The sequence below is a fragment of the Cottoperca gobio genome, chromosome 21, assembly GCF_900634415.1.
Source record: "Cottoperca gobio chromosome 21, fCotGob3.1, whole genome shotgun sequence".
NCBI classification, from domain to species: Eukaryota; Metazoa; Chordata; class Actinopteri; order Perciformes; family Bovichtidae; genus Cottoperca; species Cottoperca gobio.
In genome coordinates, this window is record NC_041375.1 from 13,764,865 (window position 1) to 13,826,040 (window position 61,176).

Sequence of the window (61,176 nt, forward strand, 5' to 3'; positions counted from 1 at the left end):
CACTGTGGAGCTACTGAAGCTGATAAAAGGGAAAGACATTAATTGAATGACCTTGGCATCAATGGTTTTAATAAGCGGACGTACTTCAATATAAAAAGCCTACAACTGGAGAAAATGGTGTCTTAGTGTTTATTTTAACAACTAGGCCTTTGACCTCGGCCTGAAAGCTGTTTATTATTAGCCCAAATCATGTTTACTTGTTAACTAGAGAGTTAGAATACATTATGCTAGTGGAGAGTATTAGGTCATATATACAATACGGGAGTGTCTTAAGCTTTAGACGGACGTTTTGTGACATTTGAAACAGAATGTTAACAAAAAATACAAATTTCATCTGGTTATTATGTTTAAAAGGAAGTGATCAGATGTACTGCACTGTCCTTCAGACACATCGGGAAAAGGGAGACAAATGAGAAAAAATACACGGAGTCTAACCTGGGATTATTGGTGGTGGATACCTGAACCCCAGCTGAGGGCAGACACTGGCTGCTATGACAGATCCATCAAAGCAGCACAGGCTGTCTCTCCTGATGTGAAGTTCGGCATGGGCTCTGCCTGCTGCGGCGAGCCGAGGCCTGCTCTGCATTGTCCACTGGCACCCAGCCAAACTGGCCCTGCTACAATTGTCCTTCACCCTCCAAGCTCTGAAGCCTGCTATTCAATTAAGATACATGAATTGTGTGATGCATGCTTCAAGAGATGTTTTAAACACAGTGTGAGTATCGGGAGCCGGCGTTTAAATGAATGAGCGCTGTCACTGCGGAGTCTCTTTAAAGTTAACCATGACGAGGAAACAGCAGAGAGCCTTTATAAAACAGTTTTTGTCACGCCTTTGCCCGGACCATATGACACCATGCTGTACAGTATGCCTTGGAACAGACTTTCGAACAGTCCCTGAATCATCTGGTGTATCTGTCACATTCACAATTACATTATTGCTGTTTCACTCACACGTGCCACTGTGTCAGAGCTCTCAAAACCAAACAGATGGAGCTAGTTGGCAACAGAAGGCATGCAAATCATGGATCATTTGATTGGAGATCTTATTTAATTATTCAACCAAGTGGCCATCTTGCATAAGACCCAATAACAAGCTGCCTACTGTAGAATATGTGTAAGCAACTGTTACAATATTCAACTAATTATGAGTTACAACAGCAAGATGAAAACTGAGACATTGTTTCTTTGGAGTATAGATGACATATCTCCACATTTTAGTCTCTCTGTTGCCTTTGTATCAATTTATGATATGCTAATTAATGTTTGCCTTCAGTTTAACTTTGTAAAACATAATGCAGTGATAAGGAAGAGGAACCTTCAGTCTTAACAAAGTGTGCATTGATTTCTTGTTGGCTGCATTGCATTAAATATAGCATACTTATGAAACCTTACATTGGACGGGAAAGTAGTGGTAACTGGAGAGGCAGCTGTGAAAATGAAACACAATTATAATCATGCGGAATGAGAGCAAGGATTTCAAGTAAATGAAATTAAAATTTAGTGATGGCTGAAATAGTTTGCACGAAAAACAAATGAGCTGTATTTAACATTCAGGCACAATGCTGAAAAGTGACAATTGCTTATCTCCATGGAGATCAATAATGGCTGCAGGATCATTGTGTAAAGTGTCTGCAGGTTTAATGCAGATAGGATGTCATTATTATTTTCTTTCTCCTAATGACCATCATTATGCACGGACACTGATTGAATTCCATTTGTTACCTACGTTTGAGCCTGAGTGGAATAATTACCATTTAAGTATCTCCATTAAAATTCATGCACGGATGTTCATACTCAGACCTTCTTTTAAAAATAACTAAAATGTTCTTTGAATACAAAATTCATCGGATACAAGCCGGCGCTGCTTTAATACTTCAAGTGTAATTATGTGTGAGTGTTATTAAAGCATGTGTTCTTTTTTAGTTTGTGCATTTTGTTTTTTAATGATGGCAAAAGAAAAGCAAGAAGCGGTTGCTGCTCAGTTGCTATCAATGCAGCACACTCTCTTAATATTTAATTAAAATGGATCTGCTGGTAAGTGTGATCAATATCCAGCACCCTGTCTAAATTGCTTTTTCAACCTCTTGTGTCACATTCAAAATAAATATGTTTTAATAGTTACATACATTTCAGTTTTTTTCTTCTTCACAGGATAAAGGGTTATTGTGTTGCATTAAGATCTTAAAATTGGGTATTTTTCTGCTGTCTAGACTTCACATTGGTGTGATTGCAGACTGCTCCACACATGGATGACAGTTTAAGATGTGATTTCTTCTTCCCAAAACAAACCCGTCATTGGTCTATGAGCCTGATCCATTAGTGCATGTGTTCAGCACCAACGACAACAGTTCACCTCTTGTTTCTTGTTTGTGGTCATCCTGTGTGTATAGTCTTCCAAGTAGAAGTAGCGATGTTTATGTTGCAGGTAAATAAGGCAGCCTCTTCCCTAATACAGCCATCTTTCTGTGAATACACAGCTGTGGCTGAACAGTGAGCTAGTGGAGGAGAACGGAAAGGGGATTTGGCCACACCTAATCAATCACTGACAGATTACTGCTAAAGCCACTTCCATACACATTAAAGAGGGACAAATGCAGAATTGCAACTGAACAAGTTGTAGTTTTAAGCCAACAGTGGGACTTCCTGGTGATTTATCAAAGTCACTGCTGCTGAGCAGCATGCCTGTGTGATTGTAGTTCAGAGCAGACAGAACTGAGGCGCAGCATTGAAAGGAGTGTTTATGCCCTCAGCTGTGGCACTGTCAGCCTTGTGGAATTTACTGTAAATCACATTGCTTTTATTGCAAGATTTAGTAGCTTATCCTCTGTGGGCTCTATTCACTTCAAGCTTGTCCCTATTAGGATTTCAGCCCTACTCTATACAGGGACTTGGATACACATCTAGAAATAATGTGGGAAATCAACCCTGTGATTTTGCACTTCTTGGTCATATTTCTCTCTATAATAGCTTGTGATCTTTTGTAGCAAGAATGTTGCATTGCTGTGACTACACTACAGTGTCTTAAGCCTCAGTGTGTATTATTTCTATTCTCAGATCTCTAGTCCTGATGAGAATCACTGCCTCTGATAGCCCAGAGATACAGTGCAGCACCTCTGAAAATGATGTTGTTTACAGTATTATACCATGAATAGTCTCAAATCCAATTTAGTTCAGTTGTGTAATGATAGAAAATATGAAGACAGTTTGGAGAAAGGAAAGCATTACACTTCAGTGCCAGTGGAAGTACTCAATATATATTTGTATCTCTGTTAAATATTGATGCTACATGCTGTTATTAGTAACAACAATCAGCGTGAAGATCAGTCAATAATTCTACAAACCACTGATCGGGTGAATAAAATCTCCTTTCTTACATCAAGATGCATGATCCTGTGAGGAAAGGCTTGATGCAGCTGGTTTCTCCAAAGTCAGTGTTTCATGGCAGAAACAATAAACGCCCAGCAACATCGCTGAAGTGATCACACATGACATAAGAGTCTGTAGGCAGAAGGTTAAAAAACAGGCGGTCACGTGCCATGTAAACCCCTAACCTCATTCCTGGGGAAATGAACATTTCAACAATATGTGTGTGTGTGTGTGTGTGTGTGTGTGTGTGTGTGTGTGTGTGTGTGTGTGTGTGTGTGTGTGTGTGTGTGTGTGTGTGTGTGTGTGTGCAGGACAGGAATGAGGATGTCAGCAAGTGTTTTAAATGTATTCAGTTTTTATTCTTTTAAATGGTGATCACAGGTGTGAATAAAATTAAATATAACCTAATGTTTGTTTGCAAATGACTCTGATATGCAAGAAATATAATGGTAATATTCATAAACAACTCAATTAAATAATACAGTTTGTAATCTTTTCAGAGCCTAATTTGAAAAAAAAATCAATTATCTGAAATCTTGATCTGAAATTGCCTGACACCGAAATCATGGCAAATGGCAAAGTTTATATTTCCTCCAGGTTTGATCTGTGTCAAGGAGGATGCCTGTGTGTGATGGACATGAACTGTGATCCCTGTAGCTGTATGTGTGGGTGTCTGCATGATGTGTGTATTGACGTGCTGTAGCAAGAGATCAGGCAAGCAGCTGAGCAAAATAATTTAGAATGTCCTGCCTGCTGACACAAGGACAAAGGCACAGACTGAACATGCCCATATGAGGAAGGAGACAATGGACGTGGCTACACCTGGAAATGCACTGCTGTTGTTTTCACCGCGACCTCCACAGCACACAGAGATTTTCACAGGCTGTTCCTACAAGCGTGGACACTCACTTTCGGTTGAGTCAGCTGCGTATTAACAGGACATTATTCCAAGATGAGCACAAGGATACTCACATAATTAGCAGCCGAGCAAGTGAAATGTTATTAGGATAATTTTCTCTTTTTTGTGTTTAAGTCTATGACAATTTCGACACAATCGGCGATTGCTTTTGTCTCAATGTTTAATTTTTTATTTTTAAGAAACACTGCTTACAAGGACAGTAGCAGTAAATGATAATGGAATGTATGAGCTTTAACTGTCATTGTCCAGAGCAGCTCAGTGGCTACTCCGTGTCCTGCCTTTTGGGTAGGATTTCTCCAAAGAGCTCATGCAGTTGGAATTAGCATGGTGCAGTCAAGGGAGTACTGAAGGCTGAATCGATGCATCAATCCTAGGGCCTTGGGTATGGATATGAAAGGGCATAATGGGACTTTTGGTGCCGATCCTCATATCATGTGTCTAACCAGGGTCTTTGTGCAACTGCTTCCCCAAAGGAGAAGATCCCCCCTCCCCCCCTCCCCTCTTTCAAGGCTGTGTAGGCCTACAGATAACACAGAGGTGCTGGAGAATAACCTGCAGAAGTGTATTTCAATCAGTAAATGTAATTTATTTTATTTTTATAAAATTTGTATTTTTGGACAAATTACCTTTAAAGTGGTAATTTGACCTTTTGGGATTATTTGCTTTGTTGCTGAGAGAAAATGAGAAAATAGATACCGCTTTCGCATGTGTCGGTATTCAGGTACAGCTAGCTAGTTAGCGTAGTCCTTTCTGAAGGTAACACAATCCGCCTACCAGCACCTCTGCAGCTCACTAACAACAAGTTGTATGTCGTTTATTTAATCCAAACAAAACACAACAAACTGTTGTTTTCCTCTGGGATTAGGTGAAGGACCGTTTCTTAGCCAGTCATTTTTTTGAATCTCACTGTGAGGTTGCTAGGCAACCGGCATCACTGTTCCTAGTTTGTACGCTAACTGGCAAATAGCTGTGGTTTAATAGTTAGCAGGCATATATGTGCTATCGATCTTTAAATCTCAGCAAGAAAGCAAATAAAAGTATTTTCATATATTAAACTATTGCATTACTATATGTTGTTACCACAGAGGAATATGCAACTCTAATATCCCCTATGGTGAAAACTGTCACTGCACAAGCAGAGACAAATACAGTACAGGCTACAAGCAGTAGTTTAAGAAGAAGATAATAAATAAAGGGCAATTCTTGAAATATCCAGAAACAGAAGCAGTGTTCAATAAAGCTGTCCAACCTCTTGAAATAAAACATGTTTATAGAGAGAAATGAACAGTCATAAATGTATAGGCTCTCATACAAAGAACTATGCACATGATACACCTCAGTTAGTTCCAAGCACTGCAGATATGCTTAGTACAGACCGTTTCCAATAGTGCGTGCAGACACTAGGCTACAATTAAACTGTTACTACATCAAATAGCTTATAGCAAAATGTGTCCATGATAGGCTACTTGTGAAGTGCTGCTTATTAAGCTTGATTTTCTTTGAATTTGGCTCCCGCTGCACAGATCATGCGCAGTGTGCAGCGTACTGCCTTCAGTCAGCGAAGCAGCTGTCCAGGGTTTGGAATTCCAACATGGCAGAGGCTGTGGTCAGTCTTCCCCTCACTAACTTGGAATGGTTTCAAATCGCGAGCAGCCGCGCTTAACCTCAGCGAGCCATTCATCTGCGCACTCCCCGGATCGATGGTACTATAAACCCTGACGCTGCCCTGGCACCTACACAGGTAAGTCTTATCCTGTCTATCAGCGATGTTGACAATTAAAAAGAGAAACGGAGCAGCCCTGTACGCGCAAACGCTGGCTGAGAGAGACTGTGTCGCGCATCACAGATCTGCAGCGCAGTCTGTGGCCAGTCATTCTGCAGAAGCTAAGTGACTTGTCATCGCTTTAGAAAAGAAAATACGATAAACGCCTTGAAGTTTCGGGATTAGACCGAGTTTGTATTTAATGGTTTCCTCTCCGTAGTTTGAGGAGATGGTTCCATATGCGCCTGGAACCAGTCTCTTTAATAACTTTCCTGCAACGAGAAGTTTTTTGCATGTCTGCCTGAATAAAAACTTGCCGCGATAACCGCAGGCGGGAGGTTAATAGATGGGTTGTCATTGCGCTCTTACTGGGACAACTGCTGGCAAGTAATCTATTTTAAAAGTAAAGGGAGGGGGGCATCACGCTGGTTTAGCCTCTTCCTCTAATAGGCGGCATGAAGAATGTGTGTTTTATGTCATGACCACAGTCTCTCACATGCTTCATATTCTCTCGTTTCAACTCGCGCAAGAAGTGACAGGCTCCAGCCGTGCCTGTGTGGCTTTCTGAGTCTCCATCCAGGGCTATTTTTTTATTTTTTTGTTTTACTCGCATGTTCCGTTCCCCTTTGGTTTGTGTTAATTTCACGACCTAAATGAATACCCGAGGAAAGAACAAGGGACAGTGCGTTTTTTTTAAAACTTGTGAAATCCGATAGCTGAGGAAAAAGTGGCTGTAATGAGAAGCAACCTTTGGAATTCCTGCTCGTGAAAATTCCGTTTCTGCTATTTTTCCCTCTCCTCTTGTTTTTAGGCTTGAAGACATGATCACTAGCACCAGTATTTATGGTACGTTCATTTTGTAATTATCATTAATATTATTGTTATTGTTTCATGTGTCATATTTGAAAAGAGGATGTTATTATAGTGTTGTATTGTTTTCTTTGTGCATGTTTTGTCTTCAAAAGTTTACTTAATTTAGGGTATAATAATAAACGAGCATAGTCCAGAGATAAGGGCACTTTATGTGATTAATTTCATACAAGTGGCATTATCAATTATGGGCTCAAAGTGTCTTGTGAAGGTTAAATAATTTGCCCATATTTTCATTTGGTTTCTATTACTGACATTCTTCTTGTGCAGTTCAACTTTTTCATTCTCATTGCACCGCTTTTATATTTTTGCATACAAAACTCTGCCAATATGAATATTTTTGCCTAATAGACAATGGATGTATCAAGAGGTGTTGCACATTTCCATTAATAGAATACATTTCAAACCCACTTTGTTTTGTTCTTTTGTTTTGTGTGGAGACATAGTCTGCTATTACAACATTATTACAACATTATTAAGCCATACATTAAATATTTTCCCTTAAAATAATTTATAGAAGATATTTCCATGACAGCTTTAAACATGTGATATATTTTTAAATGTATGGCATGGCTGTTATTATTATTACACCTAGTGAAATGACTGTTGTTTATATAAAAACTGTATAGAACAATACATTTAGTGTCACAGTTATTATCTGGTACCAGTTGCATCACAAATATACCACATCTTGTGCTCAATATATTAAATATGAGTGGTGATGGAAAAGTAAGCAGTACAATACAAATCCTTGTAATACAACAATGCTATAATATGTTGACAATGTTATTATTGTATAGGTATTTTGTTAAACCTATGACTTTCAGGAAAACTCACCTTGTTTTGAGTTTAATTTAGGAAGCTGTCATGTACTTTTTTATTTACTTGTCATACAATATAACAATTCACTCAATCAAAATTTCTCGCAAATTAATTCAAAGGCAGCGTCAGAAATATCTGTTATTATGTTCCAGTGGAAATGATGTGTGACAAGCCAGTAAATTAATATAAGCAGGGATACAAAGTCAGGATGAGTAACAAGTTGTGTGCTGTCTCTCTTTTGCAAACACTGTGTCCTAAGCAAACCTTTTCCACCTCTATAGAACAATTTACTTAATTGTGTTCACACATTTCATTTGCATGTTTTCCTTTGAGAGGAAATTAACATCATCAGCAGTGAGCTGAAGTATGTTTTCATTCCTCTTCAAAAAATAACAGCATTGCAGCATCCGTCACTCAGTGGGGGGAGAAAAAAAAATGTACATTACTGCCATGTTCATTATGTTTGAGTGTTTGGTTGTAATGTGTTTTTGTAAAGTGGGTATTAATTTGTTGGTCAGGATTTTCATATTCAACCATGTATGTGTGGTTAGTATTTGTATTACAAATGAACTATGAACTGAGTTCTGAACTGAGCTACTCAGATATGGATACTTAGCTGGCTGGCAAATAGTTTGGAGCAATTAATAATATTTAAATCTGTATCCACATATTGCATTTACTAACATTCTGAAATACCCTGCGCGCTCTGTTTAAATGTACTATTTTAAATATGACATCTCAAAATTGATTGAGAACTTCCACAAATAACAATAATGCATATGTTTTTAATGCTGCAGTGCGTTCACACCTCATTTTTTTTGTGGAGCGTAAGAGTGGGTTTCACCTTGAAAAATTAAAATGCATCGTATTTATTAAACCACTTTCAGATCTTTCATCTTAAATATCCTAATTATCAAGTACAACCTGAGGATCTTTATCAGAGTTCAAACCCTGCAAGGTTTCCATGTCTGAGCTCCTGCAGCGTGTTAGGTGATTCTCACAGGTCCTTACTTAACCCCAGACACCTCCGGTGTGCATGGAAAGAAGCTGACAGCTCTGTTTATTTTTGATAGGATAGCACTTATGATAGCAATCTGAGCTGTTGCTTGACGTGAATCTCTGAGACGAAATTGACGACAGATGCTGACCCTCCTGTTTTCATCACCCTCTTTACTGAGAGTCACACATGTTTACACTTTTAAAAAGTGACTAGTAAATAATGACAAGAAGTTGTGTGGCGTAAACTAACTAATAAATAATTACATCCACCAATTACCCAGTGACACAATGATATGGAAATAAACTTGTTATATTTAGTCAGTCAGTTTAGGCAGTCAGTGCATCCACCTTAATGTAGTCGGACACATTATTTTTTAAAGTAATCATCAAATGTATACACCTTTTTAAATAAGTGCCACCTTACAAGCCCCTATTCATTTTGTGTGTACTAACATCACCGCACAAATCAAATTAGGTTCCCAGAAATTCAGTGTTTGTGTTGTCTGCTGTTATGAGTATTATAACATACAGTGTATGCTTTATTCATTGTTTGGTTACTTAATCACAGTTGTGACCAAGAAAGCAAACAAAAACAAATCTTCAGTATGCATCTTACATGAATCTTCTACTTGATGGTATCATGTGTCTGTGTGAAGCATTTAGCTGCTCTAAATGTCCACAAGGGTGTAGCACTATTAGTGATCGCTAAAAGTGACAGCATGACTTTAACCGTTATTACAGGGAAGCGGTATGAGTCAGGAAAGACACTTAATGTAGGGTATGTGCTCTAATATTAAGTATTAAAGCCAGCTCCTGAATACCTTGAGCTGACTATGTGGGAACACCCATGGGATGTCTGCAATGCTGTCTGTAAATTGATATAATATTATAAACAATATAAATAATAATCTTTTCAGATGGATCTATTTGTCAGTAACGACAAGACTATGTTTTATGAGATCAGTGCATGATTGTCATCTTCAAGCAAATATGTTAAGTGGTGTCTTGCCCGTTTTTCATATAAAAACAGAGGGAGTCCCCAATGGATCAAGACTCTAGCAGAAGGGATAAAAAAAACTCCAGTCTTTCTTCTAGTATTCAAGTATTCTACGTATTCCTCCCTCCCTCCCTCCCTCCCTCCCTCTCCTCTCTTTCTCTCTCCGTCTCCCTCTCTTGTATCCACATCTCTGTCTTTTCTTTCGTGGCAGCTTGCATGTTATCTTTGTGTGTTTCTCTCTACGCTGACAATTCTTGCAGTGATCTAAGTTGGACTGCATTAGAAAGTGGAGGCAGCTGTCTGTTGCTATACTGAGGGACGTGCTTGCTCTACTGCAAAGATGAAGGACCATGAATCCTTGACATCTTCCCTTTCTCTCCCCTCCTCTTCCTCCTCCTCCTCCTCCTCCTCCTCCTCCTACCATCTCATTTAGACACAGCGACTGTCTGTTCAGACTTGTTTTTTTTTCCCGCTGAGTGACAGCATATGGCATGGACATTTTCTAAAATGCATGCACCTACCATTGGCTGCTTGTACTTACCCTTCATATCTCTCCTAGCTACAGGCCTGTCATGTTTTTGTTCCTCTAATTCAGACAAAATGTGTACAGTTTCATTTAGCTTATCAGATTCTAGTGGTCTAGTGAACACAAGTTGCATTTAATGTAAACCAATTGTGAATATTTAGTCCTACTGTTTCACTGCACTCCGCAATCCATAGATTTCTCTGGTTGTATTGTAGCATATACTTATCGTTTAAATGTTTTTAAGGATTATGTGCATGTACGTCTGTGTATGTGATTCTGTGTGTGCATGGACTCTATGTCTGTTCGCCTGTCGGTCTCTCTTTGTGCGTTTCTTTTCCAAAACCAGTTTGAGGGTGGGAACAAAGCCTTTTTTTTTTTCTTCTTTTTTTTTTAAGAATCTAATCTTTCGCACATACATACTATGAGGTTTTTATGATCTTTACCATAATGCACAATGTGCCTATAGAGCTGTATATAACAGAAACACGTTTATAAGTCATGTTTTGAGGCTTGTTTATTCAGGCCATATATGTCAGGCACATTATTTACATCAAGTATGGCATTTGTTGCTTTTAACTCCTTGTTATCCTCATTTCCAACACATTGAAACAGAAGCTTTGTTTCATCTCCTTCACATGAGGTGTCTGTGCACTCATAAGGAGACGAGGCAGCTCCGCGCCTGTTGGGGATTGGCTAGAATAGACAATCCCCAGGTGTACTAAACTAGGTTTAGCACTAAGGCTTTTAATCTGGACTTGTAGGAGATTCATGTGCATTCATAGATTTGCCTCTGTAATTATCATACCCCCAGTGACAGCCACAGAGACGTTTGCCTAAATCACTGATGTCCTCATTACACTGTTTACATATTAATTAGACATGCTAAATTCTTGATTTTCTATTAGTGGCCAAAAGGATTGGAGGTTGTCTTATCGTAAATTCAGCAAAGATGGACTATGCCTAGAGTGCTGTCTGGCTGTGAATCTTACAGTAGTGTGTCCATCTTGCAACAACAACAGAAAAGAGAGAATTTCCCACAGTTCTTGTCTTGTTAATGTAGCCTACTTTACTTTCCCTTAAAATGATTTATAATGCATATAAATAATAATTATGTTTTGGCTGAGAGTCTCATTCGCGGGTTTATGAGCAAAGTTTGAATGGAGTGGCAGTCGACAGCTCTAGGACGATAGTCTGAACATTTTATTTATCCATAAGAAATCATACAACATTATGACTGAATCTGCTTCCATATCTTTAAATTATGTTTTTGGCCAGATTATTTATTGTTACTCTCAGGCAGTGAATATCCAATTCCCAAGGACTATGATTAATACAACATTTTTACAATTCCATGACTTTTGAAAATAGCTGGCACTTTGAGCTGCCATTGTGTGCCTGAGTACTGTTGCTTATCATTGAATAACCTTGGTGAAGAGGTGTTTTTTCCTGTCCTTCTTCCAAGGTGTTTTTTATTGCATGCTGTTGAGGAGTTTCGTATTGTGAGAGAGCAGCGAGCCTTTCACAAGAGGATAAGAGAAAACTCAATATTTTGCTGTATTGAAATTCCTCTTGTGTTCTCACAAAACAGTGTCTGACTAATCTGGCAATCGAGGCCGCCATTCTAGCTGGAGTGAAAACCACGCAACAAGAGAAGCTATAAGTACTCTTACAGCACCACATTGTTCAGCTTCATTAACGGAAGGTTTGAAATCTACTTTATTTTTTTTTATTCAAACTCTAAAAAAATTCTTGATGCTGACCTGTCTTAATCAATATAACCCTTTAATTATGATAACACAAAGAGCCGCTGATCCCGCTGCTTTGATTCTACGAAAATGTAGCCCGCTCTAAATTTAATAAGAGCTAAAATATGTAGCTGTCAGAACAAAATTAGAATTTGAATACATTTGTCTAACAGAATAACGCTGTATATCAAGCATTTTATTTTGTCATTGTGTGACAATATAATAGTGTTATAATTCATGTATTGAAATACATGCTTGAATTAACTTTAATATTTATATTCAAGATCATGCAAGGATTTGCTTTGAATATAATTGTTAATCTTTTGACAGTTTTTCATTGTCCCATTCATCACATCCCATGCTAATTGTCTCAAATTGATATTTGAGACAATTAGCTAAAGCGATGATCAGACGAGATGTGAGCTATCAGTGGTTTTCGCAAAGTTCTCAGCTATTCATTCATCCTCCGTGGAGTCGGGGGGGGTGTGGGGGTTGCTGACAGGTTGGCATTTTGCCAGCTGCTGGCAGAGGGGGGCTTTGAGTGCCAGGGACGAGAGAGGATGGGTTGAGGTCTGCCTGATGGCGTGGAGAGGAGGGGGATGAGCCGAGTGAAGGGAAGAGGGGATAGAGGGTTGAGTATACTGCCATAAAGGTTTAAGGTGTCAGGCTGCGGCAAGGCAGCGGGTGTCTGCAATGACACTGTGACGTGACCAGAGCAGCATGCGCAGAAGTAAGGCAGGGCAACTGGACATTTTAGCCAGTAATGTTATGTATTGTTGTTAAAGTGCCCAGGTTATATGGTATACAGTGCTGTGGTAGTTAACTGCATACACCACATATTTCTTTCTTAATGGGTTAGGGTTAGGAAGTGAAACCTGTGACTTATTAGCTGCTCACAGTTGTAGGAATTTAAATTTAGTAAAAAAAAATGTTTGTCTTTTGATTACTGGTAGATTAATGCATGTAGATAATTTAAATTCATGAAGCTTTCTTTTCTCCCAACAACTTGAGTTTCACTTGCATGGTGTAAGTGAATAACCACTAGAAGTCTTGTTCCCTGGCGTGTGGCCTATTTGACAGTCCTTCTTAGAGTCCACACGGAATTGGATTAATTTAAATCAGAAAAATAAGAGTGCAAAAAAAAAAAAGAGTGCTCAAGAGTTAAGCATCATCACCGAGCTTTTTTTGTGTTTGTGTTCATTATCAGGAAATCACCTCAGGGAGTCGTGTTGACTTTGCATGGTCTAAAATAGCTGTTACAGTGGACTGCCCCACGCTCGCTCCCTCGCTTCCACTCAAAGTATCTGGGGAGGCAAGGTGGAAATACCAAACGAAGGATTTTGCTGAGAAAAGCTAAACATAGGATAAACTCCCACTTTAGCAAAGGAAATCAAGCCATTCGTCCAGTTGCGCTTACTAGGGTGTTGTGTGCACTAAACAAAGGCTCATGTTCGGTTTAAAAAGGTATCAAGCGTGCAATTTAGTATTACTGCAGAAATAAGAAGCGGACAGAACGGCTTCAAGTTTTTAGCTGGTTGTTGCCGCCAGCTCACTTTGGCCACAGGTCCTTTCTTTCCTACTGTAGGGTTGAATAAAAACTAAAAGTACATTTTTATTGTTATGTTTTTACCCAGGAAAATGTATTAACAATGTCATTGTTGGCATTAAAAGGGTTTATATCAGCATTGATATACTGTACAGAACAATAGTAGATTCATTCACTTGGAGCGTGATGTTTCTGCAGTCCAAACCCTGACTGCATCGCCTCTCCCACATCTTTAAATGGATCCCATGAGTCTTCGGCTCTGTTGTTTCCATTATTCATTTCAAAACTTCCATGTAACACGGAGAGGCTAGAGGGGTGAAAAATAATTTTGTGTCTGAAAAAATTGATGTAGAGCAAAGTCACTGCTTTATGCAAAGTGTGCCATGCCTAGGGAGCATGTGTTCTGGCATACTGTTGGAGGAGTGAATGCTTGGGCGAGGGATGGACTGTGTGTGTGTGTGTGTGTGTGTGTGTGTGTGTGTGTGTGTGTGTGTGTGTGTGTGTGTGTGTGTGTGTGTGTGTGTGTGTGCCTGCCTGTGTATGTCTGCAAGTTCCTGTCAGTCTGTCAGTTAGGCCTAATGTGGCTCCCTAGAGGTACCTGGGGGAGACCCATCGAGCACCCAGTCAGCCTCTGCTGGCGGCCAAGTGGTGACAACGGGTTCCCACAGAGAGAGGAAGTGTCATCGTATGTATGTAAACTAGTGACAGATGACTGGAGACATGTGGCCTGTAGACACTGGGCCTGAAAGTAAAGTATTTTTGCCTTTTCTACTTCCTTTCTCTCTTCCCACTTGAGACCTCAGAGAGTGAGCATCAGGCGCCACAACAGCATGGAATACATTGACAACGAGTCAAAGATGTGAATAAAAAGGATGCAAATCATTTGGCATGAAAAGACACATGCTATGTGCAAAGGTTTTGTTTGCCTTTGAAGGGCTGTTGCAAGTTTTTAGTGTGCAGAGCTTCAGGCAGCTTTTCTAGGTCACAGGTCATGTGGGTCAGTGTTACACTCCCTGCAGCCTCACTTCAACCCTCGGTCTGGAAATAGAACATGCAACGTCACCCAGCCAGGAGGGAGGTAGATTCCAGACCTCAGTGGCCACAGGCTGCACATGTGGAATCTGCTTGTGTAGTTGACCCCAAATGTTTGAAACTAAGAATGCTCCCAAAAGGACATTGTTATTTCATGCATACTCAAATGAGCAAGGCTCTAAGAATTGCCTTGTACAAAGTGGACCAGTATACTCTTCACTGTCGACTGTTCACAATTCATCAAGGGAACGTGCACTAGCCAGAGGCAGATTTTATTTAACAGTATGCACATAACCTGTAAGAGAGGCAAAACATAACAAATAAACTGTGCAGTAGATGTTTTTTTACTGCATATTTCAGCCAGCAGGCCGTTTGCCTACTTTTCTTTTTTAAGCATTCATTGTAATAGATGGAAAGCTGGCACATAGAAGATAGTCATTCAACCAGTGGGAAGATTCAAGCAAGCTCTTTTTAAAGATTGCATCCAAGCTTTGCAATCACAGGCCATGGAGCACTTCTACTATTAGGCTTATTTCTATTTGTGTCACGAAAAGCAGTTAAACATCTTTTTTAGATCAGTTTGCTTGCTATTCAGTATTTGTTATAAGAGTTTTGGATATTGTAAATATCTAAAAATGGATGTTTATACTATAGTTGGTCTGGTAGCTGGTAGTGGTTTAAATTCACACTGTAATGGCCATACATCACATGTAGTTGCTGGTATATGATTTTTTTAATATATTAATAAATAAAAATACAGTACATTTATGTCTATGTATGTATTTGCAATGTTTAAGTCTTTAGGCTTATTAATTAAACACTGGTATCGGTATTGGGACTGAAAAAGTCGGATCGGTGCATCCTTGCTAGCATTAAACATTTGATCAGTGTTGGATTATTAGAGTGGGAGTACGATTGCAGTGTTATGTATAAAATAACATATAAGTATTTGTGAATTATGATCGTGAACACCTGGCACTTTTCCTAACAGTGATCATTTGAGAGGAAGCTGTATGTCCAAGCGACACCTTCTGGTACCGCTTTCTATCCAGGGAAGTAAAATCTATCAGCGCTGATGAGTTCGTGCTCCATCAAATATATCCAAACTGTTTATTGTGAGCTCCAATAGTGCTATTGTGCTATTCTCTAGTCCATTTGGTGCAAAGAGCCAATTCACATTTGAGCAATGGGTGACCCTAGGTTGTGTATATTGATGAGTGGGATTTGTTTCCTAATAGAATTGTGTCTAATTAATTAGTGTTTAATTGCTTGAACTCTGTACATGCAAATGCAGCACAATGTAGAACAATCATTGCTTTAAACTGCGTATTGAGGTTGTCTTAATGAAACGTGGGAAATGCGGATGTTGTGTCTGTTTATTCTAATTTCTGTTTTTGTGTGTAAAATTCACTTCTTCCCAATTTACCTGTGGAAGGGATTTACAGCACCAGACAGGTGTTAGTTAAACATAGATTTATATTAATTATCTCATTTGTTTTTCACAATTGCTATGTGCTACGGATAATCTTTTTCTTGTTTCCTTCATTTCTTAATCTATTGAGGAATACTCCCTCAGCTCAGCCCTTCTTGCTTTATTGCCTCATTTCTATCAAGACACTGAAGTCTTTGATGGCTGCCACTCTCTCATCCAGCTGCCTCAAAGTGCTTTACAGTTCTTTTCAATGAAAGCTGTCATTTAGAACCTCTGAAACAACTACTGAAACATGTTTAATCTTGTGTCTTTGAAGAAAAATATACACTGCACTGCAGTTTTATCAAAGCATCTATAGCTTATATGGACATTTTCAAGATTATTTTCCAAAAAAGATGAAGCTAGAACAATTATACAATAATAATATAATGATATGGACGTATGGAATATTATGGATTTTATTTTAATTGTTTTAACCTTTAAAGTCCCCCCAAAAAATTAATGCTTGTATTATTCTGCTACCGTATGCAAAATACATGCAAATATACAGTTTCATATATTTGTAATAACAAAGCCACACCCTTAATGTCATGTAAATTGGATATAAATGGCATTATTAAATGTGAACATAGAGCCTCCCTATCCCATAGTACAACACATGGAAGTCTGGCAAAATTAAGTTTAGATATTATGTTTGAAATTAATGTTTTGTCTTTTTAAATAAATTCCCTACCATGGGCTCCAACTTGTAACAATCCCTCACAATCATCACAATGATGAAAATATCGAAACACTACAGGTTCACTCAGTATCTCTGCTTATCAGTCAACATGTGCTCTCTGCACATAATTATAATACATCATTATTGGAGTTAATTCTAGTTGTGTCTGTTTGCATTAATTAAATTATTGCTGAATGCCGGCTGGAGTGTAATTCATAATTTCTCCTGATTATTGCTTCACTCAGCATACAAGTTCCTATTCATGTGCTTTGCTATATTTTCAGTCTGAATGATTTTGGTGAAGCTATACTTGTGTTATATGGAAATATTTAGTCCATAATCAAAGTATCCCCAGTATAAATTGGTAAATGATACGAAGAAATGTGTATAAAATGTCGCACAAAACATCAAAACTGAAACATTACAAAACATGAGCATGACATAGCTGAACACGTAGCTGAACGAACGTGTACAGAATATATGAATGTGTTTTACACTTCAAGGACAATTCAAGAATATATCAGGTTTCAAAGACTTATCAGATTTCTTACACACTTTTGAAGTGCAATATTTTTTGTCACATGCATGAAGCTAATATTAAATTCCTTATAAAACCAAACTTACTTTTAAAAGTGTGCTGTGTTGACCATGCCACCTTGGCTCTCAGAAGCCATTGTTTGCCAGTGGGCGAACCAATCTCCTAGATAGCTCTCTCCTTGTAAAAGTTCCCCTTTATGGCTTCACTACTGCACTTCAGTAACTTTATTACAGTATAGCTGAGAGATTTCTATTTCATATTGACCTAAGATTGCTTCAGTTGTCTCATTTCACCTTTTGTCTGGCCTGTGTTGGAGAAGTGACCTTCTTTGAGACTTGCAGTCGATACCGCAGAACGCTTCTGAATGCTTCGACGAAAAGCTGGCAGTGGTTACAGGCAAACATCCTTTTTTTGTTCACTTGGGCGTTTTCAATTATAGTTCCATTTGAACTTTTAATCACTTTAATGTGTAGGAAACAATACATAGAACAACAGATGGCCCCGGCTTTCCGTGTGAACGCAAAACAGATTTCCCTTTTGAACTCCAAAAATAGCATTAGCATTAATTTCTATGTAACTGTGTGGAATGATTTTACGCTCATTAAACCAAATTAGGCGTTTCCGTTTTCTTCAGTTGGATATCATATAGATCCTGTTGTGTTGTGTTCCGTGTGATGTTTCTGTAAAAAGTATTTTTTTTCCCATTGTATATATTGATGTTTGCCATCCGATCAAAGCATATTCAGTGTGTGGTGTTTTCATTGTATATAAATACCTAAACATTGGCGCATAGCATCTGTCAGTTCCTCGTCACCTATAGACTCAGAGCAGCAGTTTGTCTGTAAAAACGTTGCAGTAATGCCACTGGCTGTGTTGCTAAAAAAAACTATTTCTGATTTGTATGTCAAGATCACACTGTGAAGAATGAGGGTTTTTTTTACAATGCGATTTCCGTCCTGTCTTAAACAGGTTAACATGGCTGTAAAGCGTCTAATGGTTGGAAGTGTAATCACAGTTGTGAATCGGACCAGCGAACAAGATCATTTCCAATGGCGCTCGGCCTGTTGGTTTGTAAATCAGGTGACTGGCTCCTGGTTCCATCAAATGCTTCCTCACAGATCAGTCAAGATGTGCTAAATGTAATAAAAATATAAAGAATTTTTTGCCCCCAACCAGCCTGTGCCTCTTTGATTGGAGTCTTGCCCGGGGTAGCAGGACTTTGGGAAATGAAGATGTTAGTGAGTAGCTTTTGGTCAATGAGTCTTCATGTAGCAAGGTCACAATCTGCCTCTATTCTCTTTTGAAGTGTGTAAGTGAGTCCCTTGAGAGGCAGAGTAGCCAAGTTCATGGAGTCTCTCAAAAAAACCACTGCCTCTACTGTACATGCGCTCTTAAACAAGTTTCACCAAGCGCTTGAATTCAACAACTGTGTTCTTTTAACTAACAAGCCTTTTGAGTATTCATCAGTATTATGCACTACAGAACACTATGAAGCCTGTCTCCTATAATTGTCTTACTTTTATTCAGTGTACAAGTTGTACTTGTGAGTGGAGAGCTGTTAGTTTAGAATGTGTGTGGATTTAGCTACACTTAGGGTAGTAATGGAAGATGTAGCCTCGGGGGCTTCTTAGCCTGAAGAGTCATGGTTTAATTAGCATCGCTGAGACAGAGAAATTACATCTTAGAGAATCGCTCAACTTCACAATTTACTGTATTACATGTTCCCCTCAAGCCAATAGAGTTTATCATTAGCTCAGTCCCAAAACTCCTGGGATTTGAGAATATCCAGGGTGACAAAGTATGCATTATGATATCGAAATCAAAAAATAATTCAACATCTGTGGACATTCACTGAGAATCACTGTCACAAACTGTTAGAGTTGGCTGAGTCACTAACAACAACAACAACAACAACAACAACCAAAAATCTTTTATTGAATTTGTTTAACAAATTAATAAATAGTTATTGGTTATGAGTTATTGGAAGCTGGTCAACTGGTTTCACTGTGTGAAACAAAAGGTTGTGGAACATGGGAAAAAATAGAAAAGATAACAACGAAACACAACTTATCTTTTGTGTTTTCTTCTTTGTGTATTATTGTTAACAAATTCCATGAATAGACCAAGGCATAAACGCCATCACTCAATACCCTGTTTATGTCCCTCATCCCCGAGGCCATTCTGCTACTGGTGAAGATGTATATCTTTAGCAAAAACAGTGTGTAATATATATATATACAGTATATATACTGTATATATATATATATATATATATATATATATATATATATTTTTTTTTTTTAAAGGCTAGTCATTTTCTGGAATAGCGGGCAACTGCAGTTTATATTTTCTTAATTTACGTTTCTCAAACAGGAATAAATTGTAATTTTGCTGGGAACTATTTTCAGTTACGGATTACTACACATTTGGTGCTTTAATAAGTATTTGCAGCAGCAGGATGGTGTATGTAGGTCTGAGTCAAAATAAACTACAATGCCCATGTTTATTTACGTCAACATTGATATCAGTGTAATACCTACTCTCGTCCTAACTCCATCATTTTTAAACCTCACTTTGAATACCAAAACATGTACACAGTACACACTCATTATGTGTTATTCTACTTCTTTGAAAGACAGACTACTTAAAAAGTCATCTGAAATCCAAAGTGGGCATTTGTACAGTGAAATTATGAAATTATTTCCGAGTGGGAAAATGTACATCTTCTTATTACATTTCAGATGAATTATTCAAATTACCAACAGCCCTGTGCCAGCAAACACTTTTATTCTGTTACGAGCTCTTACAGCTGCTTTTAAAATAAAGGCGTGTGGAGTAGATTCAATCTTTAGGAATATTTAGACTGACTGTAACAGGAGCTGTTTAAAAAATAAATAATCATAAACACAAGACAGCTTAAGCTGTAAGAGTACATTTACTATAGCTGCAGATAAAACAGGTATTATATATTGAGGATTTATACTTTTATTCAGAGGTGAACCATGTGACGTTGGATCAGCACGGCATACAGTTTGGTTGCAGTTATATAGAGAGGGATGGCGAGCTGACGAAGTAATGATGTTGACCATTTGCGTCAATCTGATTTATTTTGTCAACAGTTTAACAGACAAACTGATTTCAGTTAGTCAGTTGCAGAAATGCCAAACAGCTGCAGAAACCATCATTCTCAAGTCCATGTGATGATTTACAGTAGTGATGAGTATTTTTTATCCATTTTGGAAATATGTTTTAGGTAACACAGTAGCAGTAGTAGTGTTCGTGGATGGGAAGCCAGTTAGGGATCATGTTGCTAGTACCGGTTGGTCAGGACAAAGACCGCAGTGAACATAGTAGAGGTCTTTGTGGACTGTTTTTTTTACATAAAGAGTCATGATTATTTTAAGATTATTTATACACTAAGTATTAAAAAAACACACTGATTACTTATGTAACTTGCAGGTGTAGATTCAATGAATGTTAGTCAAAATTATGTTTATTTTAAGTAAGTTATGTTATTTTAGTTAGTATTTATCAAGTAAAATATGGTCCAGATATAGTTGCAGCTTCACCAATTAGCTGCTTGTTTTTGCAGGTTGTGTTGAACATTTATGAGTAATTTATGACATTATATTGACTACATGATTAATTACATTAATTAATGGATTCATTGGAAAACAAAAAGATTAGTATAGGATCTACTGAGATCGTGTGGAGACATGTGGTCAGACTGTGAAATATATGTGCAGTAGCCCTGGAAAAGACAGTAACTGAGGAAGGCATATCTTTTCCAAATGAGGGGTTAAATGGCACCCTGCCGTCTAAAGATTGGAATTACTGCCACATGGAGCTCTAAATTGAGTTTAAATAGTCTTAACTTGATATGTGAGATGAATGAGACTCTGTAGCTGTACCGATTACCATTTCACATTGTATTAGAATGTTCTGCCCCACCCCTACTTAGAATATCTCCAGTGTATTTGAATATGAATATAAGCTTGTTTTTATTTATAAACGTAATTACTGTCTGTCTGCAATATTTGCTCGCTTGTCAAGTAGAGTGGTCTGTGTGTGCAGAACAAAAGCAAAAGCTCCCATAATTATGTTTACGTCCTGCGATGAAAATCCCAGGGTTGTAATGATCAGTAATTATAAATACTTTTCAGCATGTCTACTGCCTCAGCTGGGACTATTGTGCGGTGTGAAGTGCAGAGTTTGTGCAGCTTAATTATGACATTGTACATGACTAAATGTACCAGTCCGATTCAGCTCTGCAAAACACTTCCAGTGCATAATCACGCTCAAGTCTGACTTTAAAGAGCTCATTACAGTTAGTTTTCTAAAGAGCGGCTTATTAAACACAGTTACCTAATAAGCATCTTTGGTGGTGCAAATTGGTAAAAATGGTAATGAGTCTGATTAGGCCACGTTTCAATTACGACAGCTTTCACTTCCCTCCCCCTCTCCCTATACCCTCCCACCTTCCACTCCCCAAATCCAAAAAAGACGAAGGAAAGTCCAGCTCTTTATGCTTAGGAATCCTCCTGGAAGGCATTTTGCTCTCTCTCTCTCTCTCTCTCTCTCTCTCTCTCTCTCTCTCTCTCTCTCTCTCTCTCTCTCTCTCTCCCTCTCTGTCTCACATACACTCACGCACCCTCAGAAAGAGGAAAAGAAAACCGCTCTGCCACCTCTGTGCTTCCTTTCAGCAGAACAGTAATGAATAGAGAATTGTGCAAGCGGCGGTCCAATTTGCGCACTGGGAAATTGGATGGACAGAGTAGAGGCCCACTCTTGTTTGCTTAAAAACAGCCTAGGCTACCAGATTAATAGTTCCCAAAAAGGTCAGCATCTTTGTTTCATCAGGGATGATCACTGAACCAGAAATTAAACACATAGCGTAGCATAACTCCATGGCATCACATGTCAAATGCATTTCGGCTCCACCTGGTCTTCTTCTCTGCAATGAGTGTGAGATCATCTATAAAGTATATAACATGAGTTGTCACATTTAATCACAGCGATGTTGCTATAGAATTTTGTGCTGTAAGCACATATATGTGTTTTCTGAGTGGACATATAAAAAATAGACTTTTCTTATATCGCCATCATCTTAAATGTTGCCCACCCCAGAGGATTATTCACATCTATCAATTGACAAACACAATAGTACAACAAAGGCTGTATTTGTTGGTGGCTGATCAGTGGAATTTGAGCTGGAGCCCCGAGGCTATCTGAAAACATTCCACTAATGGAGCGCTCTGTAATTATACCATTTCAAAGAAAGACAAAGGAACCTGTGGATGTTGTATTTGAATTTCCAGGCAGGTGGAATAAAGGACAACCGTTTTACCGTAATGCCAAAGTACAAGATCATTATGCTAATGCCCTGCTTGTGAGTGCACATGAGTGCATTTGTGTCTATTTATGTGTTAGTGTTTATGTGCATATTTGTAAATGCAAATTACATTTACTATCTACTCCATAACCTTTGTCTAAACCAAACTATTTAAAGTCTGATTCTCGTTCAAAGGGCGTGCTTCGTAAATATCTTAGCAACAGAAAGCCGGTTGGTGCATTCAATCATTTTACACACAACAACACAAATTATGATGACACTCTTATGTTATTGCTGTTGTATGCAATATTACAACTCTTTTGTTTATTCGGTCTGTTTGTTGCAGCTTGCTGTATTTATATAATCATCTTGGATGGTTTCCATTTTATAAAATACCTGATGCTTAAAGCTCTCAAGTACACTTTGCAAATAGCACTCCTTTGATTGTTAAAAGTGGCACATTAACAGTAATAGAAGAATCCCTCTCAACAAGCTGTGTGCAATTTTGTTATTGACTAAATGTGACTTGAGTGTTAATGAACTCTACTGAATGATTTTCAAAAACCATTATCCTGATACTCGCACTGCAGTATCAGTAAATGCTGTGAATGGATGAGATTTGTTTGGCAGACAATGCAGCGCTAGTTCCTCTTGCCCAATTACTGTTGTGTTTGTTGTGAAGGGAACATTTTCTCAACAATAATGTGGAAAATGCAAATTTAATAAGTTGATTAAACGCTATTTTAATGCAATAATAACAAGAGGGACAGGCTGTGCTGAATAAAAGCTTTACAATTATTACTTTTGCTTTAAACCCACATACAACCCTGAAATAACAACTGACCTTAAACATATTGGCTGACTAATACTTTCATGAATGCACATGGGTCCAAGGCAGTGAGACTCCTATTCTCAAGGGTGTCATTCATACACTTTCTTCAGTTCATACACATTTCTAGTACATACTGTTTTGTTTAAATGAAAGACATTTAGTTATTTCTATAATTGCAGTTATCTTTGTCACTGTCGCCTGTGATGATAACAGGTTTTTATATTCTATTTTCTGTAGGTTGATGAACATTTCTGTTCCAGCTCAATATACCATATTTGTCTGCCTCGGCTTTTTGCCTCAGGCTTTTTTCCCTCTAATCATTAGCTTGGATGGTTGACAACCATGTGAGACATAGCATGCATCTCTTTGACTAAAACCTTGTAAATTAACACAATTAGTGCAGCATCATCCTGCTAATTAGCTCCTGGTGTCTAGTATGGCGGGTGGGCAAATAGCTGGGAGGGAGTCAGAAGGGAATCCACAGACAAACACTGTGTTTGTAATCTGCTTCTGGACAGTTTGTTGCCTAAATCCTGTGATATGGACTCAACCTACTGAAGTATAAAGTGTAGCACTGCAGCGCCTGATCAGCAAAGGCATGGACCATTATAACAGGCATAGAAAGTTTAGTTAAATACGTCTCCTCTGATATCTTCTTGTAGCTATTGGTCAGATTAGTGTTGATGTAAAATGTGTGAGGCTCTGCACACTATCTCTGATTGTTTTGAGCTATAACCTCTCTAATAGTCTACATTCTCTGGGGCTATCCTCTGATAATCCTAAACAGAGTAAATGATGATAGCATGTGTACAAACTTTTATTTGCAGATTGACTTTAGGATTTAACATGATTATTTATGTCATTCAAACCCTCAAGGCCATATAGAGTGGCTGAGAGATGCTGCAGAGAAAAAGACAAGTAAAGCATGTTTTTTTTTCTCCCCTCCCTCACTCTGTGGACTAGGAAGCAGTAGGCAGACTGGATGTGGATGTAATTCATGCTGGGCTGAGGGGTTTGTGTGATGAAAGCAACAGAGCGCTGCCAAGAAAGATTGCTTTGCTGCTCCCCTCCAAGCAGATTTGAAACTGTCTCAGAATGCCTCAGATGAGAGTTGGATTATAGACTGACCCGCAATGTCTGTGTCATTCTGCTCTGCGTTGGGTGGATTATACCACGCTAACTATGTGTTAGATCCCATACCCCCATACTCACCAGTATGTGGACAATCGCTGCTAGTTGTACTTCAAACATTTTCTGAAAAATTACTACCTTCTTTTGCCCGTATTATGTCAGAATAGCCTCATGATTTTTGCTTTGAAATTTCCCACCTTTTACCACCCAAACAATTGAAAGCAATGTGTGCATTATGGACTTTTGCCACAGTAAATGATTTATACTATTTGATTATTGTAGAACATTATAAAATATTACAATATTTTTCTTTAATGATTATTAACCATGATTTAATGCTTACTTGCGGAATATCTAGGTCTAAAGATGCAGTGGACCCCGGAGCACACACAATGGGCAGAACAACACTTTGACATCTCATCCACTACCCGCTCGCCAGCACACAAAGTAGAGGCCTACCGGGGGCACTTACAGCGAACGTACCAGTATGCGTGGGCAAACGATGACATCTCTGCACTGACTGCCTCCAATCTGCTTAAGAAATATGCAGAGAAGTACTCTGGGATCCTAGAGGGCCCAAATGAGAGAGCCCTGCTGTGTTCCTACTCTGATAGCACCACTGGACTCATGAATGGACGAAAGTCAGAGAATGAGTCTTGGCAGGAGGGGATTTACCCAATGAACTGTGCTCCAGATGTTATATCTGTGAGCAAAGCTGGAATGACAGCTGCCCTACCCCCTACAGATGTGTCGGCTAGCATAGGCAGCTCCCCAGGGGTGGCCAGCAGCTTGTCTGAGCCTAGCTATTCCAGCAGTAACTGTGGGAGCCACACAGCCACTACTCTCCACTCGGGCCTCCCCTCTCAGGAATATACTGCCAGCTACAACGGCTCCTACCTGCATTCAAGCTACAGCGGCCAGAGTACCCCAGCCCTCCCCTCTCCTTTGCACAGTGCTGGGCTCTTACAACCACCGCCCCCACCTCCTCCCCCTACCTTAGTGCCGAGCTACAACACCGGGTCTCCAAACCTTCCCAACTACAATTATCCTCCAACAGGGTATACTTCTCAGCCTGCTGTTGGCCCTGGTTATAGCCCTGGGGGAGCACCCCCACCTTCTGCTTATCTGCCGTCCGGTATTGCAGCTCCTACACCAATCCCTCCTTCCACACTGCCCGGCTACACCTACCAGTCCCATAATCATACACCAATTGCACCTACACCTTTGAATGGCAGCACCTCCAACTCATTAAAACGAAAAGCTTTCTACATGAGTGGACATGGAGACATGGACTCGAGCTATGGTAATTTCAACTACAACCAACAGCGCTCTTCACAGAGCCCAATGTACAGAATAACAGACAGTGTCTCAGACTCAAACAGGGGCAATGGTTTCGATAGAAATGTTGAGGCATCGTCTTTAGCGTTTAAGCCAACCAAACAGCCAATGTCTTCTGATCAACAAAGAAAATTCATAATACATTCTGGCAGAGCACTTACTCCTCCCTCCTATGGATCAACCAAAAGCTCTGTGGGTGATCTGAGAGCTGGTGAGCCCTACAGCAAGTTTGGATCCTCGATCATGAGCGAGCAAACTGAAGAGCACAGACAGCACATCTCTCACTCCCTAACAGGGCCTGATATTGGTACGACTACCTCGTCCATCCATGCTGCAGAGGAACAACTAAAGAACAGTGACTCCAACCTGGTGGAGATGGTGACCACAGAAATCCTTCAGCAGGGCCCTCCAGTGGACTGGAGCGACATCGCGGGTCTGGATATGGCCAAAGCAGCCATCAAAGAGGAGATACTATGGCCCATTTTAAGGCCAGATATGTTTAGCGGAATTGCCACATTACCTCGGAGCCTCCTTTTATTTGGACCTCAGGGAACTGGTAGAACGCTGCTGGCTCACTCCATGGCCAGCCAACTGGGGGCTGCCTTCTTGCAACTCAGCAGCTCAGCTTTGGTGACCAAGTGGCTAGGGGAAGGGGACAAGATCATCCAAGCTTCTTTCCTGGTGGCCCGGTGTCGCCAGCCAGCAGTGGTGTTTATCAGAGAGGTGGACCTGCTGCTGTCAGCCCAGCTCAGTGAGGAGAGCCCAGTGAATCGCCTCAAGGCTGAGCTCCTCATGCAGCTTGACAGTATTCTGACCTCTGCTGAGGACCATGTCCTCGTGGTCTGCTCCACCAATAAGCCTGAAGAGATCCCAGAGTCCCTACGGAGGTACTTTGCCAAGCGACTGCTCATCCCCTTGCCTGATGGGACAGCACGACACCAGATAATCAGCCAACTGCTCTCACAGCACAACTACTGTCTTAGTGACAAAGAGATGTCATTATTGGTTCAGAGGACAGAGTGCTTTTCTGGACTGGACGTGGCTCAGCTGTGTCAAGAGGCTGTGGTAGGTCCTCTCCATGGCATTCCTAGTACTGACCTGTCAACCATCCACCCAACTCAGATGAGACCGGTCTCCTACCAAGACTTTGACAGTGTGTTTTGCAAATTCCAGCCCAGCATATCACAAAAAGAACTTGACATGTACACTGAGTGGAATAAAATGTTTGGTTGTAGTCAATGAAAGAGACTCATCAAACACATACTACTTTTTCAGTAGTTGAATACAAGCAAGTGTTTGGCCTTCAGTGAACAAGAAAAATAACAAACAGTGGTGACATTAACATACTATACACAGCAAAGGGATTGTCCTTAAGGCTTTAGACAAAAGATAACAGTCTGGACATCATACATTGGTAAATGTTAATTAAATGCTTTATATGGCTGACGGCATGTGCTCTCAAGAACTCAAACAACAAGGAAGAAGATGCCCCCCATTTTTGTATATACATATATATATATACATATATATACATACTATTCTGCTGATCTTGAGATTTAGTTGCTATCAAGTGCCTGAGGTGGTGCTGTTTAAGTTTTCTCTTTCTTTTTGCCTCACAATCTTCATTGGTGACATGTGCTAATATCAAAAAAAGCTTTAAAATGAGACAAAAAACCTGCTTTCTCTTTTCCATTAGTGTTCTGCAGCTGTGTCTGTTTCGTGCTCTCTGTAAACAGTTGTGGTTAATTTCAGGTAAATTACATTGATTGGTATTATTTCCATTGGGCTTCATTACCTTACACAGGTTTTATGTGTGTGTAAATCCTTTAATTACAATAACAAACGTTTTTTTGTTGGAACAATGTGATTTGTTTTCTGGCAAACCTAAGGTGAATTTGGTCGCTGTACTATTCTCTCCACTATAGATGAAATTACAAAAACAAATATTATTTTACAATGTGACTTCAATCTAAACAATAAATTACTATGTAATTGCTGTTTGAATTTTGTTTCAGTAGTCATTCACAGTGTTTCACGTAAATGTAAAATTCTACTAATAATTATTTTGATGTTCTCTATTTGAAAACTCAGGAAAGTGATGATATGTACAGTACCTCATAGGCTTGTGTCACATTTGAAATTCCATCATCAAACCATGTAAGGCTATATAATACCTCAAAAAGCTCAACATGAAATGAAAAGGTTCCTACATTGAATGTATGAGAGTAATTCCGGTTTATTTACAAGACAAAAAAAAGTAATTTGTTTGGAGTTCTTTGCTTTTAGCCGAGCTGAGATAAATTTGAAAGGTGCAGACAAACATCTTGGGGTTGAGGAAGACAGTGGCCCCAAGCTATTTCATTCCATTCTGCTGCTGTTTTATCATTAATGAAACCTAAGGATTATGTATAGCCTAAATTCCTTTCTACCTCAGTTTGTTAGTTATCTCTGAAAGACAAATACAAAAAGACTGCAAAATGTCAGCACCTATTCTGCTTGTTTGATGAGGAAAAACCTTCTGAGACAACACCAAACGTATTTTGTTGTTTGCAAAATCTATTAGCTTTACATTTTTATAACTCCCATGAACCACATAATGCACTTAAAGAGGAATACCACTAAATATTATGTTTGGGATACACTATGCCTTTGCCTTAAGACAAATTGGTATTAGCTAACATTCACCAGTGGATGTTGTGGCCGTTGCTTGTTTGGCCTCTGAAGTCAAAAAGAAAATCTAAATGTGACAGTTATCACGGTGATGTTTCGCACAGTAAGCATTCTTTGACTTGAAACCAGTTCCATTATTTTAACATAAAGTTTAGAATTTGTTTGTCTGTCTTAGGCTATAACTGTAACCTTCATGAATTGAGTGGAATTCCTTTTTAAGAAAATGTCTTGAAGGCTAGTCTCACAAAACTGTTATTTGTGTTCTCTGTGTTGTAATTTTCACTTTTAAAATGTTCTGTTTACAGTGTTATTAATCACTACTTTCTGCCATTTACCAGTACATTTTGATGCAACATGTTTTGGCAATGAAAGAGCAGGATTGACAGCTGAATTGGCAAGTAACAAAAATGTTGTTGAATGTATTCCGTCCTCTGAACAGTGAGGAAAGCAAAGCACTCGCACATTGAAAAACGCCACTGAAGTAGATAGCACTGTAGGTGTGTAATACTGCAGAGGCACTAAAGGACCTTGTGTTTGTTTTACAAAGGAGGTCCCTTCATGTTTGTTGCCTATTGCACATGTTTTACATTTTCTTGTATTGATCCGTCCCCTGGTTAGGCATCATTAACTCTTGCAGACCTGTATTGGGATTTATACAGAGCATTAGACAATAGCAGAGAAACTACATAGAATCAGAGAAAGCTAGCATGCTTTTCAACAATAATATCTTGCTGTCTCACATTATCTGTGTTGTTTATTTGTAGATATGTACTCCAGTCATAAGATGGGTGACGGCATTTTTCTTGAATGCACACAAGTTACAGTATGTGGTAAAACGTTAATCCAACCCAACACACAATTTGATTAACACAGAAGCAGGATCATGTAATTTGTTACATTTTAAACATTTAACATAAAATACATAAAGAAGTTTGTTGATAAGTATATTTTCTCAGCTAGCTTTTCCCTTTTTACACGTGGTGGACTACCCCGAAGTTACACATTACAATCTTTACAACACAACTTTAAAGATGGATTCATTGTTTTCATTCATACTGTACAAAAGTTTGTCATGTTTAACTAAACATGTTTTAGACATCCAGGGGGTCCTCAGCCAAATTTGTTTACACATAAAAGTGTCCAGCAAAGTCCATTTGGAAGCTTCAAATGTGATACATGTCTAATTTCACAAACCTTAATGGAAAATACATTTTTAAAAACATTAAATCATTAAAGTCATTTGTTACAGCCAAAGTAAAACAGCTTTCTTTTTAATATGATGATTTGTTTGAAGAAGTTGAGAATGTCAGTGACTTTAATGCCACAGTGTGAGCTGTGGATATTGGAAATTAATACTTTTATAGCACTCTCCCTGGGCAAAAAAACATGTAAAACATTTTCAGTTTTATCCAGTCTGAGTTTTTGAACTGTCAATCATCAGTACGGTACAGATATTAACATGTTTAATTTGTTTATCTTAAAAAAGTAATTAAAAAAAAAGCAACATGTCATGCAGAAAATGTCACATACCACATAGTGAGTTTTTACACTGGAGTATAATTGTGTCTCTGTGATTGCTAATTTAAAAAAAATAATTACACTTGTTGCAAGGTTTTTGACAAGAAGGTGATAAGAAGCCCTACGTGCCATTAACAAGCACAGATTTCACAAGTTTAAGTGGGCGACAGATCGTGAACTTACGTAGAGATGTGCTTTATGTTAAAAAGGGGAAATGATCCACTCAAATGAAGTACTACTTGTAATCACTCCGACAACAACAGATCTTGTGATGTATTTGCTTTTTTTTGTCTCCCTAACAATGAATGCAATAGAGCACAGTGTAACACAAGGCACATGGATACTAATTTACATTTGTATGTTTGTAATATATCACAGCTAGAAAGTAAAAAGCCTTACAGCGGGATCTGATATGAGGAAACAATAACCATTATTCAGATAGGGTGTATATTTCTCATGCTTTAGATGTTATCATTAAAATAGTTCATTCTTTATTGAGGGTGATGTGAATGAAAGGGCCACAACCAACATATGAGCAGAACCTATAATAAAGACATCGAGTCTCACAGTGATGCCAACTCAGCCACTTGAATCGCTTTTTTGTTTCAAACTCTGTCGGTATTTCATGTAAATTACATTTTGTTGAGAACTGCTTAAGATTTTTATTCCATCGTTATGTGGTTTAATAGTCTGGTATTCTTTATAACCATTTCTACCTCATTGCTACATATTGTACATGTAGTACTTATGTCCTGTCATTTTGAATGTCATGCATTTGTGGATAAAAAAAAAAGAAAAACAACAAAAAGAAATGGAAAAAAATGGAAAAAAATGGAAAAAACAAAACAAAAAAAGCTTGCTCTTGAATCTAAGCAGTCTACTTCACAAAGACTGTCTTTACACTGTCAAGTACAAGTCACAGAAAAAATAAGGCACCTTGAGGGCAAGGATGAAGTCAACCTCCTCATACTTAGCGTACTGTTTATTTACAACACCACGATTCCATTGAATTGCTGTTGGCTGTGTAGGTCTTCTACAAGGTCTTCAATGCAATTCTAATTCATTTCCTAAAAAGTAACAAATTGCTTTAATCATATGTGAATTGTCGTAGTGCGCATGTTAATGTGTATGCAAGTGCACTTGCAATTCCACATGCAAGTATGAGGGGATAACATTAAGATATGAAAAATCTGAGTTTTTACTTTTCATATTCATGTACAGAGAATAAACTTGCACATAGCTGTACGTATTGTACATTTGCTAATGATGTACAGCATACATACGAAAGATGCACCACATACATGTTTATATGTGTGTATGTATTGCCATACTTACAGTACAGTCGATTTAAATGTATTTTAATTTCAAGGTACATAAAGGTTATTGAAATATCGAATAAAGATGTTTTTCTTTCTTTTTTTCCCCTGGAAACTGGATGCATTTTGTATCTTTACTTGATTAAATTTGCAATCGTGTTATTGATTTAAGCTTGTGCTATTTCCGTTTCAAGCTATTTCTCGTGGAAGACCGTGTTAAATCCATGACAATTTAAATCATAATTTCTTTATTTCACTGGTATCTAATGACAATATGGTGAAAGTAATTCAGTTTGCAGCAGTTTAAAGAGGCTGATTTTAAGGCTTACTTTTTATTGCACTTCTCCCACCATTACACCTCCATAAGCCCATATTGGCTGTTTTTTTATTAGGAAATAAGAAGCTATGATTAAGATTCCTCTTTCATGTAATCTTTAAGTAGTAGGTGTTACGTACGTGGAAAGTTTTTGTGCAATTAACACAAATGGGTGCAGTTTATCATCAGATCTATATCTACTATTTCATGATTCTTAATGGGAGCAACATGTAACGTTTTATTCTAAACACGCGGTGAAAAACACTGGTTTTACAGAACAAAAAAAAATACATTTTGTACCTGTATTATGTCATGTATGCTAATCATTTTTGGGGAAATATACTTTGCACTGAAAATTGTAAATAAAACGTGTTTTCATTTCCATAGAGCCTTTTTAAATAAAGAGTCGTACATGATGTGGTGTAAAATGAACTACAAAAACTCAGGTAATTTTTATATTATCGGTGCGCTGTCAGTGTCTGAACACTCTTCATCACAAGCATTGATCAGCTAATAAATGTGAGAACACTAACACTTAAAACATTGCAGTCTCCCATGGAGAGCTGTCCTTGGAGGATGGAATTGTTCACTAGTCTTATTACGCATGGCTATCATGTTCAAAAGCCATGTCTGATACATTGTGTCCACTAGAAAACAAGAGTAATTAATTCAAATTTATTCTAAATGAAACATTTTTGATGAAAATAGTTACATTTTACTCCTCCAAGGATTGTCACATGCACAATATCTTTAGTCAGAGCATAAGAAATGAAGTCTGTTTGAACATGGTGTGTTCTTTTATACTATACTACACTAAATAATATGCAAATCAATAAAGAAATCTGCTAAATTTAAAGTAATCCAGCAAACAGTAAATTCAATCTGTACCATGAGGTAAGTATGTAGGCAATTCTGTCTTTGCGATGATGATGAATCCATTGTCCAGAACACTATGCACCTACTGCAACCGAGTGCCAGGAACACCTTAAACTGAGTCCCTCCAGTCGAGCTTCTCCATAATATTGTTCCTTGAGCAGGTTGCTGCCTTTCACAGTGTTAAGTGTGACTGGTATCTGTTGTTGGATAGATCAAAACCCCTAACTGCATATGCATGCACATGCACATGCTTTGTTTTCAGTTTTTAACTGTGCCTATACTGGACTTGTGCCACAGCAGCATGTCTGTTATGAGAGAGAGCTAGATAGACAGATATAGATACAGTCCACATACTGCTGTCTCTGAAATTCTAGCAGCAAACACGCCCTTTGTTTCTTTTCAGTTCAATTTTTAAACAAGAGCCATATGACCAGGAGGGGGGGGGGGGAATCAGGACTGATAAGAGAAAAATAAAGTTGAGTCAAACAAATTAGACTCAAGTTATTAGTGGCTATTTTGTAAATATCAAAGATCCACTTGTCCCAGTGTTCTGTGCTTCATTTGCATTCTGATGAAACTGGAGTGGATGTGTGTGAACTCGGAGGTTATCTGTGGAGCTGCAGCGCTGAGCAGCCGAATCAGACAGCTTCGCAACCGCATGGCTCAAGAGGATGAGCCACAGACCTCTCTCAAATCACTTCCTTCATAACAATTAAAATATGCAAAGTGATAATTTTCCTTAAGTAGCCTTAAATGTGCAATCTATTTAAATGTGAGGGAAATTGCCTAAAGCTTGCAGTGTGTGTATATGTGGTGGGTGGGGGTGGGGGATAAATTATGCAAATAACAGAAAGGACTCTTGAAAGCCTAATTTTTCTGTAATAAGCATTCTGTTTCATTTAATTTTTTGCCTCTTATTAAAAGTGACAGTTCTTTTGCTCTGTCTGATGGCTATATCTGACAGAAGCCCATGGAACTGACTGCTAGACTAAATGGTAAAGCATTTTTGTAGCTTTTAGATGATGGTTACATTCACAAAGTAATTATGCACTAGAGAGTCCAGAAATAAGGTTTAATTACACAGTAATCGCTTCTGATGGACACTGGGAAGTGTGAGCACTGCCAGACTGCAATCCATCAATGACAAACCTCTGGCCAGTTTTAATTCCTCCTCATTTGCATCATAACCTCGGCACCAAGTTGCACAAACGCTGTTAAATGTTAATAGGACCTGTCTCTCTACTCAAAATGGATGCTTAAGCCATTTCAATTCTCCCTTTCTCTCTATCTCTTTCTTTCACTCCTTCTTTCTCTCACCCTCTCTCCCTCATAACACACACACTCTATCTCACACAGTCCATATCTTGTCTCGCTCGCCTCAATTCTTACATTCTCATGAGTCTTCACATAAATAGCCCCTCTTCAGAGGGGGAGCTGAGCACAGGAGACAGTGCACGGTCACTGCTGTGCTAATTGGGAGCAACATGTAAAGTTTTATCTCTCGAGTGCTAACAAACCGTACAGACGAGTATAATTCCTTACTGTGTGTGTGTGTGTGTGTGTGTGTGTGTGTGTGTGTGTGTGTGTGTGTGTGTGTGTGTGTGTCTGTGAGTACAATTGAGAGAGACTGTCTGTGTCTCACACACATTTACACAGCTACAGAGCATAAAGCTTTGTTCAGACCATGTGAGGTAAGGCCTTCAAGTTATACACAATATCCATCCTAGGCCCAGGGGACTGGACAATAATATGTTTTTTTATCAATTTTAAATTGTTATTGGTGCAGCCGACACATTTCTGCCCCTCTTCAGACTTTTATAAGGTTGATTAGAGCCAGGATGTCTCATTATCATCCTGTCTCCTTCATATATTGTAAGTATACTCTTTATTAATCATGGGACATCCCTGTTTACTGCAATGTATTTTAAACATGACAGCTTGCAAAAGAGGGACATTAGACCCAATAGACCACTTGAGTAAACAGTGTTTATTTATTGTAATAAGGTGGAAAACAGTACATTTTGTACTTTACTAATTCCCCTGCCACATAAAACTCACCATATACTCTTAGATATTTATGATATGACCTTGTTAATCCCCAGGCATTCAAAGCAATTTTATCTTGATTTGGAAAAATAATGAGATGTATGGAAACAAAGAAAAAAATGTATTCGCAAGTCAAACCGTGACCCATGAATATAATTAGTGTGATAATATCTTCAGCATGATTTTCTCTGTTTTTCTGCAAAGGTTTTAACCAATCTAAATATTTACTTTTATAGCCATCCAGAATCTAATGTCAGCTGTAATTACAGAGAACCAACTTGTCACCATTTTAACTTCTCAGGAGCAAAAACTGAAATACTGACAAGAGAGAAAATAAACAGCTTTAAATATTTTCTGTTGTTCGACAGCTTTCTCATCTACATTTTTTTAAATCAGCACTTGTAAACACTGCAAGGCTGTTCATATCATTCATAAAGTATTATATAGAGTGATTCTGTCTGTCAATCCCATCCCAGTTACATAATGTTACGCCTCAGATACATTTTTTACACGATTGTTAATGGTTATATCATGTATTTGTGTGTATAATAAATATTGTGTTCAGTAGTGGAAGACATATTGAGATATTTAACTCAATAAAAGTATCATTACTACAGTATGAACATGTTATTTTAGAAGTAGACCACTATAGGTTTACATATAAATAATCTGCAAAGTAACTAGCTGTGAAAATAATGTAGTGGAGTAAAAAGTACAGATACATGTTATATGTTATGTTATATATATATATATATATATATATATATATATATATATATATATATATATATATATATATATATATATATATATGAGTAGATTAGAGTAACAGAAAGTACAGAACGTGAGTAAATGTACTTAGTAACACTCCAACACTGATTGATTTCTAGTTGTTCTGACTTTCTTCTGCAAATTATTCTCTTAGTTTTAATCATGTTTAGTGTGTGAATCTAAACTTTAATTTTCCTTGTGGTTTTAATTAGTTGTGATGATTTTCACATTTGTTCTACCTACATACAGAACATGTTTTATGTCCAGGTAAAATTGAGAGGAAATTGGAAGCCTGTCGTGTCTTTGGTCTCCAGTTTATTTATTACTGCCCACCATGAATTAATAGACAGCATTCAAAACTTTTTCCTCTTCAGCCGTCACAGAGTGAGCAAGCTATCTGACTCAGGGTGTAGAGGTCAGTATTTTCACATTCAACAGCCTGAAATAGGCAAAGTGAGGAAAAACTCTGCTGGAATCACCTGTAGTTATAACTGCGTATATTAGTGTTGCAGCAGCGGGAGAGATGTCGCTCTCTCTCAGCATACGCTGAGCTCGATAACAAGCTGGCCCCCTGCACCAGCGTGATCACGTCTAAATGTCCTCAGGTCATCGCTGTCAACCATCCACTTCCTATGTTTATAACAAATTCTGGGTTGTGCACCGTAATATGGCTTTACAAATGCAGTACACTTCTGTGTGTGATCTCCACCATTCGGATAATTCCGTTTCACATTTTTGCAAAGTGGTCAAAGTGGCATATAGTCACCATTACTGTGTGGTCCTCTTTGAAAAATATAACGACGGGATCACACACCATTATATTATACCATTGCATTATAACACTGCAGTATGAAGTCAACAAGGAAAACAAGCAGTACAGAGGGATTTTTTTTATTCTTTTTTCTCTTATTTCATCCATTAACTAATAATATTTCATAGTAATTAGTGTCAATTCTCTTTCTCTTTAGCTGTTGAATAGTCAATCAAAGTATTAATCTCTATAAATGAAGGGAAAAAAACCTAAAGTGACCTACAAGTCTAATTGTATTTTAATATCTTAATTGCTGTTGTGAAATCCCTAATTAATTGAAATAGTTGGTACTTTTATGTTCTGCAGGTCACCACAAATTTAAAATCTGTAACACGGTGACCAATAGGGTGGAATTAATGAGCTTTATTACAGTTTTATAATTTCTTTTTTTGAAAGTTGATAGTGTTGAAATACCATTGCTGACACAAGGAGGCTTTGACTGATCGGATTGGTGGATCTCTTTAGTCTGTCTTAACCCCTGTCTGGGAACAAGTGGAGCTAATGGGGAGCAAAGACAGAGGACTACATGTCCGATAGCCACACATCCTCCAGTCAAGGCAATCATGGGAAACACAGAACGTCATTCTTTCAATTTCATCCTTTCCACTGTGCGAGCCGCCCCCTATAACGTCATTATCTCCAGCAGATCTGCAGGGTCCTCTGACAGGGCCATGTTATCCAGGCACCGGGGAAATGCAAATTGATTTCACATCAGCCATGACATTTTTAAGGCCTCCACATGCTACATAGACTGTCATTTCAGGCAAAGATATGAAAATCTGAGGGAAATGTCAAACTGTGGATGGACTATATTATACGCAACGTGTTGTTTACTCTGATCACCGGCTCATGGAACAAGATACTTCTTAATGCCACGTTGTCAGTAGACTATTTAAGAGGTATTACGCTTTTGTTGATCTCACATCAGAATAACACAACTGATTAACTAGAATATACCATTTTAACGTAATGCAACAGCAATTAACAGTTGTGCAAAGTGATTCATTAAAGGGGATCGCACAGGGGTGGTATTTAAGATGCTGTAATAAATACTGCCTCTGATGTTTGCTCAGCTTGTTTCTCTTATAACTTAAGATCCAGACTTCCGATGACTAAAATCCTTCATCTGGTTGAGATACATGATCCAAGAAATGTCTAAAAATGATTGTTAATCTGTGGCTTAAAACGGGATAGAAAGTCAATTTATGACAACAACAATGCAAAGATAGATAGGTAGATAAATAGATACTTTATTTATCCCGATGGAAATTCAGGCATCCAGTAGCTTAAAACATGACATACAACAATTACTCATCTCTCTGCCACTGTCACCAGGGAGTCCAGCTCTGTGCCCACTACAGAGCCAGCCCTCCTCACCAGTCTGTCCAGCCGCCCAGCGTCCTTCTTCTTGCTGCTTCCTCCCCAACACACCACAGCATAGAAGAGAGCGCTGGCCACCACAGACTGGTAGAACATCAACAGTAGTTTTTTGCAGATTTTGAAGGACCCCAGCCTTCTCAGGAAGTACAGACGACTCTGCCCTTCCTTATGAAGAGTGTCCATATTTGCCGTCCAGTCCAGCTTGTCGTCCAGCTGCAGGCCCAGATATTTGTAGGACCTGACCACCTCCACGTCGACCCCCTCGATGGACACAGGTTGCAGGTGTGGCCTGATCCTTCGGAAATCCACCACCATCTCCTTGGACTTGGAGGTGTTCAGCTGCAGATGGTTCGACTTGGACCACCTCACAAAGTCCTCCACCAGGCTCCTGTACTCCCCCTCCTGTCCATTCCTGACACAGCCAACGATCACAGAGTCATCTGAGTATTTCTGCATGTGGCAGAGCTCAGAGTTGCGCTGGAAGTCAGAGGTGTAGATGGTGAACAAGACAGCACAAAGGCATGCACAAAGCGAATACGCCGCCATTACAGGAGACCAAATGAAAAGGACCATTACGTTGATTAAAATGGACGGATTTACGGCCTACAAAACAAATCAAAATATTCAACATAGGTCTACACGGTTGTAGACATTCGTAATGCAATTCCAAAATGTTCCATTAGTACACTTTGGCGGCAGCTGATTTCAGCAAAAAAGTTCTAAAAACTCACTGCACGCTTCCTGTCCAGCACTAAAGCACAGACAATGTTAGCGTCTAGCTGGCGAACATCGTAGAGCATTTAGCTAAAGAGCCAGTTATTTTCCTCACGAGGTGGAAGAGACCAAAAACCGAGCTAAAAGGAGATTGAATATTAATCCGGTGGTTATGAACAAAATAAATAAATGCTAATGTTGTTTTGTATATGCTGGATGTGTAGATACGCAAATGTATGCAAACAAGTTAACCACAACTTAAAAGGGGATAATATGTCAGTGTTGTGTTTACGCTGTCCCCAACTAGCCAAAGAAATATCTTATTGCATTTACAATAAATAATGGCTAATAAGACTAGCCTAAACTAATGACTGTATTGCTGTTGTCTAGAATTATTTGATCATGGCGTTCAAACATTACTTATTTAGGGTACTCAATCAATGCAGGGGGGAAATATATAGACTGAGGGGGAGATGAGGAGGAAAAAGAGTAGGAAGCAGATGGCTAAAGATGAAGGTCAAAATATATTGAGAAGTTTCTCAAAATGTGATGACATAAGCAATCTGTAAGCTGTTATTGCACCTAAGCTTAAGGTACAGAGAAACATATTGAAATTACAAAAAAAACACTGCAGCTGCCAGCATACTGCCAGGAATGATTGCTCCAAGTGTTGTTTTTTCTTGCTTTGCCTCTCTCTTACACCGCCCCCCCTTCACACGCATGGCTGCCTGCCAGATGTGAAGAGAGGCATATCTGGATTTAATGATATTACAAATGATTTTCTTTATACTCAATAATAACTCAATTTTGATTGATACACAACTGTCAACGCCTTATCTTAATACAAATAGGGTTGTCTGTCATCCAGCATTGAGTCATCAATTTTAGGCGGTGATGAGGCTCGTTTGCCGCACCTAATCATCTGTCTGGTTTGGGAAGCCTCTGAGGCTGATCAGATTGCACTTGTAAATACTTGCAGCAACAACCATCACAACACAAGCTTCAGGGGAAATTGAGTAGGTCCCGTTATTGCTTGCACTCTTAGCAATGTCCGAGATTTCTTTGTACATAAAGCAAAGGCTGGAATAAATCATACAGTACACTCACATTTCTATTGATTAAAGCCATTCCCATGCCTGCATCTGGTGAATTGTGCACAGAATAAAGAGCAGCTTTATATTTTGTCCTGTCAAAATGTTAGGTCATTCTATCAAGGCCAGCCTGTTCCATACAATAGCACAGTAAGTCTTCTGTTGAAAACACCATGAGGCAGAGAATGAATTCTTGTATTTCCTGCAATAAGAACCTGTTGTCCTTTATTTTGTCCACTAGCTATTATAGCTTATAGTAATGTGAGTAAAGACCACATGTGTTCCATATTTAAAGCCAGATAGTTTCTCTACATAAAGTTGGCAAGTATAAAATAATTAAAATGAGTATGACAGTGAGTTTTGGTGCAATACTTTATTTTTAAGTCCCCCTATTTACCATTCATAAGCAGCATATTAACATATAATTAATTGTTAATTACACACCATAATGTAGCTCTAGGCAGATATAAGTTTATTTGTGTAAAACTTCTACTATGGGAACCCATAAGTGTATTAAACAAACAATAAATGACAATATAGTCAAATACAGATTTGCTTCTCAGGGGAAGTTTTAAGTGACAATTATTGTACATTTCTGTATGTTACTGAACATTTTGTATTAGTATATCTGCTTACAACAACATTATTGTGTGTTTTAAACTATTAATTAAAGTGAAAATGTAATATTTATGTATGTATTGATGAAATAATGTTACAACTGGAGACTTTTTAATAGTCAAAGTGATCTATCTAAAACCACTAGTTATTATACACCAGGAATCACGTACTGTACGTTATTACTTTATAATGAGCTTAACGTGTGTGCATATTATCACAACACGTGAATGTATCTTAATCAGACTGATGACAAGTGCTGCATGGATCCTCCAAAACACGTCTTGCATTTGGCTGCATCCTATACAATTATCCTGATGAGAACTTGAAAGACCTCTGTTAATGTGGGAGTGTGAGAAGGCCTGTAGCCTATAGACCCTGCTTTCATTCATCTCACTAACATCAGGGAGCTCAAGCTTGGCGTCACTCAAAGCTTTTTTCCTTTGAAATTCCCTAGGCAGACCCACAAATTAAGCTCACTTCTGTTTGACCAAAGATGAGACCGGGCCCTAAAGTAAGGCAGCTTTCCCTCCCGTTTCTCACAAGAGTTTGCAATCTATCCCTTAGAACTCTGCAGACCTATAAATCTCTTCAAAATCTCTCTAGTCATTGTCAGTCCGCTATAAAGAAGCAAATGGAAAATTCAAAAAAAGCAAACACACATTTGGTTGTGAATGTCAAGAGTGCAATTATTTTTAAAACAACTGTACTGTAAACATGTCTCACTGCTGATGTTGCCAGAAAATAAATAAAGGTAACAAGTTTTGCACATGAAACGTTGCGTGCATGTAGGATGTAAACATGTAGGTCTACTTGCTTGTGTATGGTATTGAAAATGTGGCATTTCAATCCATAAATGTAAATAGCATGCGCCCTCATTTGTAATGATAATATATTGTTTGGATGAAGCCTGATTTCCAAGGAGAAAAAAAACACATTTTATATAAGCTGGTGGGTAGAATGTATTGATTGAGGATTCATGCAGCTTGCAAATAAATATTCATTATAAAGTATGATTTTGAAATCGAAAACTTGCACAGATTTTTTTTTTTTTGTGCACGCATCCATATTGCATTTTTGTGTTTTTATATGAACCACAGTGTTAGGGGGTTACGTCCTCAGACAGCAGCAGGGTATGTGTGTCCACAAGTTAAAACCACCCCAACTTGGAGGACATCTCATGACAAGCAATCATTCTTAATGGGATTCTTCTCCTCCAGAAAGATTCACAAGGAAAGATTATCTGAATCTATTCTGAGCACATTCAAAGGCAAGGGACCATGCACTCCCCTTGCGAGTTCATTATCATTCTCAGGTTATCCCAGGCCCAGTGAATCTGGAACGCAAATGAATTAGTGAGAATTAAGAAGTCTCTGTGGTCTGAAACCTCTCCAAATCTCCTCCAAGATGAAAGGTACATAGCCATGGCTTATGCACCGTCGTTCTCTTCGCCTGAGCCCCCTTGGTAGTCCTATATCTACAGACCCACCCCGGGACACCTTCACACCCCCCCACCACCACCCCCTTTCAGAAAATGGAAATGGTACGAGCAGTTAATGTTGCCTAACGTCTCCTGACCGCAGGTTTTGTCGTGAGGGAGAAGTTGAGCAGGGCTGCAGGACTGAGGCTGCCATCGCTGGCGATTAATTACAGCACTGTGGTGCTGGCACTTCGACATGGTTGATCCCTCTGCAGGCAGGGCTTCCTCTCATCTCAGCTTCTCTGTAGCCTTCAAAGGGCTCTCCACTGCCTGCAAGACTGAACCTAGGCCAGGTAAGAAAGATGCCATGGCTCCATTGTGACTGTACTTCACAGATTTCAATGGGACTTCAGTTGTAGATTGTGTCAGTATCACTCCCCCATTGTCCCGTGTGTTATCATGGATAGTTCTTCGTCATAACAAAGCTGATAATAAAGTTCCTAGTTAAAGTAAAATATTTAAAGGGCTGATAGTTAATAATGATCATTTGGATACAGTGACTTTAATGGGTGTGACCAATGTGTGGTTTAAAAGAAAAAAAAATGGTCCTCCTGTTTGCCCAACACCACATACGTACATGTGCTTCACAACCATTTTCACTATAACAAAATAGATGAAATAAAGTATTGGTTTGTCTGTGCTCAGTATTTTTCCCTCCTTCCCTACCCGTCAGGCTGGGCCTTTGTAACAGACTGCAGAGGCTGCCTCTCTCCCTCAGCTCATTCAGCATCACACCCTGCCCTTGTGCTGGACATCAAATGACCAGCTCACCCCCTGAGGAGCTCTCAAGTTTCCTCATTTCAGCAGCCGCCTGGCTCTCCCCTGGTCAGCAGCCGGCCACGCAGGGAGAGGGGACATCTGCCTGTCTGAGGATAAGGGACAGGCTGGCTCACTATCCGTCTGTCAGCCCCTCAGACTGGACCCCTCACGTCACTGCTCCACTCCCTCTTTGTTATTCTGGAGAGAACACAGGGATCTGATATGAGGCATTGTTTGTGCCATACTGGTCAGAAAGACAGAGGGGACTAAGGGGACTGTAGGCATGATCTGCAACAGAAAATATCACAAGCTGCTAACAACACAAAACCCTTGTTAGCCCATTGTAACTGTACCATTATCATATATTCAATCTGTGACAGGATACTAAAACTTTATTAATCTATCCACAAATGTAAATCCTGAGTATTACAAACTTTTAAATACAGATTGTCTTTTCTGCGCTGAGGTAAACATGTTTCAAAAATGATTATTCTGTAATGATTATCTCTATCTAATTACATGTGGTTTTCTCCATCCAGTTCCATCAAAGAAAGGCATATTTGCATAAAAATCTATTTCACCGTAACTGAAGGATCAAGCCTAAGCTCCCTGGATAAAGATGCCTTTGGCCTTCCCGCCCGTCTAACCTGCGAAGTAATTTGTTTGCTTCCTAAACTTAATATTTGTTCTCTTACTCCACTGATTTATAAAAGGGGTTAGAGTGCGATAGCATGTGGCTAAAGAAAGTGAGGAGTCTCACTGAAATCATGTACAAATGTTAATTACCACTCAAGCTGGTAACCTGCTGCTTGAGTTTCTGTTTAATTGGATTATGTGGAAACTATTTGAACACATCCATACACCATTTCTACAAGTTGTGAATCTCTACATTAACTACAAATTCTTCTATGCCCCAGTTTCATCATACTCATTTGTGTCTCGCTATTGCTAAAGCAAAACAGAACAATGGTGTAGAATCTGACACCCTGGTGCACAGAGAGAAGCAGTGTACTGTAAATGATCCTGTGCGGTTGACTGCTGGCCAGCAGCCACATCTATATGAGCAGAGGAGGACCACTCCGAAGAGCCCACACCTCCTGGACCGAGCCGGAGGTGAAGGAGAGAGTATCACACTCTCCTTGTCAGCTGCAAGGGTAATTACTGCTGGCTGAAATTACTCAACATTTGTTTATTAGCTCCCCAGAGCACACTGTAAATAGATTGTCTGTTATAGTCCGATCACATTAAAACCCCGTGCTGCGCGAACCCCCCCTGCCTCCTGTTTGCTGTGAGCCAGCCTGCTGCTCACTTATTGAACAGCTAGAACCAAGGAGCCATGTTAAATGTGATTGTTTTCCATTAGCTACATCCTGTCTAATACCTCACTTGTGTGGTGCAATTACTGAATTCTGCCATGCAACATAACCTTCATTAGCTGACTGTAGAGTCCTGCAGCTCCAATAGCCCTCTTATCATTTTTCATTTTTGTTTTTTTATTCATGAGTGGGGAGTGAGTTTTAATTCAATATTGATTTCTACATAGACATGTGCCTGTGCTTTGTGTACTGCATGGTTACCATGCTTTAAGTGTATGCAGTGATCGAACAAAAAAAAAAAATCATCAGGCCGTGTCTTTCCTTGTATTCATCCTGCCGGTTGGTTCCTGTCAAAGATGACATTCTGAAACATTTGACCCACTAAAAATGAATTCTTGGCCAGAGCCCATGTGACAGTGGAGAGCAATTCATTCCCCGAAAATGTAAGGAGATAAAAAAAAGCAGAGGCATGCAATAGTCCTGTCAAAATAGAAAAAGAGAGAGCGAGGGAGAGGTGTGGAGTATATAAATGTGAATGAAATTTATATTCAGGGCTGTCTGCACAGAAATCCTTTCACACAGTTTGAAACATTACACCAAATAATTCATCTCCAGACATTGCTGGTACACTTTGGTGATAATAGCCTAAATGTTGTTCCACAGACAGGAGTATTTGTAACCGAGATATTTAGCTGTAAAAACTAAACTAAAAGTAAAAGTAAAACAGCATGCTTTGTGTGCCTGTGACAGGTAGAGCATGTCTCCCTGGGAGCCAGAGTAATAAAACGCTATCTTTCTGTGGCATCCTCCCTTTTCCTCTAATGTTACCCTAATAAAAGCAACCGCTGAGGTGACTGCGCACAAATAAGGGCCTAAAGCTGCTGGACATCTATCCCAGGCCCCTGGAGCCACATTACACACACCTAATGGCCACTCGAAGCTTCATTAGGATATTAATTCTCCACGTATCTGAAGTGATTCCATCCGTAATGTGACAGTATCTGGCTGCTAGCAAGACAACTTGTTGTTATTGTTATCCCACTCCCTCCATTTCACCCATTTTATCCTCCACCCCCTTCCTTCTCTAAGCATATTGTTATTCTTATAGCGCCACTGTCTCAGTTTTTCTAGCAAAGAGAAATCTGATAATACTGGTTGTCCTTTGAGATGGAGGCCAAAGGAACAGTTCTGAGCTGTGCCAAAAGTGGATCTCCATCTGACCAGGGGAGCAGATGGTCAGGTACACTCCGGGTCTGGGAAACAAGCAGCAACGCTAAACATTAGATGTCATTTTGCATTTTTAAATACAAATCACCTCTTCCCACCTGCAGGATGTCAGAGTCCAAGATTCACAGCCAGCAGCCATGTGGAGTGCACGTGGCAACAATAGATTTGTTTCTAAAAGACACTTTTCTAAATTCTTCACAAGGTAAAGTTGGAGCTCAAAGCACCTTTAAAGACTTGGTAACATTACTTTGCTTTGACTCTCCATATTTCACATTATTAAGCTTTATATAAACACAATATAATGGTAAATAGATGGTTTATAATACACTATAATGTGATTGCAAGCAAATATAAGGAAATGTTTTTGTAAAATGATGCCATGTTATCAGGCATTATAGAGAACCTTCATATGAGGAGTTATTTATTGACGAATACGTCAACAGACACTAAAACTGTTATGTCTGCTTACAAACACATTAGCATTCTAATAGTCGATTAATTGTTTCGGATTTATCAAGATAAAATGTTAAACATTTGCTACTTCCGCTTCTCAAAAAGTCAGTAACAAATAAAAAACAATGCTCTATTTTGAGTTTTGGACTGTTGGTTAAAAAAAACAAAACAATTTGAAGATGTCACCTTGGATTGTTTGAACTTGTGATCTGCATTTTTTTTTTTTATCAATAAATACTCTGAATAGTAATAATTAAATGCAGCCTGAATTATATTGTACATTTAATTTTCTATTTGTATTCTATATTACAAGAATTTCATTCCATCTCTGCTTCCACACCAATTAAACCTGAAACCTAAAACCTCTCCACCAGTGTGATCCTATCACTTCCTCACTCACATCCTATATCTTGAAATAACACAGCGGTTTCTTGGAGAATATCAAAGTAGGGGGGGAAATGAATAAGGAATAGTTAAAATGCAAAGGAATTATTCTCTTGTTTCAAAGACTAGCAATATCAGAAGGTTCGGGGGTTGGCGGGAGAAAGCCACTCATCTTTGTCGGTAAAGAATTCCATTCATCCCAACAAGGCTCCTCAAGATACAAGTGAAGTGTAGGATTCTGACATTTCTGAAGTGAAATGATAATTGCCTTTAAAGACCAAGGAGGAAAAAGAGAGAGGAGATGAAAGATAAAAGGTTGGAACTAAAGAGAACATTAGGGTGGTGAGAGGGAAAGCAAGCCACAGAGAGCAGCCACATAAATAGTCATGAAATGAGAACTTTCTGCTTTGTATTGAAGTTAAGAAAGAAACATTCAGCGAGAGGCCAACAGGCCAGACTAAATAATCCTTGACTGAGCCTCCCATTCTGAATCCCATATTAGCTGCCCAGATTTTAATGTAAATATGCCATTACGCTGTCATTACAGTGATCAGACTGCATGGCTTACAGGTCAGCCCAGCCACTGTTAATTTTGCAGGCAAAAGCTTTTTTTTTTCCTGTCTTTTGAAATGTTAATAACTTTCTATTAGTTAATGTAGCGTGACTAAAATTCAAATTAGACATAATTTATTTTAATATCTGTGACTAGCTTGTCTGACCGTTTAGCAATGGTCTCCCGCTGAATACAAGACTCTAAATTGTGGTAATTTGCATTAGATGGTTGAGGCACGCCTTGTCTCACACTGTTGTGCCGTTGTAAAGTCAAGGATGATTCATTTTTGCTCCTTGAGGTGCAAGTATCCAGAATTTAATAATGCCATCCGTCACATTTAATGCATGTGCTTTAAGCGGGGCAGTAATGTCTATAATGCCTACTAAAAAAATGGCACATCATTAAGATTTGTTTTAAGTTTCAGAGACACTGACCATCAAGTGTAGCAGTCATAGTTGCCCTTCTTCGGTAAAATATTTCCACTCGCAGGGCTGGATTAACCTGTTGGACCCCTATTGACCTTCCTACCTACCGCCCCCTGTGCATAGTGTTTGTCCCCTGTTGCCTCCAAAATCCCAGATACGTGTCAGCTTCATTACACCGAGAGACCGAGAAAACATCCACTGTTCCTCTGCTGGATCCAGGTTTTCTTATACGCAATTAATTGTGTTGTTTTTTTTAATTAAAAATAACTTTATGTTTGGAATATGTATCACCAAAAGAGCACAGAGCCAGGCGCTCTAAATACTGAACAGTTCAAAAGGGTAAGATACAACCAGCTTGTCGACACATTTGATACAAGAACAGTGACCAACAGCTTTTCTGAATATTTGGGGCACATAGTTGAGCTTCTCGCTGCAATAATTGCAAACTCATTACAAGTATTAAATCGTGTGTTTCCACTGTTTCCACACATTCACTGGAACTCCTCCAGTCTTTTTTGTAGGTGAAGATATATTTATTTCTTCTATTTATTGTTATTCATTACTGAAAATACTTTAATGCACAAAATGATTTATGGTTTTCTAAAAAGCATACATTTTACCAAAATGATACACACAATTTAAATGATTTGTACTGTTTCTGTTTGACTGAGACAAGGACAGGGAGACTTGTCTTAGACACTATTTCCTGTTTTTTACTGTTGTATTATAGTACCAGATATAATATGATTCATATTATGTTTTACACACAGGAAAAATCAATACCTATTATTGTAACAGCGCCCACAATCTGCAAACGTCTTTTATTTGTTTTATTTTACTATAAACCAATATATAAACTGTGCTACAGTACAGTTACAAATGAGATTAATCAAGCTAATTAGTTATCAGTCATGCTGAAATAAAACAGTCAAAGAGAGGTAAAGTTGCTTTCACTGATTAAAAATGATAACATGCACAGGAAAGGGTACAGGTTCAATATAAGCAGGATAAGAGGCACAGCACCCAAGCATCACACACGCACACACACATGCAGACACACACTCACACACACACACACATGCATATAGAATCAGCCAATTAGTATGTACCTGAAATTGTCATTATATCTCATCATACTAAATAAAGAATTTGAAAATGTTTGAAAATATGTTATACAGTACAGTCACACACAAATGCTCACACCAATACTGCTCATTATCTGCACAGTTATTTTATTATTAATTATTTTTTCCACTTTCAACAGGAATGGAAATACGGCCAGAGTGAAGGTGATGAGTCGGACGGAAAAAAAAAAATGCAAATTATCATTGGAAATGTCAGCGTGGGTTTCAATTAATCAGATTTTCCCATTCACTTTCATAAAATGTTTCCAGTGGTTGATGGTGGCACTCCAAATTCAGACGGTGGTGAAAGTGGGTGAGGAGGACAGGAGAAGCCCAGCTGATTGGAAACATCTGGGTGATTGTAGGGAGCACTCCCACATCATCCAATGCTGGCTGAGATTTGACAGTGCCCTCTGAAGTGACAGCTTTGACCTCGGCCAGTGTGCATGCGTGCAGCTGCCAGAGACCAGTCTGGCTGAAAAAGAGGACAGAGCCAGGCGCTCTAGGCGTTGGATGGTACCGCTGCTTTTTGATGGGAGCTCTGTTGACAGCCAACGTTTCAGTACGGGTAAAATACAAGCAGCTTGTTGATACATTTAGTACCAAAAAGTGACCAACAGCAACAGCTTTTCAGAATATTTGGGGCACATAGTTGAGATGAGTGCCATAATGAGTCTTTCTTTGTGACTATCTGCACGACGCATTTCCTCCACGCAGTATGAGTTTTGCGTGTAGATTTCAATGTGCCGAGTAGCTCCATGTCAGTAAAATATAATGTACATTTTTTGTTTAATCTCTAGAAACACAATTCTTCCATCATAGACTTGTGTTATGTTGTTCTCCCATGCACAGAGGGAAATTCAACGGCTTTAAATCCAGTGATCTTCAGCAGATGTCATTGTTATTCTAAACAGATGTGTCTGAGAGAAGCAAACACAGAGAGAGGAGCAGGCAATGCCTTATAGATCTTACCTGCTTGCAACTCAGTGGCAGACTGCAAATTATAAGCATTTTAATTATGATTGGTGGAACAGGTTTTACTTTTGCAAAAAAAAGCAAGTTAGTTAGTTTTCCAGAATTTATGTCACAAGTGTTGTTTTCCAAAATTGCATATTTAAAGCAACAGTTACGAAGTGTATTTTGGTTTTCTTCTTTTTCTTTTTTCAAACGCTGGCATTTTGAAACACGTCATTAGGTATTGTAGCTCGGCATCACCATATAATGACATTAATATTAATGTTTATGGTAATTAACTTTTTTTGAAGAGGAACACTTATTCATATTTTGATTCATTAATGTAATGAATGTAAGGAATGATCAGATAATATGTTTTTGTGTCCTTGATATGCAATGAGGAGTATTAGACTGACTTAAATTCAAGATAGGTACGTCTAAGCTGCATTAATCTACGCTAGAATATAGAAGCTATAAACTCTCTGAGAAAAGACTGCAGAAAACCTACAACGTTATAGATTAAACAAAACAGAGTGAAATGGAGTTCATTTGCATCACCCTCCTCTTTTCAGAGGAGCTAAACTGCTTACCATTATTCAAAGATATCTTTTAAATAAGGCCCAAATATGCGGGTGAAACCAATTTAACGAGTGGCCACCAAAGACGTTTGTCAAATGATCTATATTGAGATTTTGACTGTGTAAGCCTCTTATCATAACTGCCATAAAACACACATCATTCTGTTTCAGGACTGAATTTCAGAGATATGAAAATACAATAAATGTGACATTTTAAAGCTTGGCTTACTTGTTAATTGCAAAACCATTTAAAATTGAACTTGGGGAACTTAATAAGTGCATATTTGTGTTGAGGAATGAGATTCGCTCTGAAAAGGGAAAAGAATCCTGGCTGACGTGTTCCACAAGAGATCAACCAAAGGTCTAGTATTGCAGGTCATTTGATTGAACTGCTAATCAAGTCATATTGCAGGTGCTCTTCTTTATTTAAGTGACTTACAACCTCTGTGCTTTTTACGAGTTATCCAAAAGTGTTGTGTGTATCCTGTGGAAAAGGCATTTTATGTAACGTAACAAAGGCTTGGGAGAGAATCCCATTTGCATGAAGCAGGGGACAATAAGGACAACATTACTTGTATGGAGGTAATTACCTGAAAGAAAAACAAATGAATGCGTCCTCTTTAATTGTCTGCTGATAACCAACGCAGAGGAATTGAATCGCTGCACACCTTTTGTGACGGGAGCAGCATGCAGCATGATACAGCACATGTAAGTGTGCTTAAACATTAAGCCAGAGCATACAGTATTGTATCTTTAGCACACTTTCATTGTTAACCCTAACAACCAACATCCCACCTAGCAGACGCATCCCGACACTCAAACAATACGGGCACCGACCTGTCAACAGATGGTGCAGCTACCTTTTGTGCCTTAATTACAAATGTAAGCATCAGCAGTTATTCTTGTGTCAAGTGACACAACAACAGTGTCTTATAACACATCAATGTGGATTAAAATTTACAAAAGGGAATGTGGATGAGTCTATGTGATTTTAAAGGATATGAATGTTGAATCAATTATAAATGAAAACATTAACTGACCCTGAATTAAGGGGAAGGACAAACCAATGCCAGAAATCTAATACATTACGCTACTTTATACACTTTGTGTCCTTACACCGACTGTGTGGCTTATTAGGCTCTCTGTCTAGTTCAGTAAACACTGCACACTCCACACACCACACGGCAAAGATGGATGAGCAACACTCCTCGGTTACTACAGCCACATTTATTTAGAAACAGTGGGGAGAGTTTTGGAGGTGAGGAATAATTCCAGCCAGCGGTTGGTGCCCAGTTTGCGAAAGAGGAGGAGGACCACCATGGGGCACCTGACAGTGATGAAGAGCATGGGCACATGCTGGCAGATTCATCTTGAGCCACAGTGAGAGAGAGAGAGAGGGTTAGAGATAGAGACTGAGTGAGAGAGAGAGAGAGTGAGAGAGAGAGAGAGAGAGAGAGAGAGAGAGAGAGAGAGAGAGAGAGAGAGAGAGAGAGAGAGAGAGAGAGAGAGAGGAGCTCAGGAGGGAGGGCAGACAATGGCAGAACACAGGTTTAACAATAAAAACTGCATAGACTGTTGTCTTTGAGGTTTGTTCTGCAGCAGCAAGGTGCTGTAACTCTCTTTGCAAGCTGCAGGAAAGAGTGAGGCAGAGAGACAAAAAAAGACAGCTCAAGATTTTGTATGACTTACAAATTGACACAGGGCTTTCAAAACATTACCTGCTACTTGGCCAGTGTTGGTCAATTACCTGTCACTCCACGATTCTTTTATTCCCCACTTCCTCCACTGTGTCCCCTGTGTGGTATTGTGATAGGGTTGATGCTGATCACAGGCCCCAGCTCTCTGTGGTCCAGACGGCTGTCAGGCAGGAGCCGAGCGGTGTGCTGGGATATAAACGAGTGCATGCCTTTGATGACTGAGAGATGCACCCTTCTAGTTTGTATTTATGTATTCAAGCTGCCCTCTGCTGTTCGCATTCTCAATGACAGGAGATGGAACAAAAGAAAAAATTGCAAAGATTCGCCCTTAAATCACAACAACTGTGCTCAAAGTCTGACGTGTGAAATTAGCAGCACAACTTTGCGCTTTCATTCACGTTCCTCCGCTTGAAAGATCCTCACCGGTATCTGATTCTGTGTTTTGCTTTTTCTTCACGGCACGTTAAACTTCTTTCACTATGTGACATTATTACGTGGGTATTTATAGAGCAATCGAAGGACACGCGTGAAGGGTTATTATCACTGCTTTTTCTTACACATAAGTGACACTGGGGATGTAGATGTAAGGGATAATGGTGGTTGGCGGGGGTGCATGGAATTGAAGCTATAGTAGATGTAGTTGATTAGGTACCTGTGGATAAAGCTTTTGGTATGTAATGTAATTTATCTTCAGCAGATCCTTGCTTCATATTTGACACAGACATTTACAGGGAGATAGTCGACACACGTTCTTGAGACATTCCAGCAAATAAGCTGCAGAAGTTTATATTTTAATTGTTTCTTTTAGGTTTTCTTTCTTATATCTTCTTTCATATCCTGTTAATATATGTTGATCATTTGCATGGACACTAAAGAAAGACACCTTTAATAACCTCATTCACATGTATTTGATTTAGAAATGAATTTATCTTCCCTCATTTTTTTCTTACCAAATTATCTTTAACCTCACCGAATGGAACGATGCAATTCTTCCCGTACCTGACAATTAGATTATTGCTGTGATTTTCAGAAATGTGCTGGCTGAATGATAATAAGTTTCTGAAATGCAAGTGGCCCATATGCTAACTAGGGCAACATATTTCCCCTTCACATTAACATATCATCTGAATTCAGTTACCTGACACAATTGCAGAGATCAACACAGTTGATGTGTCAGCTACATGTATGTGTTGGCTTGTAAAATCGGCTGCACTCAAAGTCAAGTGGATGTTAATGCCCCACAGACCCGTCTGTCTGATTTCCCTCATAAAGCAGGAGCGCATTTGTGCAATAGCTCTTCTTACATCTTTCAAGAGAAAATTGTGGAGTTTAACCTCCCAATATTATCTCTCCTTTTTTCTTTGTGCAGGGAACAGGCGTATATCCACAAGGAATTTGGCACAGTCCACACAGTCAAGACGCTGATAATCCCAAGTCTTTGACTGCTGATAAGACGGCCAATTTAACATAATTATAAACCAGTAGTGTGAATAGTAACGATTCATTAATTCAGTGCATAGAGGGAGATGATAATTCAAATGTAGCATTTACTCACAATTATCACACATGATAATGATTTCATTAAATCCTGCTCAGTTTTTGGCATTATAAACATAATTGTAACACAGTAAAAAACAGTTTAACATAATAAAATTGCAGAGTGTAAATTAAATGATGTCTGTGCTGCATTAGAGGGGTGAGGCTTGTAAATCCCTCTCTCAAAACAAATGCTGTTGACCAACACTATTATTACCTCCACACATAATTACTTTTTGCTTTTTGGTTTAATTGCTTCAATAAAAATAATCTATAACGCTTTTTTAATTACACTTTCCGAGTGACCTCTGTAAAGAGAATTTTATTATGTGCGCACAGTAATTACCCTGTCACAGTCCAGTTAGGGGCTATTGTCTAGCTATCCTTTGCGTAGCTGTTACTGGCATGACCAGCATGCCAAACTACCTATTTACTGAGCTCATAACTTTTTCAATAGTTGCACAATATGCACAATACGTGCACATTTGAGCCAGATATTTTGCAGAGGAAGTCAGGAAGAGAAAGTCAGAAATAAGAGCCAAAGCTTGGCTCAAATACATTTAGACGATTATTGTGTACAATATAAAAGCCATGTTGTTTTGCCCAGCCAATGATTTTTTTTTAGGTAATGAAATATAGAAACAAAACAAAAAATGATTTACCATCACAGTATTATTAGATGCGATAACTGTTTTTGGTGTGGAAGGTACTAAGTGTTTTTCTGCCTACCGGTAAATTAAAAAGGTGTCTTTAATTATACGTGACCAAATCACGTATAATTAAATGGCTGAGGATATTGTGTTATATGTATGTTGCTAATGAGTTGCTAATACATACACAATAATTGTGATGTTTTGCCAATCTCATAAATGGCATGCTTACCCAAATGTTATTGTGGCTCATAATTGCTTTTAGTTCCATTTGGCTGATCATGCAGTTAGAAAGCAGCACATAAGCTGTAGCAGATTTTAACCCATCTTTTGAGTGCTGCCTTGTCAGGACACTGCTCCACCATCTTCTGATTCACGGTCGGTTTTTTTGAAAACCTTTCCACGCATGCAAATGTTATGAAGATCACATAAGAAGTTAACCGAAGCATACTTTTCTGTTTTATAAATTCTGTCAATTAAATATAAATACATCACATATAGTGACATGTATGAAACACCACAATAGATAAAAACAGGAAAGAAACAAGAAGCAAGTATCAAAGTAATCACGTATTTATTATCGTGGCTGTACTTCTTCATTTGCCTCCCCTCCCCCCATTGGATGATAGAGGCTGCCCCTTCCTTTGTATGGGTGGCCTTGTCAGTCCTCATCAAGTTCCCCCCCCCACCCACACCCCCACACACACACACACACACACACACATACACACACACACACACACACACATACACACACACACACACACACACACACACACACACACACACACACACAATATCTCCAGCTTTTTCATCTCCTCTTGTAATATTCTTTCAAAATTAAAAATATCAAATAACTAAATATGTGTTATTGTTTCTGGCTACTTTAAAAGCAGGATCTACTGAAGGGCCAAGTGTTCCACTCACCACAGTTATATTACTTTCACCACAGCACTCAAACACTGATAACCAATATTTGTGTAACAAAACTAACAACCAGAAAATGTGTTAGATGTGCTATACTATACACTCAGTGGCCACTTTATTACGTAAAATGTATATATATAAATTCTTCCTTTACAAAGATAATAATGTTCAGTTTTGATTGACGCTATTAGAAAGAGATACTGTATGTAATTTGTATAAAGTGGCCAGGGAGTGCATTTCTATCGGCACTGTATATACACACACACACACACACACACACACACACACACACACACACACACACACACACACACACACACACACACACACACACACATACATATCTTTGCCAATAACAGATCACACATGCACTGAAATATTTATCTCATAATTATTTAATCAGTACCAATCTTAATTATCACCTAAGCCTTTGTATACATTTTACTGAGGCCTACAATTTATATTGCAAAGTCCAAAAATGTACAACTACACTTAAGAACTTGCAAGAGACACTCTGAATGCAATTCAGAACATATGTAAACCATGAATCATACGGATAATTTGAGCAGTTTAGAATATGACCCTGCTGTAACACCAGCGCTGACCATGTTGAAAGCAGACTTTCAGAGAAATTCACAATTTCCAGCTTGACTATACGACGGCCTCAGAAACGTAAAGCCTCAAAGCAGATATATCGTCCTCAGAATCTCTGAGTGAGGGCTGAGTGGGGAGCAGTGGGACAGCCTTGGGACTGGGGGCCTCCTTCATGCTGGCTTGCCAGAGAGCCGCCCAAAGCATGGACAATTAGAGGGGTCCCTGGTGCCTCTTTGCTCTCTGTGCGCCTGGTGGGCTACTCTGCAAGGCACCGGGGGGCTTGAGGAACTGACTGGGCTGGCTTGGCTGGCTGGGCCAGAGGCATCGAGCTGGGGGAGGCCTGATCTCAATAATCCCTTTGCCCCCAAGAGGCTGTCACACCACTCACACTGCTGGAAGCTAGAATGGAAATGGACCGAGGGCTTTCTGAGGCTTTTACCTGCTAGAAGAGCTCATCATTGAGAGACAGAGACGCACTGGGAACTCACTGTGGTTCAAACACAGAGACAAGTTCTTTTTATAAAAATTTAACCAATGCCTTTGATTTGACATGCAGCACTGTGAAACACCAGTTTCTTTATATTAAGGTACTCACATACACAAATCTGTAAATAGCCCTACTGCTTAAGTAGTTTTAAACACGTCTTCATTTGAACTGCCAGAGAAACAAACAAGCATCATCAGTAGTTTTTAACACCCCATACAGCCTCACCTCTCCTGAGATCTGAGACTACTTAAAAGATGAATAGGAAATGAGCAATAACCCTGTCGCAATTCTTCTCTGCAGCCATTCTCTGCTTTCATTAATGTACAATTTCATCTTGAAATTCCCTAGACCATGGCATAATCTATTGGCCTAGCGGAGTATATATGATGTAGAATCACCTTGTTGCACAACTTAAAGTGAGCTGTCCCATATGAATATGGCCACAGTCAAAACCATTGGCCTAATTAGACCGACATGCTTCCGAATGTGTGGGGAAACTTAGTGCAAATGGATAAAGGTCTTTCAGCACTCTGCCACTGGCTGTCTCAGTCCCTTAATGTATTACCACCTGCACCCGCAATCAGCACAGGAACATTTAAATGACTGCGATTCAGCGGAGACCAAGCTCCAAACTGGTAGGAAACACATGAGAGGTGATTTAAGATATTGGCTGTAATGAAGCTGACCGTTGGCAGGTCTGCTCTGAATGTGATGGTGGAAATTAGGGGCGGGAACAGGTCATAGACGTACATATACCGGGGGCACGGCAGCAAAATGAAATGCAGAGCAGAAGTCTACAGTCCAACGTGCTGTTTATTCCGTGTCAGGTAAACATCAACCACAGTGAGCTTCGGGTGTCTGTAAATATGATATAATCAATGTTTTGTGTTTGTTTTCCAGCAGCTAGAGTATATTGTGGTGTTCCCTTCTTATCACCTCTGACTGCTCTCTTCCCCAACATCAGCCCTCCCCCTTTATAGACTCCAGCACAAACAGAAACAAACAACCTCCCTTGACGTTGAAAATAACACACTTTCCTCATCGCTTTTCCAACAGAAGGAATATATTTCTCTATATATTTCTTCATAATAAATTACTCAAAACAAACACGGAATGGAATGATCAAAAGTGTCCGACAACAGAAGTCTATGATGTGTAAAGGTGGAAAGCTTTGACAACAAGTAATGGAAAAGGGACAGCCTATGGAGGCAGAACATGAGGAGATGGAAGACAGGCAACATCTGGGTACGGCTTCTCAGACTGATGGCTGCTAACTGATCCCTGTGATTGTGATTGACAGGCACTGACCACAACTCTACTGGCCCTGGCTTCTCCACACTGCTGAGCACAGCAGGTAGTGTGAAAGCTCGCTGAGATTCCCAATAAAATGGATATTACAGGGAAAAACAACAGCCGGCCTCACCGAGGTGAATGTTGGGCACGTAGCACTCCTCCATCACAGAATGTACCAGGGTTCACTGACTCTGTACTGTTTCAGGATCGCAGAGTATAGAGCCACACTCAGGCAAACATCTTATTGAAAAAGCTCAAATGACCAGTGGTTCTCTCAATGTCTGCTCTTTAGTCGAGCTCACTCAAACAGAAGAGTGAGCATCAGATAATGTAACCGTAGCATTGTGCAATGCAGAGATAAATCTACATGGAATTAGGTTAAATAAAACAGAAAAGCCTACTTGCTTCAATTTCTTTTTGACAGGTGCAGCCGTTAAAAGCATGTTTTAAATAAGTGTTTAGTGTTTGTCCTTGAAAATTGTCGAGCAATATTCATGTGGTTTCCGAAAATGAAAGTATATGTATAATGTAGGTTACATAAGTGTCGTCTTTATCCGTTAAATATTCCCACGAGCAATGAAAATATAGGCTCAGAGCCATTTACATCCCTAATTTTCACATCCATTTAAGAGATGAATGCTTTGATACCATTGCAGTGTTTATCTGCGGTCTCTGGGGATTCATTAAAGTGAACACTCCTTTCAAAATATAATCTATTGCTTAATTAAACTTCCCAAACATGAAATTTGAACCCACATATCTGTAGAGAAGTTACTGCTTTGTTGTTTTCTCATTTGCACAATATTTTAATGAACATGTTGCTAAGATATATCGCCATTTGCATGTAAATAAAGCTTTTCCTCAAGCACTTAACAGCTTTGATTTGGATTATATGTGTTTTTCTTTGTGCTGGACGAACCCTCCCAAGAATAAGGAATTCAAGCCCACTGACTGCTTAGTACATTTCACAGCTTCTAGCTCTGAAGCACATCATTACAATGTGTGAAATTTTAATCAGAGATGTTGTGAAGAAACAGCGATCAGCCAACGAACATAATTAATGTCCTCTGTCATAGAGATTATGATGGCAAATTTGAATGTGTAAGTGTTTTAAAGAGCAAGGGGAAATGCATTAACTAAATTACATAGCATGACGTAAATGAGCCATCATGCTTTTCTGTCAGTTGATGTATGCACAGATATCCTTTATTATATAGGATGCCAGTACTTCCCTTTTAATTGAACAGCGTTTTGTTTGGCACAGGCCAACTGAACTTTGCATCAGCCATGCATAAATTATATGCATGGCTTCCTCGTGTGTGTCACAATCAAAGCAGATTTACAAAGAGCAAGATGCAACACATGGCTTGGTGTATATTGAATATACATTAAACCAAGATAAAACCATTTAATGTACTCAAATTCATTTTAAATATACTCTAACTGCACCCTCAGTGTTTACAGATGAATTATAATGATAACTGGTAAACAAATATGGAGAAAATGTGATTGCTATATTAAACCACAGCTTTATAGTAAGAGTCGCTGTTGCCAGGACAATTTGTTTTATAATGCTCACTTGCTCATTAAAATGCAAATTGTGCATATGCTTTCATTTTCCAGTACAATAATCCAGACTCAGACTGTTTATCCAATCATCAACTTCACTATAAAAACAAGCTGGAGTTTACAATGTGCTGCTAAGGCTAGGCATATGCACGGACACATGCACCCACTTGCCCTTACACACACACACACACACACACACACACACACACATACACACATGCACAAACTCACAATCAATATTACCACAGCACACACTAACACACATAGATTAATATAGTTTGAAGATCAGGCCAAAGGTGCTCAAAGTACTTCAAAACTATACTCCACTGAAGCACAATTCAGGACTCATTGTGAAGGACCAAGTTTAATGCAAATTTAGGAATATTTGCGTATACCAGGAATCCTCTGAAATAAAAATCCTTTAAACTAGAGGTTATATATTTGAAGAGTCCTGGCTCACAATCATGGTATCATTGAAATGCAATGGAACAAGCGAACAAGCACACACTGGTCCAATACATAATCACATGCAGAGAGATAATGCTGCTAAGTTATCCCAGTGGTCACATTGTGGTTGTCGTTAATGTGTCACTAATGTGTGTGTGTGAGACAGAGAGAGAGAGAGAGAGAGAGAGAGAGAGAGAGAAGAGAGAGAGACATTCTGCAAGGGAAGACTGTACACCTGGCATTGTGCCCACCAGTTGCCAGGGCCGTACGCTCGTTTCTGTCACCAGCGTTTGTTTCACAAGCCTCCTAATCAATTGGAATGCAGCCCCTGAAATAGAACTTGGCACCAGACTCAACTCCTCTTTTGTGCCTGCTGGTCAATGCTCAGAGAATACCACCCGTCACCCATGTCACTTTTCAATTCCCCCCTTTTAACAGCGTAACCGGGGAGGACAATAAACAAATGTTATATTATTGGCCTGCCAGCTTCTAAGACAAGGACTACTGTACAATAATTTACTCTGGAGTTGTTTTCCGCGAGTGTTCTGCCAGGTGTGTGTCCTTTTGTGTTCGGTTGACAAGCAATGTTAATGAAATCAGAGCTGATGGCAGGGGGAATAAAGAGGACCTGTTAGGTTGGTTAGTGAACACTCTCGGTGAGGAGATCTGGAGGAACTGCATTCATTCTTATTTACTTAAGACAGCACTGAGTGGGATCAACACCCAACTTCACTATCATTAGTCCGTTTGATACACTGTCAGGCGCTGGGATGTAAATTGCTGATTTCTCTCACAATGTATAAACAGTGGATAAATAACCCCCAGCAGGAAACTTGAAGACTGATATATAAGCCGATGCATCAGCCTCTGCATGTTGCCATGTGTTCCCCAACTAATCAAGAGCAGCCCGCTTCTCACTATGTCCGTCTTGGCCCGCCAACAGATTCATCACTGGCTGGCTTAAACAGGAATAAAAACACATTAGTGTCATGTTAGACTGATAGAGAGAAGTGCCTGGATTGGCGCTCCACAATTGTAAAAGTCTGACTGCGTATTGATTTGTGCTACATAAATCTTGTTTTCTGTCTGCACTAGTGAATCAGTCGTGACCCCTCGGGTTAACAAACATTGTCGAGGCTTTCAGCTGGCGTGTGAGCCAACAACGCCCATGCATTGCAATAGCCGTGCCCCATCTTGTCATTTCTCAGCCTGCATGGCTTTACTAATTGCTGGCAATCAACAGACAATATGATGGGGCTAGAAGAGGTGGTTGGTTTCTTGTGGTTTTTGGCTCTAACAAGGAGGTTTGAGGCTCCTGCAGCCAAAAACTATCAACAATGGATGTGAATTGGTCAGCAGGAGTCTGTGAGTTACAACCTGGATTAATTGGCATAAGGGGATCCAGCATGGCTAGCGCCAGATCACATTAAGCTGATGAGATTTGACTCAGTAAACTTTCACAAAGGCAAATCCCTCGTTACATTGGCTGAATGACACCATAGCATATAAACTTACCTTCTTATCTGTAAATCCAATACTGAAAAGACATTCAAATACAGCATTATCTCAGCGGCGGAACAATATGCATTTACTGGGGAAACTTAGACATAACAGTTGTGTCTTTTACAAAAGGGCACAATTAACTTGAGACTAGCTGAAGGCAAGGTACACAATATGTAGGTTGAGCAATATAACGACTACAATATTTTGCAGGTCCCCTATGGCCACTTTTTGTTTTAATAAGCAATGGAGACATCAGGTGTTAAATTGTTTAATCTTTCAGTGGTATATGAAATCCATTTGTTTGTGGGCTTGGAAGATTACCATTGAGAAAGTAATTACATTATAACAGGTGCCATCATCATCATTTATCTTTCTGACATTTAAAGACTCACTAAATGCCAGACTGTTCCTCTGAGACTGGAGCTTGATCCTATGTGATGTTCAAACACTTTTAATTACAGGATCTTTAAATTCTAATAGTGTCCATCAGCACAACAGAAGCTTATGAAAAAAACATGTGAATAACCTTGGGTATTGTCTTGACAAAAGAGTTAATGTGCTGCAAATATGAAATGTTTTGTTTCCTTTTTATTTGAGCAATCTGCCTGAACAAGTGATCAAGTTAATCCCATGAAATTGGACACACATGGGTCTGGTTGAAAGTGCTTTAGAAGCCATAAATGTTCATGAGTACAATTGGCTAACATTAATCAGTGCGCCTGCTGAGAGGGAGGTCTACGTGTGTGTGAGTTTGTGTGTGCGTTTCGGTGGATAGGGAGGGAGAATGGAGTAAGTTAAAGAGAGAGAGGATAACAGAATTAAACAGCTAGATATAGAAAAGGGGGATGGCGTGTCCCTGGAGGCCTCCACACCAGTGCTCACCCTGCTGCCAGGCACGCTGCACACACCAGAGACCTTATTTACCCAGCAGCCCCAAAGAGGCCTGGGCCCCAGATCTTATTTACTCAGAGCCTAGGCAACCATCAGGTGCTGAGGGGATCTGGCCAGCAGCGAAAGCAAATACTCCAGATCAAAACCAACCATGGAGGAAAAAAGGGGCGCTCAGCCAAAGTCTTGGTCAAGCACTAATGTTTACTCTTTTGTTTGAAGTGCTATGGATGGACTCCATTTGAAGAACTCCAAATTGACACCCACACCCTGCACCCCCTATAAAAAAAAGAAAAGGAG

The 61,176-nt window shown here is 39.1% G+C and overlaps 1 protein-coding gene across 2 annotated transcripts; it reads left to right on the forward strand.

Moving 5' to 3' along the window:
* The first annotated feature begins 5,890 nt into the window (after window positions 1–5,890).
* On the forward strand, window positions 5,891–32,144 carry fign (fidgetin). 2 transcript variants are annotated; one of them, XM_029459590.1, is made up of 3 exons: window positions 5,891–6,026; window positions 6,859–6,893; window positions 24,929–32,144. In XM_029459590.1, exons 2-3 carry the CDS (start codon window positions 6,869–6,871, stop codon window positions 27,148–27,150), a joined length of 2,247 nt encoding a protein of 748 aa, XP_029315450.1. In that variant the 5' UTR covers window positions 5,891–6,026; window positions 6,859–6,868; the 3' UTR covers window positions 27,151–32,144. The 2 variants fall into 2 exon arrangements, with proteins under 2 accessions (XP_029315450.1, XP_029315451.1); XM_029459591.1 differs by lacking the exon at window positions 5,891–6,026 and having other exon boundaries at window positions 6,794–6,893.
* The last annotated feature ends 29,032 nt before the right edge of the window (window positions 32,145–61,176 follow it).

Coding starts and splice junctions, on each gene's coding strand:
- fign (XM_029459590.1), top strand. CDS start 6,869: ATGATCACTAGCACCAGTATTTATG. Junction 6,894..24,928: donor CACTAGCACCAGTATTTATG/GTACGTTCATTT, acceptor CGGAATATCTAG/GTCTAAAGATGCAGTGGACC.